General features: G+C 41.1%; 3 protein-coding genes across 3 annotated transcripts; all 3 read right to left on the bottom strand.

The window, feature by feature from the left end:
- Positions 1-14649: 14649 nt before the first annotated feature.
- On the bottom strand, positions 14650-18172 carry IFNG (interferon gamma). Its single transcript, XM_075076517.1, has 4 exons — positions 18050-18172; positions 16027-16095; positions 15482-15661; positions 14650-14775 (listed from the first exon to the last, which is right to left on the bottom strand). The coding sequence occupies exons 1-4, from the start codon at positions 18170-18172 to the stop codon at positions 14650-14652; spliced, it is 498 nt and encodes a 165-aa protein (XP_074932618.1).
- A 23742-nt stretch (positions 18173-41914) lies between these two features.
- Positions 41915-48394, bottom strand: IL26 (interleukin 26). Its single transcript, XM_075075279.1, has 5 exons — positions 48224-48394; positions 47784-47840; positions 46185-46316; positions 42086-42151; positions 41915-42001 (listed from the first exon to the last, which is right to left on the bottom strand). Exons 1-5 carry the CDS (start codon positions 48392-48394, stop codon positions 41915-41917), a joined length of 513 nt encoding a protein of 170 aa, XP_074931380.1.
- A 15476-nt stretch (positions 48395-63870) lies between these two features.
- IL22 (interleukin 22) lies at positions 63871-66646 on the bottom strand. Its single transcript, XM_075117168.1, has 5 exons — positions 66443-66646; positions 65590-65655; positions 65353-65493; positions 65081-65146; positions 63871-64665 (listed from the first exon to the last, which is right to left on the bottom strand). Exons 1-5 carry the CDS (start codon positions 66644-66646, stop codon positions 64552-64554), a joined length of 591 nt encoding a protein of 196 aa, XP_074973269.1. The 3' UTR covers positions 63871-64551.
- Positions 66647-71859: the final 5213 nt, after the last annotated feature.

Here is a 71859-nt window from a genome sequence, read left to right as displayed (position 1 = left end):
AGAGCTGAGTGGGGTATAACTGCCCTGCTTGCAACACACCAGCCATGCGTGCCCTTTGCCTGGCCTCCCCCACTGGGAGCCAGGGGCTGATCCAGGCCTGGGAGATGGCAGGGCTCCTGCACTCTCCTTGGGGCTAGTGTAGAGGCTGTGGCTGCATGGGGCTGTAGTGTGACCTTAGTCATCTCCCAGAAGTTCCTGGCTGCTGTGTATGACACCTCAGTGTCACATGGCCTGGGTTAGAACAGTCATCAAAGGGGTCTTGGCCATCAAGGGCAGTATATGCTGTGCACCTGTGCCAGGATGAGGGGGCTGTGGGACAGCCTGACAGCTGTCCTCCCTGGTGCATGGCACCACGAGCCATTCTGCTCCAGATGACTTGGAGTGTACACCTTTTCATGGCCATTTTCTGCATCCTGACTGGACTGGAAACCATAGGAAAAAGAGCTTCACTACCTTGATCCTTAACAGGAATTTATGGCTGGTTGTTACTATAGTTGCATATTACAGAGAACAGATTCATAAAAGGATGTACCCAAAGGCATGGTGCTAATCAGTGCCTTGGTACTTTTAATTTAGGCACCCGGATCTGGCTGTGCAGTTCCCACAGCATCTGCCCTTCTCATGCAGAAGACATGGGAGTGTAGGAGAGGGTGAAAGCTTCCCCGAGAAAGTGGATTTCTTCACTGCAGTGTCACAGAAACCATATGCATCAAACAGATGTTCCTGGTAGGAGCCTTCTATAGCTTAGCTGTATGACTAAAATCCCAAACACAAAGTCATTGTGTGGATATGCATGCACATATGGACATATATGAGCAGCCCAGACTCATCCCAGATTCTGCAAGTACAAGATTTTTGGATGCAATTTCAAAATTCCTGACTGTGCTTTGTTTCAGTAATAGTAATGGACTATAGCCATTTAAGGCTGTAACCTGGCTTGGGTGAAGACAGAGCTGCCCTCAAGGTCTGCCGGAGCTGCAGGCACTTTGCTTTCCTTGTCACAAGATGCAACTTCTCAGTGTACAATCAACTTGAGCAGACTTTTATTTTGATTTGGGAGGAAGGAGGAAGCACCTCTGACAAACTCACTGAGGAAGATACAGTAGGTGAGAGTACTTTCAGAAGGTCATACAACACAGCAGGGGGACCTGGCCTCAGCAAGCGAAGCAGAAGATGCAACTCTATTAGAAACAAATGGGAGGGTGGTCTGTAAGCAGAGGTGGGAGCTGACAGCCATCCATTGACCTCCGAAGTTGGTGGAGACCACGGAACAGCATATAGGAAGAATTCAGTGGTCCCTTCTCTGGCATTTTGTAGAGAGATGTAAAAGGACTTAGTGAAGGCTGGCGCACATGAGTGATTTGCATTGCACTTTATCAACTACCAAAGGAACGAATGAATAGTTTCATACCACAGCAACAACTCCCACTAAATACGAGTTGGTATTTGGCATTAAATTGGAAAGTACACCTCTATAGTTTGCATGTAGAGCTAAAATTTAGAAGAACATGATCCAAGACCTAGCAGGGTCCTTGTGCCACAGGATAAATGTGCAATATCAGACTGACCCTTAATTAACAAATATGAAGTCTGATTTCACCCATTTGAATTTCAATGGCTTTATCCTTCCCTTTTCAGCTTTCATTTTCACTCACCTCTGTTGATGGTTATCATTCATTCTTAGATTCTCTTTATCTGATATTTCTTTAGTCATACTTTTCATGTTGTTTCGTGCCATATCAGTTAAGTTCTTTGAGGACTGATAAGCCTGGTTTCAGATTTTCATGAAAAGACATCTGAAGAGATGATCCTATCCACATATAGAACCACTGGTTTGCTTTGAAAATGTCCACTTTTCCAAATGATAGATCTATCTTCTGATTCCTGTACTCCAACGGAGTAGCTGTTCCCAGTCTTTCCTGACTTCTCCCTGGCCAGACTCAGTATCCCAAACTCATCCAACAGTTAACTGCCGTTTTTTGTCTCAACACCTTGGATTTTGCGATACATCCTTTCCCTACCTGTAGTTTCATCTGTTTGTTTAAACCGAGGATCTTCCTCTTCACTTGCTCCAACTTGCTGTGGAGGTTTCTCAGGCTATGTGTGGACACCTGTTCTTGCTGTTTTGGTAGTTTATATCCTTCACTCTTATTTCTTAATAATCTCATTCACAGGTAGGCATTCAGCTTTATCTCTGTGTTGAGGAAAATTCACTCCACCCCTTCAATTTGTCCTTTTCTACCCAAACTAAAGCCCCTGTGGTCTCTATGAATGACCAACATCAACTTCAGTTCATTAAGGTCAAATGGAGTCATACTTTTCTTCCTAAGTCGCTTCTTTCTAAGTCCAGGCTAGCCACCTTTCCTCAAGCCTGTAAGTCAGGTATCTCCTTTAGGTCAGCTCTCTTTGAGATCCCAGTTGTCACTGAGTTTTGCAAGTTCTACAGACTCTACAAATGCATCGCTGCCGAACACAACACTACTTCTAGCTACGCAGTTAAAAATTAACAGCCAGGTTTTTACTGTATCTTCATTTTAGTTCTTTTTCTTCTCCAGAACCCTTTTTCTGGCCTTGAGCATGTAGTCTTCTTGTTTGTGCTGGTTCAAGATGTTTCAATCTTAGCTTTCTCAGGGTGTCACATTAACCAGGTTGCCATCCCTACTGCATCCTTCACAGATATCCCTTTCTTCTTTGTGTCAAAATTTAAATGTATGCATTGTCATGGCTTTTTACCCTCCCTCTCATCTTCTGTGCATTGTAGAGATGTCTTCACACATTGAACTACATCATGGTTATACACCATTTCTAAGAAAGGATTGGGTTGTTTCAGAACCTGATGGTGTCCAGTTTCAGCAGTATGAGAAAGTAGACAGGAGTTTCCTCACTCAGCTACATGTCTGCTGGCTTGGTATGAATTATCAGCAAATACTGGTATTAATTCAGGGATAAAAGTCTTACAGGCCATATGTCTGCTTCAGATTGGTCTTCTAAACTCAGTCCTACCATGTTTCATTCAAAAGCTGCTCAGATAAATGTGCGTACACAAACTGGTGAGACCTACCAGGGTCCTACCAGACCTACCATTTTTCATATATTTTCTTGAATTTTTTGGTAGCAACTCCCTGGATAAAGGCTGCACTTATTTGAGGTAGTTGTGCTTGTGATACGAACTTAGGATGGGCCTCTTGTTAGTGCCTTTGGCCCCACAGCCTCCTGTATGCACAAGACTCAGGAGCAGCCTGTGGTTTCACTATTTTTTTTTTTTCTAGCAGAAAAACCCCTCTCACAACTGTAGCCTCTGCTATGGGGAAATTGGTTAGCCTCATATGGCACACCCTGATCATGTTTCCCAACAGCGTAAAGCTGAGGTAGAATACCAAAAGATTTAACAACTTCTACCTGGAAAGTCCTGTGTCTGAAAGTGGAGAACATGAGGTCAGACCGTTTGCCTCAGGAATTCAAAAAGCCCTACAACAAATTGAAATTTTCTAGCCAACAGAAATAAACAATTCAGTAAATCCATGGTATTTTCTAGAACTTTTTCATTAAGAAGGGAGTGGAGAAATGAAAGCAAACCTCCCAGAGTTCCTGCTGTACATATGAATTTTTCTTGTAAACCATCTCACCAGCTTTATTACCTTCACTTTGAAATATCTATTTTGCTATGTATCTCAAGAGGAATATTAATGTAATATTAAATATCTAACCCTACAGTATAAGCAGCTTGGAATGAAAGATAGTAAGAAAAAAGTTCGTTTTTATTTTCATCCTTCCCAAAAGTTATAACAATGAAACATTGTGACCCAGGGCTCCAGCTGGGAAACTCCAAATTCCATCTTAAACAAAAGTAAATGAGTGTTGCCAGGTAAGCTCTGGCACAAATTTTAGCTTTTATAAAATGTAGATTAACAAATCCTAAAATTCTACAAGAGTAATGCAACTATTCCTACAGCTTCTGCAGTCCAGTTTGTCATCTCTTTGGAATCCCGTTTGCTCAGCAAATAGCTTTACTATAAGACAGTAACCCCAATGCTGCAGTGGTAACTGCTCAAGAACATGAAAAAGTAATTTAGAGCTGAAGTCATACATGTAATTATCACTTCAACTTAACAGCAAATGAGTAAACCAGCCTAGAAAGTACAGACATTTAAACTACAGACATAAATTGCTTTATTAGTCTAAGATACTGAACATGGGGAAATCAATGTGCGTATGTTTCCACTTGCTGAAAAATGTTATCTTCCTTGGGAAAAAGGTAGGAGCAGGAGAGAAAGGCTTGACGAGCTGGATGGAAACATTCAATGAATTCAGCCTCTCCTGAAGAGGCATGCAACAAATGTGGATGCTGTAATGCTCCACACACTCATGCACACATCCCATCCTTTGCAGCAACCCCTGAAGCTGGGTTGATTTACCCCTCAGCTGTGGAAATGATGATTCACCTGCAGCAATAAAGGAGATCGCGGCAACCAGCCTGCATCAGGATGTGACCCCAGAGCTTTAGGCTGCCTTCCTCTGTCCCCCAGGCTGGGGACCACAGACTTGTTCCCTCACAGGTACTCATCCCTGTGTGAGCTCAGTCAAGACATGCTCCTCTCTTCAATTGCAGCTGTCAAGTGAACACTCACTATAGCTTTGTACCTAAACAAGTTTATCACCAGCCACATTTTCCTTCTCATTCTTCAACTGAGATAACCCATTTCCATGATGTTCATTTGCTCTGCCTTTCTGAATCTGCAATACAGATGTGTCTGAGCAATTTTTAATTACCATGGGTGATAACCTTTTTAATGCATATTTTTAAAATCTTATTTTTAATGAGTATGAACAATTAATTATTTTCTTGTAAAACATTATCAATCAATAGGTAATACAGTCTCTCTCTATGCCCTTGTAGTTATAACCACCCTTGACTTGACATTAGCCACTCCTTCTCACTGTTTTCTGTACTATCTTGGAAAAGTAACCACAACCTGTTCTTTGTTGCCCATATATTTTTATTACTTTATTGTCACTTTGCTTTTATGAGTCAGCCAGACAGCTTTTTCAATAGCCCTGTGACTAATTTAGTGCCTTTTTTTCTACAGACAGCTACACCAAAGAGCTCCTAAATAAGATCATTTAAGTGCTACTTTAATAAGTTGCGTTTTAACTCTTTGCTCCTTCGTTGCAAACTGTACTCACTGCTTCGCTCTGACCACAGCTGAGTAAGATCACAGTGGGATTAATTCCTCTTCTTAATAAAAGTTGGTTCACCTCAACATTGTTACAGTTGGCTAGACCATCTCTGCTTGCAAGCGGTCCAGCAAGAGCAGGTATGTATGCTATGTATTAGAGATATGCAGGAATCCATGGCTCCTTTGAGCAATACCTCGCTGTGAGCTATGGTAGCAGTTACCCTCCATTTCACAAGGTCTATGGTTTGGTTTTCTGTTGTTTTAGCTACCTCTGCAAGCTGAAGGCAGGCAGGGGTTGGAGCTGAGCTGCATGCAATGTTTCTGGCAGGTCCACACAGCTCAGTAATTCTTAAAATCATGTGTCTGGTGAAAAGAAAATTTGGCTTACCTCTGGCACTTTGAGACGTATGTGGTGATAAAAAACCACTATCAGATGGTGATACTGCATTGGACCTTTTCTTCTGAATTTCTTTCCAGACCTTCCTCTCACCACAGCCTTCTCAAAAGCACGAGAGCTAGCATTTCCTTTTCAACTATTTTATTTAATAGTTAAACTCAAGTGTGTAGTCAAGGTGCTAAGTATAAATGAATTAATTCTGCTCCAGAAAAGTGGTTTTTTGGGCAAGTTGCTTGAATGTCGGCATCTCTCCGTAAGATAAAATGTTGTGTGCCTGTACTTTGGGGTGGCGAAGCAGGACTATAGCAAAAGGAAATTCATCTTTCTCTTGGGCTAACCCTCAGTCAGACATTTTTAAACTCCACGCCATCTATCCCCAGTCAGTCCTCCTTGGAGGTGAAAAACAGTAACAGCGCTCATGCTGATATGTCAGAATAACAAAAGCTACTTTGATGCTGATTTTGTTACACATGTCTTTGCATATTCCTGTGGCTGAGGAGGTATTGTACAGGAGGAGTCCTCTAACTCAAATAGAGACAAACTGAGAATAATTACCAGGAAGAAAATAAGAGTAAAAAGGAGCAAAACCCACAGACTTTCCTGTGAAGATAAAACCAGTTAGCTACAGGTAAGAAATAGCCAAACAAGAAGTAAAACTCCCACACTTAATTGTTAGACTCATTATTTCTTATGTGGGTGAGGAAGAATCTCTCCAATTAATGGATACCATAAAAGATGAAAGGGACAGAGCCTAACAGTATTGGCTCAACTGAATTAGCTAGCAATATTTGATAGGATCTCACAAGGTGCTACTAAGTTTCCTAAACCTAGTATGTAAATGAGTGTGACAGAAAAGAATAAAGAGCAGAGAGAAGATGAAGATGGTTATAATGAAGTCAAATAAGTGTTTTTAGAAACTGCTAAAGTGCATAGCTGAATGATGTGCAGTCTTCTTAAGATATGGAGGCTGAGGATGGAGAAATGGTGGTTTGGGCTTTTCTGAAAACAAACATGCCTATATTAATGCAAACACCCATACATTAATCTGATAGAGATTTCCTTCGCGCTCAGCCAGCATTATCTGGGTCACATCTCATGGGCTCTGTAAGAAAATATGAGTTTTGACCCTACCTGGATTCAGGAAGGCTGTGCTCTGGAAAAGGCCAAGCAGGGTAACAAATCAGAGAACTTTCCTGGGAGCGGGAGAAAAAGAGAGACAGGTAACCAGAGAGAAAAATGTCTAGTTATAAAAAAGTCATAAGAAAGCAGTGGAAATTTGAAACAGAAACGAGGACTGAGGAAGATGGTTAAAACCAGTCCAATACTTTTTCCTATCTGAGCCACTAAGCAGATGCTCAGCTGTAGCTCATTCACTCTGAATATGAGGCCAGAGAAGGTACTGGGGAGCACAGGCACCAGCAGGAGCAGAGTTTTCCATTTGGGAAGAGGGGGAGGGCAGATGTATTTCATATTTTGTCCCACCCGGAGGCAAGGGCTGACTCGGAGATCCTGGCTTGATATTTCCCAAGACCCCTGGCCATCACTACACTGAGCTTTCATAAATGCCCCACAGAGAAAAGCACACAAGCACCCTGCCCTGGAAATGATAGATCATGCTGACAAATAACTCAAAAAGAAGTCTATGGATTATTAAAAACATCTTCCTAAAAATTATTTTTCTGTATTGTCAGCCATTTTCTCACACAGTTTCAGAAAGTTTATTAGAAATGCCCCTTTGGAGCAGAAAATGGCCTAGCAAAATTGAAAATATGTTAATTGATGTTGTACATGGTCTAACAAAATAAAAAATATGTGAAATTAGTGCTATATAGATAAAAAGAGTACCTAGAGCTATTAAACAATTGTAGGAGGACAGACCTTCAGACCAGATTTATTCCTTGGCTCTAGTCGGAGTCTAGAGGTCAGACAGCCCTATCCACGTCCTCAGAGAGCACCTCTGGTTTGAGACACGGCTTTCAGTAGGTGGGTTGCACGGGTAGTCAGACATCACGTCTGTAAAAAGTGCAAATGAAATTATATTTGGGGTTGTAATTTTTTAAAAAAAGCTTTTTTTAAGGCATGTGAAATGTTTATTGGGAAGGAACTTTTATCACTGGATAGAAACTACTTAGCCAAAGTGACTTTTACTTTTCATCTGAGAGTCTGTTTTTCTCTGTGCAGGTTAAAAGATACTTATTTTGTCCATCTGTGTATAGCTGATTTTGGAGATACAGGCACAAATGCATGAGAATTTCTTTTTCCAATTGCTGTTCTTTCCCTACAGTGTGTTCATGTAACATTTATGTGGTTGGTCTATACGTAATTTTAGAATTCATAAGAACTCTCTGAAAATGAAAAGCTAGCTTACTAAGACGGGTGCAAGGTTTTAAAATGAATAATGTTTTCCATTTATATCCATGTCACTAGCCACTTGTGATAAATACCATCTCAGAAGTATACCAAGTGATTTTTTGCAGTGCTCAAGAAGCAAATAATTTTTACAAAGTCTATGGAAAAAAACCAGTTGATAGATAGGCAACATGAACTTCATCAGCTGTGTAGCACGTATGGACTTTCATCACTGTATGTTTCAGATAAGAAATCTCAACAATTTAGTGGTTCATATATTATTTTTCTTAAACTTCTCTGTTAATCTACAAACTAAAAGAACAAGCACATGAATGACACAAGGCGAGTGACAGCATTTTATATATTTTCTACAAACTGCTGAAAAGTACCATATACATTTTAAATTAATTGTCTTCTGGTATTTTATGTACTTTGAGAATTTTGTCATTTATCAATAAATTATGGCCCTTCCATAAATTCACAGCCATTTTATTCCAAACATTCTTCTGCTGGGCTAAATGGGGGAAAGGACTTTAGCACATTTATTTGTAATCAAACCCAAAACAGTTTAGCTTTACAGTGAGTAATGAAATCTTTCCAGCATTAGGTAAAAACTGTTCCCTGAGTGTCTGGAGTGGCCAAGAGAGAAGCATGATTCAGGAACCAAAACACTGCAAGTCTGGACCATCCAAATTAAATAGAGCCCATGGTGTGTAGTGGGTTTCTGATGACGTGAAGCAACCCACTTTCTTCATACTTCGCAATACTGTATACCAGGTGCAAATGTGAGGAATTTTAACACTATTTAGGGAAAATAAGAATATTCTTAGGAAGTAACATTAATGCTCATGATTCTTTTTGATATAAAATCATGAAAGTGCAAGATCTATACTAAAGTATTAACCTCTTCTATACTCTTTCTTTTATTAAAGTCATTTGTTTGGACCCACCACTCAAGGTTAAAAAAAAAGCCTTATATGGATATCTAGAATACAATTACCCAATTCAAATCACTTTTAAATTGAAAGGAATATTTCCATTGAATTCTGTGAATTTTTAAATCAATCAACTTGTAACAGAAACCTCAAGAGGCACCAGCTGCACAAGGAATTCTATGCTTCAAGTGAACAGCGTCCAACTGGCTTTTCACTACAGATAGTAAAGAACTGCTCATGGTCATTGCAGTAAATTGGGTAAGACTGAGTTCTTTAGCATTTGTTTAGCCTGGTAGCCAAATTTTCAATTCAGGTTAGTATTTTAAACATTAGTTGCACCACTCAATAGTTCCTTGAAATAGCGTAGTCATGTAAATACAGCTCAAGTGGGGAGGAAATATTTTATAAAATCAAAAAAAATCAAATTTTTATTTATAGAAAAGCATTATTTACATAGTGTTTCTGTTCAATGGTCCTTCTAAAGATGAAGCTAAAATGGGAAGTCTAACTTTGTTCGTATAAGAACATAAATCATTGATACCTACAGTCTTTGAAGATACAACCAGAAACCTGTGGAGGAGGACACAGGACAACAATGCAGGGAGATGTGAAAGTGGACTGAGGACAGAGTTGTGCATGGCCTAGAGGAAGAGAAGCCAGTAAGCAACATCTGTTGTTTGACTTTCAGGACCCTAGAATAAGGGTGAGTGTGGGGGAATTTCCTTACCACTGGTGACATTAACAGCCTGAGGATAACCTAAAATCATGAGTTGTGGAATGACTTTCCTTCAAAGTGTCATTGGCTTTGGGTTCATTGTATATGATGATACACTTTTCAAGAATACTTTTGTGTGGAAATTATTATGGAAATAGATATATTTTATTGCATCTTGTTTACATACATCTTGTTGGCATAGATTCAGTCTGTGAAGAAGTACTGAGTGTCATTTACTCCTGTTAATAATATCATCTGGAAAACTTCCAGCTCCTTATGAGCATGATCCTATAAGCAGCACACTGGAAAGAGTAGTGAGTCCAGCCATGAACACATGAAATCCTCAGCCATGTCTGAACAATATACCACTATATGTATCACTGACCAAAACCTGCATATTGTATCACATGTGCATGCTGTGTATCTCCACATACCCAGCAGATATATGACTTCAAAGGAGATCCAAAAATTCTGTACAGGACCTGATCCTGGGAAACACTACATGCATGCAAACGAAAGGTGTTGGAGTGGCAATAACTCACAGACCTGGGTTGATTTAGAGACCAGATTTTCCTGACTGGCTTGCTTTCTTTTTTGTAAGGTCAAGGTCGTCTTAGACCTGTGATTTGGGGTAAATCCCGCAAAGGACACATTTGCCTGTAAATTAGAAGTGAGCATGGAGTGGAGCAGGAGTTTCCTACCCACTTTGTGCAACAGAGAACTGAGCCCTCTTTGATTTTGATTTCCCTCTGGCATGATGTGACCACCATACAGCCACAGCTGGTTTTGCCATGGATCAAGGAATTACCCTGCTTACTTCTGCAGGTAAATTTTTTGCATAGATCTTCCTTATTGCTTCCCAGGAAGAGTTTTCTCACTGTGAGAGAGAACCTTGGAAAGAAAAGAGTAAAAGAGGAAGCTGGAAGATGGGTGGCCTTATTTTGCTACCTTGCATCAGGACCAGCTGCTACATAATGCACCCAGAAGTCATATTTGTTGCTGTTGCTAGACCATTATACTGCTCCTCACCTACTTCAGCAGCCTACATACATCCCATGCAGTACAGAAGTTGCTGTTATCACTTCTCTGTCTCACATACGTTAGCAGAGAGGTGAGAGTTTTTGCATGAATAGCTATTTTGGGCTGAAAATCCCACACCAGTCTCCACACACCACCTCCAGACCTTTTTAGACTTCTTTATTATTCCTGCTTCCCACTGACCAAAATAATACCATGGTCACTCCTAGACTAGTGGAGGAAGATAACCACAAAGACAGATTTGAGCTGACAGCCTTCACCCAGGGGTCCTGCCAGGACTCAAGGGTGAAACAGCTGAACTACAGGGTGTGGGGGATCTAATTTGCTCTTGAGTCTGCCCCTATACCAGGGGTGCACAAGGCTATCAGTTTTCTAAAAGGCCTCATGGGATTCTCAGAAAACTGCAAACCAGTAAAGCTGACATCCCTACCACACAATACCAAGGCAGAGTGGGCCCATAGATAATTGTGGTGCACAAGAGAACAGTAACTATGACATTTGTGACAGAATATACCACTCTTCTTGGTTATACTAGAGTTTACCTTAGAGACAGTGAATTTACAGACAAGGAGGAGCCACAATAACATCATGTTCTTCAATCTTTAAAAGAATCTCAGCTGAGTCTCACCGTAAAGCTACCAAAGAAGTTAAGCTATTCAGTTTTAAGAAAGTCCTCACGTAACTATGCAACTGGTTAAAAGATAAGAAGTAAGGGGTAGGAATCAGTGAATGTTTTTTACAGTAAAGTGGGTTCAGTCATGAGAAGGCTTGCCTGAGGCCTGTGCCATTTAATGTAGCCATCAGCAATTTGGCATCAGGATGGCCTGTGTAATAATTAAGTTTGCTGGTGTACTAAGTTATTCAGGATACCCGAGAGGAAGTCTGGCTGCAAAGAACTATTAAAAGACTTCAAAATACCAGGTGACAAGGCAATAAAATGGCAGATTAAAACCAGTGCTGACAACATGCAAGAGCAGACAGTAAGGGCGGAATCAATATGCTGCAGAAGTGATGCATAAACTGTAGCAACTTTCTGAGACAATGCTATCTTTTCTTTTGATTTTTCCCCTTTCTAATTTTAACTACTAGGTAGTGGATAGTATCTTTTCACTCCTGTGCTTGCACTTCTATTAACTCTCTCAGGTTGCTGAGAAAAGAGTTGGAAAAATTAGTGCTGACCTTCAAATGTGGTCTTGTGGAGGCTGATTTTTATGATGTTCTTCTTTAACACCATTATCATATTAACAGAGTAAAGTGAGTTTATAAGCAGTTTATCTTAAGCACCCTGTAGAAATGGGTCTCACAGACTTACACTGAGTAGGGAAAATTCAAGGGGAAGCCAATATGAGAAACAAATTATTTGGTTTTCTTTGAGTGGTTAGGTAACTATGGCAGCTCTGGTGGATCTCTGCAATGTCTGGTGTCAGATTTAACATGAAAGGTATAAAGATGCTTTAAAAAAAATCCAGTTGGAAATAAGGATACGTTAAAATAAGACAAAAAATCCCAACCAAACAAACAAAAACCCCCAAACTACTGAAATCAGAGTGTACAAACACACTTTACCAGCAGTGCCAGCCGCTACTGTATCTCCCAGTTTCTCGTTCTGTCCCTACTTTTCTGCCTTTGCTACCCAGCACTAAGATGAGAAGAACCTGGGAAATTATGTGACTGAGCAATAACCTCCTCCAAAACCCTTGCTGTTTTGAGCCAGATTTAATGGGCAGAAATGCATGGGACAGCCCAGCACAGAAAATGGCACAGGCTTGGGTATATGCAGCTAAGGCAGGATAGATGGGTAAATGTTATTCCAGCTGGATGTATGGCAATGGCCTTAATTGTTTTTCTATGGACCACTTTGGCAAAGTGTGGAAGGACTGTAGACTTTTCAGTTCATAGTCTAATAAAGTAGCTCCTAAACAGTCCTGGCTAGAAATTAAAAGAATAGAGTATTAATTTAATCAGGAGTAGTGGGGACACTCCCTGATTCACTGCCAATGGCTAATGAAACTTTAACCTTTCCTGTCAGGTTTTTCATTTTTCCTTCTCTCTTCTCTTCCCTTCCCTTCTCTTCCCTTCTCTTCCCTTCTTTCTCTCCTCTCCTCTCCTCTCCTCTTTCTCGTCTCTTTCTCTTCTCCTTTTCTCTTTCTTCTTTTTCTTTTCTCTTTTTTTTTTCATTAGAAGTTGCTACAGTTGGCTTTGCTTCCCTGGAGGGCAGCTAATCTCTTTTAAGTAATACCTCATGAAAGAGCATGTTCACAGAAAGACACATTACCCATGTTAAATGCACACTGAGGCTTCTCATGCTTAGTCCTGGAATGGGAGAAATCCCACGGTGTTATTTCACTTGCATCTCACATGCATATGCATGTCTGTGATGAGTACAAACAAGAACAGCTGTTTCCTTCAAAATCAGTTCAAGTCTCCAGGATTACTGAGTCACTTCGTTATGACTCTAAAATGAGGATATGAATGAAGGTATCTTACATCAGGAGAGACAGCTGGGCCCGTGGAAGTAGGAAGGGCTGCAACAATTACAACTAAAATTGTTGGGCTTATTACAACTAAACTTTGGACTCGGTGAGGTGCCATTTCTGGAATTTGCTGATTCAGGCAAACTTCGGAGGGAAGTTGGAGGTTCTGTGTTGGCAGAAATTGCAAGTAGAACCTGTGACATTCCCAATCAGCCCAACCAGTGCCCCCAGATAATTTTCTTGGTAAACCCCTGAGGACCTGAGAATTTGGAAGCCCCACCAACTCCCCTCCCCATTCCCAAGCCCAAACACAAGCTGCTGAGACTGGCCAAAGCCTGAGCAGCCCCTGGCCTCCAGCTTGTACCACTCTCACAGAGCCCAGCAGATGGGCTGACCTTGATCTAGGCTCCATAACCTTGACTTGCAGAGAAATTCAAATGTGTCTCTTTTTTTAAGTCAGAGTAACAACAAATTTAGAGGATCAATGCCGCCTTACAAGCAAAATTATGTTTCCTCGTACAGATACAAGCAGAACTTGAAGAGCTTGGGAATTTTAGACCCTTCTGCCAGATCTCTTCAAAAACATTATCCATTCCCAAATCTTGGACAGGCAGGAGGAAATAAAATATGGTTTTATATATCTGGGCAGGGCCATCTTTTGTGACAACATAAAGCAAGATTAGCATTCTACTTTTCACGGACGTTCTGGTAAATAAATATGCAAGTACACTTTAAGAACTTTTTTTTTTTATTTAATATCCAAATTTCCAAAAGTTTCCATTGAGAAATCCAAAGTTTTAAATAATATTCGTGTACAAAAATATAGTCCTTGACAAAAAAACTTCCATACTACTGTCTCCAAATAAATAAGATTACGTCAGACACATTTAAATGATTCAGTAAAAAAAAATACAGAGCTTCTCAAAATCAGTGAGTTGAAGTTAAGTCAGTGCAATAGAGTTAGTCACATTTACTGGAGTTGCTAAGTAGCCTGGCCTCCTGGTAACTTCAGTGCATAACGATAATTACCAGCAATTAATCAGCAATCCCTTAGTTAGGAAAAGTGCTTCAGTATTTGCTTATCTTTAAGCATGTCTATTTGCTTGATTTGGATTTAGATATGCTTAGAAGTAAGCAGATATGAATATGTTTTCCTGAGTACAGAAACTTCCCCATATTGGTTCTTGCATCTCCATGCCAAATAGACGAATGATGAGACTAATCTTATAGCAGCCCTCTCTCAAGACAGCACCAGATGGAAAGCTGGGTATCATATCATGTCATTTCAGGCTCTCCATATGGAAACTGGGTAAACATTGCCTTGTTTTGTATTTTCAGGTCAACAAACGTATAACAGAAAGACAGGATTTTAAGACAAAGTAATTTCTTATATAGTAGTAGGAGGTATAAATACTTTGATTTGTGTTTGTTTATAAATTATTATATAAAATACTTAAATATTAATAAATAAACATATAAAAACTCAATAAAAAGATTGAAATAAAAAATGTGCATCATAACAAAATTTGCACAATAACTCAGTACAAAAGGTCATATGATGTCATTAGCATTTGCACCTCCTCTGAGGCTGGCTCCTTTTCCTTTTGAAAGAAGGTGAAGTCTCCACCAGTTTCTGTAAGACTCCAAACAGCTCATTCACAGCTTTGCGCTGAATTGTAAAATCACTCATCTGTAAAACACAAATGGAATGAAGGTCATGCCAAGAGCTATAATTATTTACTGATCACGTCATACAGGCTACACTGCTACCAGAGTAAACCAGACGGACATCTGCAGTTTCCAATTACTCTACTACCTAATTCCTACAACAAAGAGCTACTTTGTCACAGATTTTTGTTTTCCACTTTCTGTGCTACTTAGCAGCATGCCACAGACCAGCGAAATTCTGTGAAATTGAGCTTCTTTGTAGTTATTGTGATGATATATGAGTTACCCACAAGCAGCTAACTCCAGCTGGGTATTGGCTGCAGATCTCTGCAGAGGTCAATGGTTTATGCCATTGGCACTCGCTTGATAAGCCAAGTGCCTCCAAAGCCCATGGAGGCATGCTGTAGCCAGGCACAACCCTCCCACCTGATTTCTAAACCACAACGGCCATGTCAGTGGCAGCTCTGGTGGGCAGACGACACGGCAGGGCTGCTGGCACCTCTGCGCCAGACTCTGGCAAGACTCGGGGAGAGCAGCCCCCGCGCTGACACCCCACACCACAGACCTGCAGCAGCCGCTGCAGCTGGAAACATTAGGTTTTCCAGTGTGAACTGAGCCAGATGGCGGTTACCAGATGGGTTACTGAAGCATTATTAGCTTGAGTCACACTCAAATCTCAACTGGAAAATATAGTGTCATGAGCCTTGGAGGCAGAGGAAGAGCCTTACCTGAAGCTTTGTCAGGTCAATGAGGACTTTCATCTTATTTAAGCCATCAGGAAGGCTGCTTCTCAGAGTATGGAGCTCCTCAAATATGTGCCTGACGTGCTTCTTTGACGTGTCAGTTTTTTCAAGCATTTCCAAGTACATGGAAACAATCTGGCTCAGGATGATCCTTTTTTCATTTCTCTGTTGAAAAATACAGTCAGAAAGAAAGGTCTGTGAGTGCCCATCAGCAGGAAAGTGAACAAAGTTAAAACACAGCATGCTGGAGTTCTCACTGCCGCTTGAAATGGGATGATAAAGATGATCATCTCCTGCAACTCATCTCCTGGGCTTGGCTGTATCTCAGGATCAGTTCGTGGTGTAGTACAAAGCACCTTGATCCTTACAGGAAGCATTTTTATTGGGTTTTCTCATTTCCAAGCTTCTGAACTGGTCTCTGCTCATGTTCATTCTACCCTGTCTGGTTATGCTGGCAGTGGGAGCTGCTTTGTACCAGAAGTGCCCCGCAAAGTGCCTGAGACGCTTTATCATATCTGATTCTGACTCACCTCTGTCCAGTTTGTCAGTTTCCCCACAAAAATAGACCCGCCGTCAGCTACTTCTGAAAGACTTGCATTCTGCAACAAAGAACAAACATAGCTGTTATACAAACAATACTTATCACAAGGCAAATTTGTGTTCTCTGTTCAAGGAGCAGTAAAAACCAGAGACACATGATTTTTGTACCACTGGCCTATAGCATTATAATGCTTTCACTTCTCTAAGCATCAGATCGCACTGGATGACTGCCTAGTACCAGAAATGGCATTAGTTTGCTTTTCAATGTCTTCTCCGGCTATAACTCTTCCAAATATAGACATTTAGCACCATCCATTTTACTGAACTTTCCTTGCAAGTTTTGGTACTGATAGCTGAAAATTAAACCTTATAAGCATAGCAACTGGCTAGAAAATTGTCAGATTTGATCTTGCATGTCTTCTGCTAAGTGGAAGACCACCACTGTGTAGTCTGTGGCCTTGAATTTATCCAGCCTTAATAAAATCTCATATGGAACAAGAACTAATTAACTTTACTAAAAAACTACAGTTTGTAGAACTGGAGAAAAGCCCAGTAGCCCACAGTCAGGCATGGGGATATACAGGGTTAGTGGGCTACTGAGAGGCTCACAAGGATGGAGTTTAACCATCAGATGTTAGCCACACACTGTGGCAGATTCTAGGAAACAAAGAGCAATACAATTCTCCTACCAAGGAAAGGTAAACTGAATCATTTCCTCTTCTGTGTGTGTCTTTTTTTGTCTTTTTGTATACAACAGTCACTATTTCCTTTTTTGTCTGCTCAGTAATTTAAATACAGTGAGTGCAAAGGGAAAACTTGCAGGCTGACAGAAACCTTGTAGGCTGATTGGCTCCCTGTGCTGAACACATTGCCAAACCTTGTTTTGCTGTTCTTCTGAAATGTGGGGAGCACCTGCTGTGGACTGGAGTTTTTAACGTCAGTGCAAGAAGCTCACCATGGCTCAGGTTCTCTCTGACAGAGTTATATATATCCTAGTGAGAATCTCTCTGATCTATGCTAATGACAAATTTAAGATATAATGCCAATTTTACAGCCAGTTTCCTATCAACCTGCAAACTCACACTAGGTTTCTTTGTGTGATACTTCAGGGTGATTCTTTGACTACTAAATTTCAACTTTCAAATGCACAAAATTCTGAAAAAATCAGAGCCAAAAATAGGAGCAGATTATTGCAGTTGCTTTCATGCATTTAAGGAAAATACCAAAAAATATATTGAGAATAAAAGCTGTTAATTAGAAGTGACTGTACTGTAGATCTGTTAGCTCTATGACTAATCCCAGCTGAAGTCAACTCTGAACTACTCTAATGCCTCCTAGATGAAGACAGGTGAATTAACATTACAGTTATCAAGTTAGCGAAATTCTTCCTGAAAAGAACTAATATCATGCCCAGTAACATTCCCATGCAGAATCATAGTCACAGATATGGAAGCAGAGTGGCTGGGAATGCAAAAGAATGAGCAGTAGGAACCACCTTTGGGCAACACATTACTACTACTTATAAGTACCAGATGCATTTGTGAAAGCAAAAGTTCTTCTCCGTTTTGTTTATATTGCTAACTAATTCTAAATCCTCTATTAACATTACCAACCTAAAACTGAAAAAGTATCAGTAAATTGCATCTGAATAGAGATTAATCAAGATTCATTCATTCATCATAAATTGTATTAAGATTTCTTGTCATAAAACATAATATATAATTAAAGGCTGAAGGGAGGTAGGAGAAGATTTTGTGAAGAGTGCCCCTGAAACAAGTGCAAACTACTACATTAACTATGGCTATTGAAAAACTGAATCATGCTAGTGAAAGAGGTTAGCAACACCAAAGAAATTGTCCATATTCTTGTTTTAAAAAAGGTATAACCAAAAAATTTCTTCCATGGTTACCCTCTATTTGTACATGTTGAGTATGTCAAGCAGTGCTCAGGTATGGACTATATCTAAAGCACAAGCAGAAGGAGGAGAGAAATGCAGGAGAAGACCATACTTACAAAATCAGCTTTCAGTTTGTCTATATCGCCTTCAAGTTCAGCAAGATTTAAGCTAGTTCCAAAACGTCCAAAATAAATCATGATGACAGACAGAACAAACATGCTGTAGGTCTGGCAAGTCATTTTCTTGGTGAAGGTTCAGTTAAAATGCTCAGATATGTTCTGGGAGATGTCAATTCTAAGAGCAGTGAGCTTCAACTTCTAATAGTTAAATCTTCTATTAGAAGAAAGTAGGCGAATGAACTTCATCTGTCTGTCAGTGGTATTTATACCTGGTCTTGAAATTTTTTATTCCGTCATCGCAGGCTGTATATATTTAGACAAGATAGTGTCAGATAAGAACCCTTCGTTTTTTGGCTAATCAAGGGAATCCCTCGAAAGCATCTTTCTTAAAGCATGGTCCTGGAAAAATTTTCAGTGGTTCATCAATGGGTAACATTTACGTGGCAGATTCTGAAGTTTCTTTTACACGTGGTTGGGAGAAATGGGGAAATTATGATACTGATCGAGGAGTATGCATTGTGGCTCAAGCATATTCTTACACACTATCTGAAAAAAAAGTCATATCATGTGGTTAGAGGGTCAGTATAACAGTCAACTCATTTCTGATATTCTTTTAAAGTAACCACTGAGATTGCCATTGCATTCTTTAGAGTCACTTAGAGATGTAAGCATTCTCCCTTCTGCTGTCCTTTTGTGAAACATTATTTGCATTCTTTCCATGGTCTAAAGTTAATTTCTGCTGCTTTCTCATTCTTCACCTCCTGATTCAAAACAGACTCAGAGAAAATGAGGTTCCAGCATGGATGCCATGATGCATTTTATTAAATTCCTCTGTGGTTGTCTACTACCTGCAAGAGCAGAGTATTTAGTACTCAAGACACTCATTTTTGCTTGGCAATAATTAAAGCTCCCCACCTGTCCATTCATTTGCATGTATGTGTGTATAATATGAAAAGAGAACACATGGATGAAAAAAAGCCCAGTTGAAGAAGACAGGATGGTCTCTAAGTGCATACAGACCCTTGAAACAATTGTATTGAGGATAGCTGGGGAAGAGGTTTTTGTATAGGAACTGAACTCTGCTTTGATGGATATCATGGGAAAAAAGCTTACTGTGAGGAGTCTTACAAAGAAATCAGAGTAATTTTAGGCTATAGTATCTAAACACAGGGTAGGCAGTAGCTTAGGAGGAAAAGAAAGAAGGATCTCATAGGGAAAAAGAAAAGAGAGAGGATCAGGAGGAGGGAACTTGTATACTCAGTTCACACAGGCTGCAGTGGAGGATGTCTGTAACTCATCAGAAACAGGTGAGAATTAAACTGGCCTCCAACAAGTATGATTTGAGCTCTCCAGCACAGCTCTGTGTGGCTCTTTGGGTGTTCCTTGCGAGAAGCTGGCCCTTTCCCCAGCAGTACCTCCTATCTCAGCAAATGACCACTAACACGATCAAACATTTTTCATCTGCAGCTTGAAAGAAGAGCTCCATCTGTGGAATAGATATAGCCTACTACTACCATTGCAAACAGAGAATCGCAGTTTTGCAGAGATGAGAACCAAATTTCACCAGCAGTCCCAGGCCCAAAAACTGCAGGCTAAGTCTCCCTGGGAACAGCAGCATAGACAGATGGCATGTACCTCCCAACAGGTGCAATAGTACACAAAAATTAAAGCTGTAATCTGCTTGGGGTAGTAGCACTATGCAATGACAATCTTAGTTTTAGTTTAGGAAATTAAAACTGATTAAGCAATAACTTGATTGCTGAAAGTGTTGGCACGGAGGTGAGGTGACAATGCTATTCAAGGGTGCTTCAAAGCACTGTAAAAAAAATGCAACGTTACCATGCCTGTCCACAGCAGAGTGGTCGGACTAGATGGTCTTCAAAGATCCCTTCCAACCCAAACCATTCTGATTCCATTATCTTATGCTATAAATTAGAAACATAGAATCAGTTAGGTTGGAAAAGACCTTTAAGCTGATGGGGTCCAACCATTAACCTAACACTATTAAGCCCACCTCTAAACCACATTCCTAAGCACCACGCCTACATGTCTTTTGAATACCTCCAAGGATGGTGACAAAATGGAGGTCCCACTGAGATTCAAAGTGGGCGCACAAATGTCAGCATACTGAATAAACCTATTGGCAATGTTGAAACATCTGGATTGCTTTGTAAGGCAAGCACAGTCAAACAGCATGTTGTGGCAGAGCTAAATGCAGTTTTATACATGCAGGAAAACCAAGCATATTTTACAAGGTGGGAGGCACATGCTGAGGCACATCAACTGGCCATGAGCGTATGGAGCAATTCTTTGGCAAAGTGTTGGAAGGTATATGTCAAGTGGCAGAAGGAAAATTATTCCTGTTACATATGGCACTCTTTATGCTGTCAGAAACATAAAACTGGAAGAGGGACTGGGTCATCAAGCCCACTTTTTGCCATTATGGGTCTTAATTTGAGCAGTGCTTTTTTGTTGAATTATTAGAGATTGTGCAGAGAAAAGCTGCAAGTAAGGAGTTTGGGAGAGGTTCTTTACTCAAACAGTCCAGTCTTCTTAACATGTTGAGGACAAATCACAGCACAACTGACCACCACTAATTGCTGTAATTTTTCCAGCCAGGCAGAAGATGTAATTCCAGGAGCTGAAGGATTAAGTCAGTAACACTGCCTTCCTCTGCAGAGAACTATTCATCCAGAGCGACTGCAATGGATTAGACTGCCTTGTTAACCTGTCAGACATGCATCTCATCCACAGCAGCCTGTATGTCTCAGGTGACCTCCCTCGGGTCTCCAATTACTACTGAACTTTTAAGAATAACAGGAGGATGAAACACCAGAAAGAAAGGATTTTTCCAACTCAGCTTTTGTAGATACTGGTTAAAGTTTTGGGAGTTTATATGGCTACTTTTATTACTAGATCACCTCACTTTTCAGAGGAGGCCACTGTCAAGCATCCAATTCTGCAGGTAAGAAAATGGAAGCGCAGAGCAATGGTATGATTCGTGATCATTCAGCATCTAGGAACACGAACATGGTCTCCCAGTCCCATTGTGGTCCTTTCCTCACTAAGCAGCGTTACAAGTATTATATCATAAACTGAGGCAAGAAATTAAGCAAAGAGCAAAGAAGAAAGCCATGACGTCTGGCTACGTCATGCTATCTTCAGAGTGCAGGTCTGAATTCCAGGTACCATCTCCTGCCCGTGGAGGTTAGATTCAGGCCTTCTCATCTCCACATTCAAATTCTCACACAAAGGGTTGAATGTTCTGTGGTAAATCGTCAGCTGGACAGAAATGTATTCTAATACAGAAATACAGGATTCCTTTTCCAAATCCTTTACATTTGAATAAATGGTACCATGTTAATGTACACATGCTCATCTCATAATGTTTTCTTCTATTGACACACACCATCACATCCTTCCAAACCATTTTGAAACTAGGCAACAGCCTACAGCAGACAGTCAGAATGTGAGGGTCCTTGGGTCCCAGGGGTCCTGCACCCCTCCCAGCCCTGTTCTGCTTCCCATTCCACCCGAAAGAGATGAAAGAGATCACCATTGCCTAGTGCTTGCCTTACTGCCCAAGAACCGTGAACAGTCAGGTTGTGAGGAAAGCTCAAGTTCAGATAGTTCCTCTGTACTGCCTTTCCTGAGCATCAACATGGTTACAAACAAAATAGGGGGCATCCTGCAAATATCTGCCCTTTACTAGACAGAGCCAAGGGCCTAAGAGCATCCAATTTTTTATCCATGTTCCTTAGTAGAAATCTATTGAGTGCATGCTAGAGGGGACTGAACACTTGGCACTAACACAAGCTCTTTGCCTGAGCACTCGTCCTAATCTAGCTGAAAGAGATGCCGGAACAGTTTTGAAAAGATTTGTGCTGCATAGAACTGGAGTGGTCCTTCTGTGTGGTTCCATAGTCAGAGCTGGACTATCATCTGTTCCAAACACAGTAGGAAATGAAACCAAGGCCTTTTTCATTTTGCTGCCTGGAAGTCATCTGACTCTTCATGCAAAGCAGAGGTTTCACACCCTTCTGTTCATACAACACTTTACACTAATTGCCCGATGATGTCCTTGCAAAGACATGTCAGATTTCACTATGACCACTATGATTAAAGGTTTTTCCCTTTCATTTTTTGTTTTATGCGTACTCCCCAGTGTGCTGGCTGAGTGCTTAGTAAGGAACAGCCTTTGCCAGCCCAGCAGTTCTCTGCCAGACTTTCGTTTCTCTAAAATTCAGTGGCTTTCTCTATTACCACTGCCAAAGGAAAGCAGCTTAGGTTTGGAAACCCCTCTCTGAGTTGTCATTCTGACCTTCCATCACACTTCACCTCTTAGCCTGCCTTTCCTATAAAGCACCAGAAATAATTCCTTCAGTTCCTCCTTCACAGTGCTGGGGGCGGGGGGAGGGGGAGTAAGGGATTAAGTGATTAAAAGTTTCATAGGCGTCTGCATTGTACCAGTGCCATGTAATTACTAGATATTGTTATTCATGCCACCACTATCTGCAAAGTAGACGGCGTGATAATCAGGCTTCATGACTTTGTAATTGACCCTTATGAGCACACCATAAGATTAACATTTTTCTCTACCACAAACTAAAACCCACCACCCTTCTACAGATATGGGTATGTTTCATTGGTATTAAACATCGTGGAAGATGTAGCAGTCTGCTCCTTGTGACCACTGGACCTCTGTTATTTAGAGAATGTTTCCAATTATCATTAAGGATAATGTTGCCACAAAACAACTACTTTGTTTTATAAGGAAAAAATTCCAGAGCAGAGGAAATTTCTGAAATTCTCAGAATGAGCTGTTTTGACATTTTCCTAAATAAAATACTCTATCTTGCCCATTCCAAGCACTTTTTGGAAATGCTATTGTTTCAGAGAACTGGAAAACCAGTTTGTGCCATCCGAAATATGACACAAGGAAGACCCTTTGGCCTCCATTACATACTCCTGTCTGCACACAGTCAGCAATGGGAAAATGTATATTATTGCTCCCTCTTTCCACTCAAAAAATTTCTCACGCATGTTAGCTGATGACTCTTCCAAAGAAAGGAAGGGAAGAGGAAACTAATACTCAGTGGTGTTAGACATCTAGAGAGATAGATGTCCATACAGATAATGAACTGATGGGTACAACTTTAAGTGATTAGAATGTAAGTTCAAAATTATTAAAATCGTGGTACCTTGACTGACCCAAGACATCTTTTTCATAATTCCCTTCAGAATTTCAATTTAGTAACCCCTTGCAGAATGGAAAAAAGTTTATAGGTTGGGAAAACCTTTCCCTGCAAAACACTAATGATTACTTTCTGAATTAGTAAGAGGAAATCACTGCCCCCTCATGGTCTGAGTGCTCATCCGTCCTGTAAGGAAGAGTTCAAGCTTTTGTCTTGCCCAAGAAGAAGAGGATAACTGTGAATAGCTGTCCTGGGCTGGCCTTTTCCGCACACTATTGTGGACTTTTTGGCCACTTCTAACTGTATGACTATCAGCTCTGTATTGTCTAGAGGTGCCAGTAATAGCGTAATGTGAATATTCAGGGCTTCTGTTAAAATAATTTACTGGAGCGTATGGAGATGATAACAAATATCTTTCTCAGAACATCTATCCCCATTAACAGCAGTTAATGTCCCTGTTTATAAAAATTAATATAATGCTGTCTGCCTTCCCTTTCCTTGAAAGACCGTTGAACTGATGTGTATGAGGAATTCTGAGACTGGACAGAGGGACCTATAACATATGTTGTCTCATTGCTGATTGTGCATGGACAGCAGTATGTAATGGAGAGACCAAAGGGCCCTCCTTGTTTCTTGTGCCATATTTCAGGTTGGTACAAACTGGTTTTCCAGGTCTCCAAAAACCACAGTGTGCATGTATGAAGGATTAAGAAACCATGAGTTACCAGTGGGATCTAACAATAAGAAAGGGAGATACAATCCTAAAATGTTATTTTTCTTGTAGTGAAGTATGGAAAACAATGATAGCATTGTAGAAGACAGTAGTGGAAAAACATGGTGTGCATTTTTATTCTATTCTACAGTTCAGAGTCTTTTCACATACCCAACTCCAGATTAAAATGTATTACCCATAAAATAGAATAAGATTCCAAATCTTATTCAATTTTATTTTAAGTGCATATCAATGGAAATGCAGCACAACTGTTGGCATGGCAGCAGCCCAAAGTATGGCTGGTGTTGCATAAAATACCTCCTGTGCTAAAACCACAGAGTGTCTACGGGTTTTTCCACATAAAATCTTTCATTTTCACAAGTTCTTCATTCTTCCAAGAAGAATAAAGCACTTACTCTTGAAAGTTTTCTGGTTTCAGCACCATAATATCCTTTGGAGGTACTGCCAATTCTGAGCATTATATCACGAATCTTATAGTATTTGTTTCCTTTCTAAAGCCCCAGCTTCTTGTCATATGTGATTTCATGAAACTCAGGGTTTATTTCAGAGTTCTGGGGTTGGGATTTTTTTTCTAATCATTTTTTTTATCATCATGGTTGCAGGGGAAAGATTGAAGAACTTCTAAAAGCATAAAAAGGCAAATAGAAGAAATTACAATTTAAACATAGTTGTTTCAAGTCCTAAAGACTTTTGAAATACTTTCATCTAGGTGTCGTAGGCACTAGCGGCACCTACAACATGCAAACAGTTGACGTTTAATGTTAATCAGGCAATATTAGCAATCCAATTCTATCAGTACAGCATACTGACTTCAGATAAGGCACTTCATGCCTTGGTGGGTGTAAAGTCTTCTACAAACTAAACATGTATTTTATTAAAATAGTTCTCCCCAAAGTGATATTCCAAGGTTTTCTAATTCTTCCCTAATACCCCTGCTCTTCATAAGGCCAGCACACGAGTATTTCCATAACGTTTTCCACAAATATTTCCATCAATTTTGAGGTCACATTTTAATTCAGTTTAAGAGAAATAATGAATTAGGAGAACAATTCCACTGCAATTTGGCCTGACAGTGTTATGTGGTTCTGACTTTCTGCTGTTTCCTGTGAATATATATATGCGTATGTCTACCTTTGCTGTACATTAATAGGTAGAAAAACTATCACATGCTTTGCCCAGAGTGTCTCCCTAATTCCCAGTAAATGAAAGCATGTTTCCCTCTATACATCAACTCTCCATCCAGTGAGATGTCTGGTATTTTCACAGTCTGCTGTTCAGTCTCATGTTCATAGGATCAGATCCACCTTCAAAAGAAGCCAAAAAGCCATCTGAACTTCTGTATCCAGGTATCTGTGATAATACCTCATGGCACATTTTGAAAAGGACCATGTTATTTTTAAAGACAGAAGACCAAAGGATGCTAGTCTTGGATCAGCTGTCAGTTTCAGTCTGCGCTGGGTGAATCCAGTTAGGTGTTTCCATTGATCTCATCACAGGCCAGCTTGCAACCTCCCGAAATAGCAGGGGCTCTGCTGAAAATTTGTTGCAGGTTGATAACATTGGAAATCATAGTCCTTTGATCAACATAATACTTTCCATACATTCTCAATACTATATCCAAACAGTGCTTTTCAGACTTTCAGCCTGCCAGTGAGCCAGCCCCACTCATCTTCCTGCCATTATGTTTACAGCATTTTCTCCGCATGTTGGGTTTTGTGATTCATTCCTTCTCCTTATGTTGATTTTCTGCATTGTGGGCTTTTATTTGCGTTGGAGTTTTTGATCTAGTTTTTAGCAAGGAATTCAAGCACCATTCAAGCTTTCATTGCACAGTTGCATTTGTTTTTACAGTTTAAGTACCTTTATTGTACAGATACATTTATTGTTGGAAATTAACACTCCTATTCAAATCTGGACGAAAACACTAGTGAAAGCAATCCTGTAACACTTTAATTTCCTATTGAATATTCTAAGTCGAAATGTGAGCATTTGGGGGAAAAATCTGATCATTTATGTATATCGTGTTATCCCTTACACAATTTATAACAGTTAAATATCACATACATGCATGCAAACACAAGTGTGTAGGTATGGACATATGTTGGAGGCTAACTCAATGACCAAGCAAGCAAGCATCAGTAAGAAGATATCCGTGAAATGTTTCAAACCAGCCTACAGAGTGGGCACTTTTTGTCATAACCATTTGGAAACATCCACAGGAGGTTTCCTAGCAGAAATCTGCTGTGTGATGCAATCCTTTCTTCTAAAACAATCCAGGAGACAGTTTGGTGGGGATTCCCCTTGCCTGCCATTCTCTTTAGTGCCATTCATAATTGTGTGACTAAGCAAACCAGTCATCTTTACTCAGAGAAAAAAAGAAAATCAGTATGCAGATTTGGTCCTACCTGTTTCTGTCCTGCCTCCAGAACACTTATGAGCACACCAGAAAGCCAGGCGTAGAGGCAATCCATCCACAGGTGACATTTTACTTAGAACTGGACTTCTTGAGAGCAATTTGCTTGCAAAGACTTTACAGTAAGATTCAGAATTTAAAGTGAAAGGAGAAATATGCAAGACCTTTGCTTTTTAGGAGTTAAAAACCAAAGTGCTTCACACCCTAAGTACATTTCCTCTTCATCTCCACAGGAAATAAGGCTGCCTATAGAAGAGCTACTGTGGGTCGAGTGTAGATGCACTTTATTTTAAAGTCACATATCTTCTTTTTTCACAGGTCTGGACTAACAGCTATGAAGTGCTTTGAACGGACAACCTCTAGTCCACTTTAGGCAATGTAAAGATTTAATTACTTAGTAAAAAATACTTAAAAGACCAAGAAACGAGAGGACTAAGTTTCTGTTTTGAAGAGGCTAATGAGTCTCTGCCCCCAATCTAAAATAAAGCAAGTTTCTAAAAAGACAATTAAAAAACCAAATGTTGGAGAAGAACAAAACAAAATCTCAAGTAGCATACTTTAACATAATCAAAATGTAAGTACTGTGGCAAGTTGGTTTGCTAATCTTTTTTCCTAAGGAAATGAAACTTATACAGTTTCTCTAGCTGTCAGTTCCTTCCTCATCAGTAACTTCTGAACAGAGTCAGCAATTTGATCCAAATTTGAGAGACTCAGAAGTCTTACAGCTAATTTAGCCCCTGCCACTTTCATTAAAATTCACAGCCAAGGAACAGCAAGGTTGTTTTACTAATAATGGACCACATGTTGATATTTTAAAGTGTCTATATGTGTTAATCACCGTAAGGAGGGAAATAGCTTTCCTAGCACAGCTATTTGATTGTTGTGAAAGCATATGTGTTCCATCAATTACTGAAGAGTTAATTAATATCTAGGAAAGTCTATATGGCAGTTATGAAAAACTTCCAAAGCTTATAAGAAAGAGTCATAAAAGGAGCCTTACCCTCCCACTTAAACTAATCTTATTGTTTCATATTAATATGTACAGGGCTCTGGACTCTTACTTCATCCTTTTTCAGTACCTCTGGTTTGCCACATCAGCCTATTCTGTGCATATCTGTGCAGCAAAATTGAAGGACAAACTGTAACATTCTACTGTAACTAGGGTTGTTTTATTTTAACCTATCTAGTGTGGATATCAGTAGCAGAGGAGCTATGATACACTGGGATTTAGCTGTGGTATGCTATCTCTATCTCAGTGTACACAGGCAAAGTACAATAGTCCTTTCAAAGCTTTGCAAAAGCAGATATAAGAGTTGAATTTCAATTGCAAAGGGCTTAGAATTCAGGCACACCAATTCTGGTTTCCATCAGCACATTTGAAATGCTCTGCCCTTTCCATAAGAGATTTTTCTTATGGAAAACTAGCAATTCTGATTTGATAGTTGCTAAAAAAATACCCAAAGAAATTTTACATAAGCTAACAATCTTTTCCCTCACATGTAGATAAAATGTCATATCAGTGAGATCTTCTACATTAGTATGCCATTTGTTCTACACATGGGAATTTAAAACCAGTCTCCTGATCATCCTGACCATACCTTAGGCTGCATTTAGGAGTACTCTTGGAGCCTGCAAAAATTAGTTCCTGAAACTGGAAGATATTTTTGGAAACACACTTCATGTTCTCCAGTTGTTAACAGGAGCTCAGGCCACAGGACCAGACTAGAGCTAGTTCAAAATAAACTCAAAACAAATGCAGTGTGGAAGCTGGGTCCTCGATGCCAGTTTGTTTAACTTACAGCTCTGCTCTTATAGGAATGTTCCTTTTGTTAATTAAGACATCCAATATCTTCACAGTATACGATATCGGGGGTTACACTAGACGACCTCTAAAGGTCCCTTCCAACCTAAACTATTCTATGATTCTACGATTCTATGATCTTGCAACAATTTCTGATATATTTTTTGAAATGTTTAAGCGCTGAAGTTGAATGGTCTAAGCAATGGGAAGCAGGAAATTAAAATATTGCTTGTACAAGACTCTGAACCAGACTAATCAGGGACAAGTAGACAGATAGGTGTACAGAAATAAATATTTGTGGAAGAAGCAATTAAATATTTAAAAGTAGTAATGAATCTTCTCATACCTGGGCACACATGGAAACCTATTAAAAAAACCTATAATTTCTGGCATTGCATCTTGAATTAATCTCAAAAGAGGCTACGGTAGGATGCATCATTTCCTCCTCTGCTTCCAAGAAGTATTTGCAGGAACTGTATGGCAAGGAGTCAGCAATAATGAAGTGTTGATTAGCTGAAGAAGGAATGGATTCATGTTGGCTTTCTAGTTGCCTTGAATTACGAGGCTATGCTGATAGTCACAGGCTTAGGAAGTCTGTAGGTCTTACAGCAACTCCAGAAGCGCTGCAGAAATAATGCAAGTGAAATAGTGAAGTAGCAGGCATGCCTAGAGCACAGACAACAAAGTTTGGGAAAAGCAGGAGTGATGAAGAAATTTTGTATGTCACAGAAGGAGACAATAGTCAAAACATCTGAAGGAATATCTTGCAGAAAACAAAATGGGGCTGAGTAAAATATCATAGTAAAACACATTCCTCTGGAGTCACATATGGTGTCCACTATCCTATCCCCTGGTTGGATAAAAAAAATATAATAAAGTACAGTATGACTGAGAAGGTAAGTACTACTTGGAAAGGTATCATTATGGTAGACATTAATTCTCTGAATAAGACTGGATGTTGCTACATGAGTTGTAAGTTTTCAGTTAAACCAAGATATTTTCACTTCAAAATGAAACATTTTGAGAAGTTAGAGGAACTAATCAGTGTGGCTGAAGGTGAAGGTAAACATGAAGCCAGACTGAAGTTTCTGCAAGTCAAAAGTGCTGAATTCTTTGCAATTTTTCTCAAAAGTAAAGAAGAAAAATATGACAGACCGGAGTGTAGGTCTTCTGAAAAGGACCTGGAAGTGCTGGTGGACAGCTGAACGTAAGCACATTTCATCTTTGCAGCAGCAAAGGCAAATAGTATCCTGGGCTATATCAGCAAAACTACAGACAGCAGGTCACAGGATGTTCTCTCTTCCATTCTCCTCTGCCCTTGTCAGGCCACACCCAGCAGAGTGCAACCAGCTTTGGTCCCTCCAGCTCAAGAGAGACACTGAAAAATAGGAGATGGTTTATACAATGGCCTCCAATGTAATTAGAGACCGCTACCTATGAAGAAAGACTGAAGGAATTTAGTTTGTCCAGCCACAAGGTAAGAAGGTTTGAGGGTATCTAACCACAATCTTCCACTACCCAGAAGGTAGTTACAGAGAAGGTGGAGGTACTCTTTTCATATGGATGCATGGTGACAGGACAAGGTGCAACAGGTAGATCTTCAGCATGAGAAAAATTAAACATCACAGTAGGTTGCCCAAAGAATTGGTGGAACCTGCCTTCAAGCATTCAACATCATGCTTGACAGGACCCTAGATAACTTAACCCAAGGCCCCACTTACAGCAGAAGGTTGGACCAGGTATCTCCAGAACTCCTTTTCAACCTGAGTTTATCTATGATACTATTCTGATGACAGCAGCCAACCCAACCACCTCTTCAAGAATAGCAGGAACATAGCAGGGCCTTGAGGGACAGAAAGAAGGACAGATCAGCAGTGATAATTGTATCTTGGATGTCAAAAAGGGGTGCAAAAGAACTACCTAAATTCACACCAAATCTACATAAAAACAGAAGTAGAAAAACAGTAAATCATGCCACCATCATGTAAACGAGAGGAGCATAAGGAAATAAGTGAGGCTGATGCAGGTTAAGACTGGGCTGGGTGATTGTATACATTGTAGCCCAAAGAGTAAATAGGCAATTCATCTCAACTTTTAATATTGATGGGGACATTAAGACGCATTAGTGAATGTAGTAGTTGAGCAAGATCATTCTGAGAGTTGCTGACACAGAACACAGAAGCAAAGTCAAGATGACTGACAGCAACAGGAATGGCAACAATCTTCTCTAAGGGAAAAGCAGAAGCAAGAAGGTAGAGTTAAAGGTTCTCCCACCAAGGAAACAAGCCGAACAAATGGGCACATAAAAGTGCAACCGCAGTAGGAAGACATTTTAATCAATCTATCAAATGAGTGGTAGCACTTTCAGATTTGAGAATAGCAAACACAATAGCTGTGATTAAGAAAGGGAGAAATGACAAGCAAGGCAGATAAAGACATGCTATCTGACAAGAGTGATGTGCAAGGCTTTAGACAAATAATCAACCATTAAAGACAAGGAGGGGAAAGAATAAAATGCAGCCTGGGTTCAATCAAAAGCAGATTGAAGTGAGAAGAACTCAATCTACCTGAGGATGGAATTAATGAAATAAGAAGAAATGTGACTGTGCAAGTGCCAGTTCAGGTGTGTGGTTTCTGGTCAGAAGAAGCTGGGAGCGCATCCTTTGGAGGAGGAGTATCACCCCATGGTGCCACTGCTTATGACAGGAACCACTGAGGAAATGCTGTGATGGAAATGGACACTGTGAAGGTTAACTGGGCAAGGTATTTCCAGAAAAGGGAGGAAAGGAATAATGCCAATGTACAGTTGTGGCTTAATCCTGTGCTATATAGATGAGTTTAAACTAGAAATGGTCCAGCCAACAAGTAGAGAGCTCCTGTTTTATAAAAGAAGTCTAGAACTGTTTGGCTTGTTCAACTTCAGAAAAACAAAGGCTGAGAGAAGAGGCAATTGTTATCTGGACTATATTAGACTGGGAAAACAGCAAATGCAGTAAGTCGTGTAAGCTAACAGAATAAACTGATACTGGATGAAATGGCTATAAACTGGCCAAAAGATGGAAGACTTCTGCAATCAGAGCATGAGATTCTGGAACAGCCTTCCCAAAAGAACAGGGAAGGATTCATAGGTATAAAACTTCTTTGAAGTATCTTATTCTACAAGTGATCTCAGTATCTGGTGGATGCTGCTTATGAAAAACTGTACAGTTTCCATTTATGGTCTTAAAAGTGATCATTTATATCAATTGGTCTGGTGAATGGCTGTCTTATTGCTAGTTTCAGGCAAACTGGATTTTCTGATTTTAGTACTGAGGAGTAAATCCTTTTTGTGCTTTTTTCCATCTGACTGGAGAACCATGGTGTTTCTTATAAAGTCATTTTGTAGATGAACTGCAGTTTAGGTGATTTTCTTAGCTTCCCTCTCATGAATGGGATTGAACTGATATCTTTAATGTCTTGTTTTTACCAGAGGGCATATTTCCTTATAAATCTCCTTTAAATCTTTTACAATACTCCAATGTTTCCAAAGGTTGAAGCAGAATCAGAAAACCAATAGTGAAACCACACGCAAAAGTTACATCATCTTTCTGCTTCCTCTCAGTAGTCATCAGTAGCCATTTGCAGCCCTGCAATTTTCTCCAACCTTTGAATACACTTAGCTTTGCCCAAGTGGAATGGGAAATACTTCTAAAAACCCCCCAGCATTTCACAGAGCAAGGAACCTGCTCCCATTCCCACACTGATGTCAAAGTTGCCCCAAAATACCAGAAATAGCCTGAAACTGAGAAACGGCACAGCCACGCCATCACCATCCCTGTTGCAGCTCCCTCCACACAGGACAGAGAAGGGGAGCCTCCCAGAAGCAGGGGCGATGCCCGGTGCCTGCCCAAGAAACTCTGACTTGATAGCTGGCGTGGGTTGCCCTTCTCCCGCCGCCACCGCAGTGGTCTGCCAGCTTGGGATTCACATCTGCAAGCCCTCCTGGGGCGGCGTTGTACGTGAAACACTCTTTCCCCTGCTGCGGGTAGAAAAACAGGCTGCCTTTTCCACTGACAGCATGCGGTTTCTCATTCACAAAAAAAAATTTTTCCTCACATCTAGGAGGCTCGATTGTAAATAGTTTTATCAAGTGACTAATTTATCGCGTCTGTGGTTTATCTCTGTGAGCTTTCTTCATCACTTGGAAAGTGCTACTGGTTATTCCCTAATCGTTATACAGGAACAGAGAAAACATTTATGCTGACATGACAAAATTTGTCTAGGAGACGTCAGTGGGTTCTTCGTTAGTGGTTAGGGACAATGAGCTGGGCTGGCACAAACCACTTCTTTCATGTGGGGAGGAATTAAACAGGAAATAATTAATGGTGATGCTTTAGTAACGATGGACATGAACTACCGAGCTTCATCTGCAATGATAAGACCACCATGGTATATTTTGCTGCTAACTGCTGCTCAATGAATCTTTAGGAGAAACAAGCAAACAAAAATGCTCTCTGCATCTTTGCTTCTTCAAGGAAGTTATTTCCTTCTCATCAGCTCAGTAAAAATCATGGTTGCACCATGAGTACCAAAATGACTTAAACAAAGAGCACTGAGGGAAGGTGGAAGGAAAAGCATCGATCAGTTAGTGTTAACAGTGATGCATGCTAATACCCAAAACTGTGCTATTAAATCATGTGTCTAAAGGTCTTTGGGGCCTTAAAGAGAAGAAAAATATTATAATTGACTAAAAGGCTGTTTGGAAAACAAAACCAAACCTGCTTACACCTCAAAGGAAAATTAAATTTTGTGTACCCAGATGACACTGGTCCTCACCACTTAACTGCTTAAGCTCCAGATAAAATATTTACAGACTTCAGCTTGGGCTTTGCAGATTAGGAGAAATGGCAAACCACCTGCCTCCATGACCAGCTGTAGAAGTTTAGCTGGTGATGGGATCCGAGGCCGAAGCAGACAAATAGCACAGCTGCTGACCCCAAGGCCAGGTAGCACCCTAGTGAAGTTCTTTCTTCTGTTTTTCTGGCTGTCATGGCCCGTGATTTTTGGGGAGAGTGTTGAGGGAGTGTTGTTGCTCCTGAAGAAGCACCAAGTTTGGTCCAAGGGAGTTTTCTCTGGGGCATCTTTGGTCTAAAAGAAAAATTTCAGCTTCCCTTGTGTTGTCTGTGACAAGACTATTGATAGCTTCAGTGAAGCATGTTAAACAAACTTCTGCAGACCTCCTTCAGTGGCAGAGCCGCCTTTGCAGATTTCAACCTCTCCCTGGACAGAAAACAACACAGCTTTTAACGCCATCCCTTCAGCGCCGTGGGGTACTGAGTATGTGCCTGAAAGAAGCAGTCAGGCTACATGATCTTCCTCCCAACTTACCTCCAACCTTTGTGTGTTGTTCAGAGAGGATGAACTGCCATTGATGAGCTTATTTCTGAGATAATTAGAAGAGCACAAAATTAATACGGGCCTTTCCAGAATCAGGATAGAGTGCAGAAATGGGAAGAATCTCCCCACAAGGTCCCTCAGGTTTATTTAATGGAAATTAATTTTGTCCTTTTCATGAAAAACATTATGTTGCCCTCCCTCTGTTTAAAAATTGTAGGCCCTGCCCCTACCACTATCACAATTATAGACTATTTTGGACACTTTTTTTATACCAGTAATGAAATTAGTATCTATATACAACCTCATTAATAGTCTCTAATTGGATTTCATTATTTTCTCTGCAACTGCAGCTGCTGAAAGCTCCACTCCCTGCTGTCTTAAAACAGATATTCTCATGTGCAAAATAGAGTAACACACTGAGAGCTGAACACCCCAGCCTCCTCTACTCACCCATCGTCACTCTTCTCCCACACTCACATGCCAGCTTGCTCCAGTTCCCTCTCCCTTTACACTCCCTTTCTCACTAAACCATGTTGAATTTAGATTTGCTCAGGTTTTATCTCTGAAAATTCAAAAGCAGGCAACGATAATCAGGTAGCTGTAATTACTTAAATATTTTATCATGACATGTTCTTCCATTACTCTGTCATGTTGCTGAGCCAGAAAGCTGCGGTCCCCCACCAGGTGATACATCTCTAAAAAATCATCACCTGGGGTGAGAAGGTGCGGCACTTTGGGGCCAGCCAGAGTCAATGGCTGAGGAGAAGGGAGATCTGTGTGACCCTTTTCTGGGCAACACAAGAAAAACCTCCGTGTTGGTGCCCATGCCATGAGGAGAGGAGTGGGAGCAAGAGCAGGAGCAGTCTGGTTTCCATCCCAGGGCCTCATATGAAAAGTCTCAGCATTACTGGAAAGGGGCCTGCTTCTTCAGAAATAACTTACAAAAGAGAAATGTCTGCGGTTTCTTATCAGTCTTAATTGTATTTCAAAATTCATTTGACCCTTTCCTCTTGCAGGACTTGACACTCTCCTGCAGTTTGTCATTCACCTTGCACAAAGGCTTCGTGGCCAGACAGTTGCTCATAGTTTTCCCTTCTACTCTGGAAAAAAAGCCCCTTGCTCTTCAACTGCCCTCTTCATGAAGGCACTGACAGCCAACAGTCACCACAGGACTGTATTTGATTAAGGCACATCTAGATGCAGAGGTGGGTTTGCCAGGATGAACAAGGGGGCTGCCAGGTGTGATGTGCATGGTTTGGTGACAGAACAGCATCTCTGCAGCTGCACAGTCCTACTGTTCACACTGTGGCTGCACGCAGCTCTGTAACACTTTACCCTGTCCAGAAATAATGCAATGGCCTTTCAAATTTAGCCTTCTATGTCCACCCTTGGAGGTTTTCAAGATCCAACTAGATAAAGCCCTGGGCAGCCTGGTCTGACCTCCTGGTGGACACTGCTTTGAGCAGAAGGTCCACAGGCCACAGGTCCACAGGCCTCCAGAGGCCCCTGGCAGCTTCATTTACTCTGTAGCCCTGTGGCTTTATGACTACTGCTGCATTTCAGAGCTGCAACCCCATCCATGGGAGTGAAAAAAGATTATCCATAATGTTTTGCAGTTTAGCACTCAAACCTACTGCCAACATATGTCACCGGCATCCTTATTGCATGATAGTTTCCAGCTTCACTTGATGGTATTATATTTCCATTACCTCCCTTGTCCCTCTGGCAATGCTCCTCAGACCTGCCTGCCTTTATATTTCCTATTCTTTCTTCCACCGGAGCCAACAGAATAGTAATACCGAAGCTAAATATTGATTTTTAAATGAAAATTGAATTAAGGTAAGACTGTTCTCCGCACGTGTTCCTGGAAAGTGAGTCTCCCACAGCTCAGCAGCTCCTGTCAGTTTTCAGGAGCAGGTACCACCATGGCAGTCATTATTTACAATGCAAAGAAGCTTTGCTAGAGATGGGGGAAGATGCAGAGTGACCACAGCACAGCTGTGTGAGCCCGGCTGTAACCTTTCCGTTCCCATAACAGCACCACCTGCCTAGGTATTCTTTCTCTTCGCAACCCTCTCCCATCAAACCACTGCAGTTGCTGAGGAGGAAGGTTACTCAAGTGGTACCTGGGCTCAGTGGCTTCAGGGGTCTATTTTGGGAAGCATCTTATTAATCACTAGACCAAAAGTCCATGCGTCTCACCTTTGGCCACACATTTTTGCAGTGAGGAGGCTGCTATTGCAGTCTCCAGAAATCCATGTATGTTTTGGGCATGAAGAAACATTGATCAAATGACCAAATCCAACACGAGTTTCATCATTGTCCAAATCCTGTTCTTATTCCCATGTTTCAGGAAAAATTATCTTCCTTCCAATGTTGTCTAAGGAAAACTCTCCCAGCATTTGCTAACGACTACATCACCTCAGGACTCCAGCTGAGATCAGGAATTTGCTGTAGATGATTCTGTTTACAGCAGAAACTACTTATTAAGGGATAGTCTCTGCTCTGAACATTTTGCACTTCAGAGAAAAAAAGCACTTCAGGGAAAATAGAGAAAATTTGTACATGGTCTTGTCTGTGATGGAAATTGTTGTCTTTGCTGACTGTTGCTGTATTATTTACATAACGCCAAAACTGCATGTGCAGCTGCCATTTTCCACTAGATCAGTGTTTTTTAAGAAGTTATGGGCTAGTAACAGTTCTAATACGCAGCCATATATTTTTCATTCTTTTCTTTGCAATAAGTCACAAAATACCTTTTTTTCTGTGTAATAAGAGTTACTACTCCAGAAAGACCAAAATGCTATCATAAAACAAGCCATGCTAAGCAATAGTGACAATAATTAACACTAAGCAGGTATTAATTTCCTTCTGACAATTTCTGTATGCAAAGCAAAGATAAATTAATTTAGGCAAATAATTGATAGACAATTTTTCCATTTGCCAAAGGAGAACAGTACCTTAATAAAGCAACTTGCCTATGGCCACATAGGAAGTCTGTAGTAAAAACAGGGACTGAATTCATATCTGATTTATAACCCTAGTCTTCGGCTACATGCCCATCTTTCTTTCCCTGCATTTTCAATTTCAATTCTGTTCGTGGCAAATGAATTAAAAAAAAAAAATCATCTCAGTTTTCCATCCAAGGAAGCTACTTATGAAACATGCTCTAACACTTTCTCCATCAACTGAAGAGAGAACTGGAACCAACATGAGTCTTGTTTTCTAAGAGCGACACCTAGAGTTTCTTCTGAAAAATTAAAAATCTTTCCTTTACCCATCCAGTTTTAAAAGTCAATAAGCTTCTGTCCATACTTATTACTTCAAATCATCAGTTAAATCTATTTAGTATCAATTATTTTGCCATGTTTTTGTGAAGATACAACACAATATTTGTTGCTAAGTGGCGTGTATATGGCATCTGTCATTTATTGCAAGACTTCTCTGCTAAATAATGACCTTTATTTTGCAGGTGCCATATTTTGCCTTTCAATCGGGAGTGTTGAATTGCTTTGGAAGTGTGATTTACATTACTGCATGAAGGAAGACACTACGCCAGAGACTGACCCCCAGGAATTCAGTGTGGCAGCTGGGCTTGCCCTTCCTCACCCCTCTGCTGTGGGGCATGGCGTCAGTCACCGGGAAGAAGGTGCTACCTGTGGGTTCATATATAATTAGACAAATCATGTAAACACATCTGAAATCTTTAAAAATTAGCTATCTGATCCACTTAGGCCCATTTCAAAGTTAATCTGTCTCTCTGTGTGTCACCTATGTACCTCTGCATCCCTTTGAAAAGCAGGTGTCAGATGCTCATTTTGTGAAATTATATTCAGCCACAGAGCTCATATCCACCTTCGCACCTTAGCACAGCAGAAAACACAAATAATCCACATGCAGTCATTGTAGACTGCTTCTGGAGTTTTTCTTTTTCAACTCTGAACATCCATGGGGGGAGAAAAAAAAACCAAACCTGAAAATCCCACTGACTGGATGTGGTAGCTCAGCAAAAATTCCACACGAAAAATCTTCAGCAACTTGAATCACCTGAAAACATTGCCCAGGGATCCTCTGAATTAAACATGGAAGTTCTTCTGTTTGCAGGTGTCACTGGCTCCCTTCTGCAGCAGAGAAGCAGCAGCCCCTCCTGCTCCCGTAGCCCTGTGGGCCCCTGTGCTGAGGCCCCAGATCTGCTCCCTGCCAGTGGCGAGGACTGTATGGTGACATCTGATGAATGCTGGTGAGGCTGTGCCCACAGTCAGTTTTCTATTCCATACACCAGAGTTTGGGCAAAAAACATTAAAACAGAAGCAAACCTAAATCTCACAAACAAAGGATGAGCTATGAAAAATCCATGAAAAAGGACACCACATTAAATAAAAATTAAATTATGGGCCAAAAAAAGACCACAACGTTAGATGTATCACCTTTTCCGCTATCCCTCTAATTTACCATTTTGATTTTAATTGAAAAAAAAAAAAAATGTTGAATTGCAACCCCTTTGTATTAGTTTGCCACAATCCTGCAAGCTGTTGTTGAATATTGATTCAATGGTGTGACTTCGCCGCAGTTCTCCAACCGCAGGACGAACATTTGAAACGATGGCGTTATGCTTTTACGGGTGAGCAAGTGAACGTGCCCTCAGGCAGTTACACCTCCCTTTCCTCGGGTCCCCCTGCTGTACAGCTCACCCTGGGGTCCCCCCGCTTGCCCTGGAGCGAGCAATATGTCCCGGGAAACCTTCAGGCTCCTGCTCCAGCCACGTCTGGCCAGGATGGGTCCTGACCTTTCAGGCAGTGGGGTCCTGTGTCTGGCCTGGTCTGTCTCTGCAGCATCCTGTTAATTAAAGCACTGGGCCAGCTTTCGATGCTTCTTCTCCCTGAATGTGTTATTTTGGCAAAAACTAGCTTCATGAAAGCTAAAAGAGAGAGTTAGGACTGCATTTCAGTCTTGTTAGCCCTGCTAGGTGTCATCTTACTGTGCAAGGAGAGCTTTCCAAAACAGAAAAAAAAGGAAATTCAGTAAGATCTAAATAATTCGGAGGTGATTCCTCAGAGCCAGGAATGCTATGTTCAGACTTTGTTTGTTTTATAATATAGTTTGCTCAAATAAAATACAGTTGCCGGTAAGGCACTGCAACAAAACCTGGCGTGTTGTATAGTGCAACTCCCTCTAGTAATAAAATACCAAATAATGAAAAAATATAACACCACACTACTAATAAAATAGAGGATTAAATCTGTATCTCATTGTTAAATATGCAAGGCATTCAGCTGGAGCTGATATCCTTCTGGAATAAGGGGCATAAGGCAGCTTTCCTCACCTCACCTGCTCCTTTTATATAACTCTGTGTTCTGGATTGGCAGGTCCCTGTGAAATCTAAAATCACCATGTAGGATGGCACGTTAGGTTTGCTGTCTCCCAGAGTAAGAAAGTGTATGCATAAGAACATTTTTTTTTTTTTTGACAGGCATATCTATTATCCTTCATGAGGAACAGGCTTACATTTATAGGGCCAAATTTAAAAATAAATTTATTTTTAAAAATTTTACCAGATTATATATTCCTCACGGGTTGTGTCCTTTTTGTGTTGGAATTCTTTGAGAATTATGTACTGACTTTTATAGGACAGTTTGCAACTGAAATATTCTCACTTTTCTCTTTTACTCCTACCATGGTCACCTGGGCAATCTGTTCCCAAGGTCTCTCATTTCATGTCAATGGCTGAGGAAGCTAGAGATTGAAGATGATGTGAAAATGATACAGCTCAAAAAATACGAACTCTGCATAGGGAAGCTTTTGGTCACTCTCTGACTAGTTATGTGAGAATTAACATTGGTTTATCCATGCATTGTATTTCCTTTTGTCTGCATAACTGATTTTCTATCTTCAGAAGAGGAACAAGAAATGGAGTTTACCTGAGAATTGTCCATGGTAAACACTGTTGGATTTTTTTGTCCTTTAAGAGTTCTTCAAGTCAGCCCTTTCTTTTACCAAGTCTGTGGGATATACATAGTCAGGTGAAATCATGGTAACAGAAGAAAATGCTCAGCAAACAGAAACTACCATGCATGAACATTTCTTTACATAAGTGTTAGACTAGAATATCTCCAGTGTTTATCATAACCCATTAACAGGCACGCCTAGACAGCTCCTGGCACTGGGATTTTTAATATGTGGTGACTAAAGTCAACACAGGGACATCAAGATGCCCCTGCAAAAGATGTATACTAGTGCCATGGCACTGGCTGTTGAACTCCGGAATACACTGAGTACACGAAGTGCATTTATTGTTATTGCTGTTATTGCTGTCCCAGCACCATAATCAGTCAGTGGTATTTCCCAAGAGCATCCACCGTTGTACTTTAACAGAAAAATGTTCTGGACGAGATGTTACACTTCAACATGTAACTAATATAATTCCTTAATATTAATTGCTAGAATACGAAGCTAGAAAGCCAATGGTATGACAGGTCATTGCTTGTGCTGAAAGGCTCAAGTCTTTATTCCGCTGTTCTTCATATTAAATGTAAGTATAAAGAAATTGCCTTGTGTTCTTATTGAAGATAAGCCTTTGCATCTGTCTGTAATAATTTGTTACATAAAGCACCAATGCTTAAAAATAGTGTATTGTCATCAGAAGCTGCTGTCACTGAGATTTGCTGAATGCTTTGCAGGTTTCCAAAATGACGGCCTCCTTCCTTTTTTTAATCTAGTAGAGGGTGCTAATGAGTAACTTGGACACTGCAATTTAATATTGCTTTTCTTTGGCTTTTGCCACAAATGGCCAATGCTTATGCAGAGTGTTGCAAAACTATGGAGAAGCTGGAAAAGAAAGCCAGAAACACTCCAGGGCTCTAAGGCATCAGAAAGGACAAGTCACATACAGTTTGTGGGCAGGAAGAGGTGAGGTGGGGTTGTAAGGAACTGCTGTAGTATGGGCTAGCATGTAGCTCTGATCCCAACAGAAGCAGGCCACAAGCTGGATTCACTCATAGCTTCATGCTTTCTCCCCTCCAGGATGCTGGGCAGTGATTTGCAAGTTTAAAGAAGAGATGATGCTCTTCTCTCTTCTCATCCCTCACCAGCCACTAACAACTCACCTTGCTGAAAATCAACAACCCACTGGCAGCAGTGGTGGCCCTTTCATGAGTTCAGGAGTGGAGATAGGCATGCTGCCTCCTACCACTCTAGCTACCACCCCTGCAGGGACCCCAGAGAGTTTCTGAGTGATTCCTGACGGAGTAATATGAAGGTGCACTGACCATACCCTGTTCAGAGAGCACATGTAGTTGGACCCTGGAATCAAAAGATCACCTGTCAGAGACCAACCACGACCCCTGGGCTCCAGAAGGCCACAGCACAGAGGAGGAACTGGCTCGGGTTCTTCGGTGTCAGCACATCGATGTATTCAATGCCCCCAGCGTGCCAGCACCATGAGATCTGAAATTTTGCAGAATCTCACCCCTGTGGAAGCACAAACATACAGACTGGAAATATTTTCATCATCTAGATTGTTTCTTCTGGTAAATCTTTTAAAAACTGAGAAAACTAGAACTCCATCTTCATTCTGTACTATATGAAGGATATTTTGGAAACTACTACCATCATTTGAGTAACAACTTCCTATAAATCCCTCTCAAACCATTTTGCAATCCTAGCCAAATGCAATCCATTTATTTTGTTTTCTGTATTGTGTGACCTCATATAGAGCATGTGCCATTTGAAGGTCATGAGTCACAGGCCAAAGTTTTGACATTAATTGCAATATGTTTATTAAAGATCACTTATCACCTCAAATTAACAATGATAAGCAGTATATAATTTATTTTCTTATTTGTATGTAGAACGGCTTGTGTATACTGTTATATAGCTATAACAAAAAAAAAGTATAGCTTAAGGGAGGGATTTTCAAAAGTGGTCCTCATTGCTTTGAATTGTAACCACATGGGGTGGCACAAGGCACGGCTAGATCGTGCCCACAGCACACAGGACATTGTGTCTGATCCACAGGGTAGCAGATTTCAAGTTACACTCGTGAAATGTGTCCGGGGGCTGCCTGTGAGGCAGCTGGCAGGCAGGCAGTGCAAGAAGTACCTCATGCTGTAACTGTGCTGGAGGCTGCTGTCATACTGCAGGACAGGTGTAGCTGCTATGCCAGGCCAACCGTGAAAGCTCTTGAAAAAAATCCCTTTTTATGCCACTGTATTACAGAGGCTTTCCTTCAGTGGGATGGAGTTACTGCCAGGCCCGTTGCACATCCAGCTTTTGGCTGATTTTCAGGCCTTTTGGGTAAGGATCCGTTCTTAGCACAGAAGCATGTTGTCTGTTGCTTCCTCGTTCTTCATAAGATGGTTTGTATGTAGGTCTGAATCCAAGGAAGAAGAATATCCAGCTCATGGATGGCCTTGTAGATTCCCTTCTCTCCAAGCTGTCAAGAAGATAAAGATGTTAGAAAAGGAACAACCCGTGGCTCTTGAACAGTACAGCTGGGAGCCAGCACTCCTGCTCTTACCTTAAGAAAGGTTTTCTTTAATTTTTTGACTGCAGAAGTTAACCTTGTGGATGGAGCACATGGAAGCTGAAGGGATGAGAAGAAACCAAAAGAGCTTGTTGCAGCAAAGGTGCTGATGTAAAGGCATAGCGATGAGGAAGAGTCCAACCCACAGCGTGGCACCAAAGGACTACTGGTAAAATCTGTGAACTCAGCATTGTTTCAACACCTCTTGCTACTACAAACGTGTCATTTTGCTTGTGTGCTTCCTGGAAAGTTGAGTTCACAGCAGAAAGAAAACTGTAAGATGAGTACCACCAAGTCTTATTAAACACTTTCTATTTATCTCAGGGATCTTTACAGCAGTTGTGGTTACAGCTTTTTGTAATGTGCAGCCTAGCTCTAAGATTCAAGGCCCTTTAACCTTGAACCCTCAGAGAAGGCAAGGCTAAGGGCCAAAGACCTTTGCAAAGTACAGAGTGCAATTTCACACATTTCTGCAAATCCTTCAAATATGTTTATAAAGTTATGCTTTCCCCTATTTTCCTGCCCTTTCCTCTGCTCTCTGGATAATTACAGGCACCCTTTTGTCAAGCTGTTTTCCATTAAGATCACTGGGAGTTTTGCTGGCAAGACTCTACCCAGCTCCCAGGCATCCCACCCAAATAAGTCAACAGCATCTTACTTGCAAGTTCTGGCATCCCTCTACCCCCCACTGTGATATCAGAGACACAGGACTGTGTTATCCCTGCAGGACTTGAGTTGGAAGGTTTTAGGAAGGAAAGACTCCATTGGTTCATCCTACAGGAGCCAAAGGCCGCACCCGGGGTTGGGGCAGGGCAGGTGGTTGCCCCAGCCCAGGGGCTGGCCCGGAGCGGGGGCAGCGGGGGAGTCCTGAGCAGAGACACCACCAGGCTTGGCCTTGCCATCACTGCCCAGCTCCAACAGGCCAGTACCAGCCACCTAATACTGCTCCGACTGGGCTCTTTGGAGCTGCCTGGCTGTGCTTTCTGAGCAATATGTCGTGCTGACTCCCAAGCTCTCCTGTGCTTTCCAAGGGGGGAATCATCCTTTCTGGAGAAAAAATGGAAAAATCTGATGTTTTCCAATCTACGAACAAGGACAGGATGCTTGAAAAAGCAAAAGGCAAAGGTCCTGAACTCATAGGAACTCATATGAAGGCTCCGCTGAAGGTCCTTCTTTCTACCTCACACAGAGGTTTTAAAAAGGAGCAACAAACATTTTCTCTTCCAAGTGACATTTTGTGCTTCTTAAAGACACCTCGCAGGATGAAAGTATTAACAAAAGCAACTCTAATCTGTAAACCTTTAAAAATATTGTAACTAGGGCAGTTCTTTCTGTCTTCCTTTTTTTTCTTAAGGTCAGCGTGTACGATGCAGATTTCCACAGAGGTCATTCAGTGGCAAAACTGACCTTAAATTACTATTCTGGCCTGAGTGGTAATACACATTACAAACTCAGTTCTTCCTGTAAAAAGAGCAAATAAACAAAATGCGAGCAATGCTGCTATCTCTGCTAGAGGTCTACAAGCTCTGCCTGCAACGATAGAGCAATGATTAAAAATCCTTCGGTGTATATACTGCCTTTCTGCACTCCTCTCAAATGCAAAGAAAAGCTTCCATATTCTGCTACAATTTAGGAACATAAATTCAGAAGCAACTTCATATTGTTTTCGGCATTGTTGCCACCTCAATAGGGCACATGAAGAAGTAAACAGGCTTTTGTTGAGGCCAGTGGTGCTGCAGGTGGATGTTCCCAGTGTCCAAGGGAAAAAAACCTGTTCCCTTTACCATACAGTCATACTTTAAATGAAGAGGCCTGATTTCACTGCAGAAAAGGGATTTAGAGATTTTAGTACCTACATGTTTTTGAAAAACAGCACCTGGGCTCCTGAATCATTGGAAAATATTAATGTGTACTCATCTGGACAAAGCCAAGAACTATCAGGGTAAGAACTGTAATAATAATATAGTGAAAAGTCTTTGGAAGTGGTTTGGAGACAAATATTGTTAGGATTTTTAAATCGTATGCATGCCTCCAGTCAGCTGTATTAGAGCCTGAGTTTACGAAAGAATATAGGGTGGGTACATATATAAAGGTATCACTGTTTCCCTCAATTGTATAAAGAACTTTATCCTTGAAAGGTAACAAATTCATTACATAAGTATGTTGCCACGGTGGAAATCCCTTCTGAAAAACATAACTCAACTGGATAATAAAAATTAAAGAGTTTATGTAGATGGATGAATTTTCTAAATTATTGAGGAATAATACAATGGAAAAATCCCAAACTTGGTACTAGCAAAGGGTCCATTACTTTCCATCTCTTCAGAGTTTCTATATTCTTTCATGTGTTTTTGTACTGTTGGCTTTGAGTTGATATAAATACTTTTGAAAATGTTAGTTTTCAGATATAAGATGTCTCTTAGGAAATCATGACAAGCCGTCCTTTCTCAAAGAGCTATTGTTTTTCTACTACCACAAGAAGCCTTTTCTCTCCTACCAGTATTTTTTAAGATCCAGAAATGTAAATTGTTATGTTTAGACTTGTTGGGTAAAACACTGGCACTAATTATGAAAAAGTATGCAGGAGCTTTGAGAAACCTCCAGCATTTTGTCTCCATACAGCACAGAAGCAAATGAATTACTAAGTTATATAGCAAGCTCCAGTCACTGATGGTATTTCAGAATAACTGGTATTCTGAGTTCAGTCACAGTTGACAGTCTGAACTCCTCAGTGTGTACTGGCACTTGTATAGGGTGTAACTGCTTTTTCAGACAAGAATGAAATCTCTGTAAAGTATATTATAGAATACAATATCTGGAATTTTGACAGACACAGTGTGTTAAATGCTGTGAATGCTGTGAATAATGACTGTAAATTGCAACTGTTTAGCATGGTTTTAAATGCAGAACCTGAAAGCTGAGGGAGTTTTTTCCCACTGAGGTTTGAATCTTTTTACATTACACAAATATTTTGGTTGTGTTCTGAGCTATAGCACTGCAAAGAGATCACTGAAGCAGCTTATTTTTGCATTGCAAATATTTGTGTGCATGTAGAACCAATGTCCTTTTCTTTCATGCTATCATACAATTCAGATTAGATAACATTTTAATTCATTAACATTTCATTGACTTCTCATCCTGCTCTCACTTTTTAAATTACTATAGATATTTAAAGCCTGGATATCCATGGCTACATTTCACCTTAAGTCACACTCCACTTTTTGGGACACTGTGACTTGTGAGGACTGCAGGTTTAGGGGAGGGAATAAAACCACAGCCATATGATATAAAGTTTTAAGGCACACCTTGTTGTTATTTATCTACTCTTAAAAATAATATGCAAAGAGAAATGACGCACAAGTGACAGTGTCATCTTAACATCATAGTATGTTAGTATGCATATTTGCATGGGCAAAAGTGTGCTTCAACTGCTGTCCTGTTGTTATTTACAGAGTGGGATGATGACATGGTATTGGCAAGAGTGCCTCTTCCCTGGAACACCTGGATCCACTCTAAGGACATTTTGGTGGTGGGCAGCATCACTCCCTGACAATCTGCTACGACTGTGAGCATAGCCAACACATGGAAACTGCCCCAATGTACTTCATAGTTGCAGTCCCTGCTTACTCATGAGACACCACCAGCTCTTTCAAAATTCTGTATGGGGGAGCAGAGATGACATGTGAGTAAAGTTTACACAAGTCCGGGGGATACGCTGTTGAAGAAGGAAAGCCTAAGCAGTGCTACACCGTGGAAACTTGAGGAGCCACATTTCTCTCTGTGGTTACCCTGTCTCTTTGCAGCTTTGGTGCTGAGAGGGCAGTACAAGTCAACATCATCAGCAGGGAAGTGGCTTGTCTCCATGGTATCTCCACCACCTTGCCTGCTCCCCATAAGCTTACTCTGGGAGGAAATGAGTGGTGCTAAACTTCCCCGGCCCTAGCGGGGAAACCCTTGGGAAGTTGGGTCCTCTGAAATGTTGAGCACACTGTGACTCTGAATCACCCTCTCTATGGGCACAAAAACTGTGATTGAGCCATTCCCAAACCTTTCAGCTGGACAAAGTTTGTTTGGCTCTCAGGAATATACTCACGCAGGCATTCATGTTCACTTGCAGGACCTGGAAGGCACTAGTAATGTACAACTTGTCACTTCCTACTCCAAGATGACTGAAAACATTTTTCATGTAGAAGGAGAGGAGCTGATCTCGAACACTGCAGTTTGTCTGAAAACAAAGCAGGTAGAAGGTTGTCAAATGAAAACCTCGCAAGTCAACTTCAGCCTAAAACTTCAGCCTCACAAAAATATGTGTGTTTAGAAAGCATAACATCAATAAAAACATTTTCATGAATTTTAGTATCCCATTGGATTGCTTTTTTTTTTTTAAAAAATAGCTCAGCAAACCCCTGTGGTTTCTGAAGGAAAGGCAGGAGGATGATGTGCTGGCAGCCACAGGAGTATTGGTAAGACCAACCACGAACAGGAGTGGCAGCAACAAATCTATTTAACATGAAACGAATAGATGGAATATAAATTGGGAGTTAAGTCAGACCATCTTGGCCAAATTGCAGGAGTCATTGTGGGTGTCATTGTCCCATTCCTCCATGTCAGCATCCCATACCATTTAAGATGCTGTAGGGTCTCCCGCCCATCCCCAACTGCTGCTCCAGAAGAGACCAGTCATCCTGTACACCCTGTGTCATATCTGCCTGGCCTGTGGGATCTCTTGGATACCCAAAGGTATTTCAAATGGTTATATGCCTATTTTTAGGCAATGGAACCAAGTATCAGATGTGAAATTCCCACAGGAAGGTAATGCAGCTGCAGATTAAGCCACACAAATGCAGGTGTCCATGTGTACATCCCACAGGCAAGCGAGAAGCCTTCACTCCCAAGGTAATTAATTAAATCCAGGGGAGTTCAAAGGCCTGTAGGTCTCTACTTAAGGATAAACTGACTCAGTTAGCTCTGCTGACAAGTTCTCTATGTTAAGGAAGCTAAAATATCTCACTTACTTGTAGTCACTTACAAATAGGCACCCCAAGTTTAGTGTCTCACTCCCATGCTGAATCACACTAGGGAACTCTGATCTACCTCTTCCAGTGCACCTGCAGATGTCAAAGCCCAGAGCAGCTCCTTGGGTGTCCTGGCTGCTCTGCAGCATCACTGGGCTCTCCGTGGTACCACACACCCTCAGCAGAAGCTGTCTCAGCTGCTGGGATGGCGGCTGTGGCCCTGGCACTGATGCGAATGGGCTGGTGCCTGGAAAGCATTGCTGGGGAGGATCACACACAGCCAAACACTCACAGGAGTAGCAAGCGCTACCACAAGCACGCTTCTCCCTGACACAGCAAACACCCTTACCCCAAGTCTCCTGGCAGAGCACCGCTGCAACCACCTAGAGAGAAGCGCCTCCAGACAGGCTTTCCAAATCCACCTCTTCCACTCCGTACCATGCTCAACTCTCCCCTCATATCCCAGAGGAAAATCAATTTCTATGGGACAGAGAGCATTCTTCCTCTAAGTGGAGGTCTTCATTAAATGTATGATTCTCATCAATATAATGCCCTTCCCAATTGAACACAAGTGATTTTTGCGTTGTCTATCATTCCTTTTGATCATGCACTCCTATCTCTACTGTCCAAAGGAAAACCAAGGTAAGAAAATAGAAAACCAGTAGTATAAATCTTACCATAAACAGCATCTTTGTTGTCTTTTTAAGCAGTCTTGTGTTCTTGATGAGATCCTTCTGTAAAATATAATGTGCTAGTATTAATTAACCTAAGCAGCAGAAGGGAGAGAGAGTTTTAAGCCTGGTTTCTACAAAACTTAGTAGTTATAATCATCATCATCATCATCTTATTCAGATGTAGGACGAGGACTCAGCAAATCTGTGTTCCAATCCCAGCTTAGTTACAAACTTCTTCCACGGCAAAATCCTCAGCAAACTCATCCCACCTCTCTTTGCATCTTCTTTTTTCCCATCTTTACAAAAGGAGTAGCAACATTACCCTGTCTCTCAGGACTGTAGAGATCACTCAGCTTATTAAAGTTTCCAGGTGTTCAGTAACAAAGCTGGTAAAGAAGCTTCTATAAATAAAACAAATTTTTCAACTAGTGGGATCAACTTACAGGAACAGATGATTTTAAACTAGTTGCCTTGATATACAGGTTCTCTGTCACCTGGGAGAGGAGTCCTTTTCGGCAGGTATGCTTTCCTGTATGTGACTTTTTGCCTTCCACAGTGAAAAGACAAAGCAGAACTAAAAAACACCCAGACCTGAAAATAGAATGTACTTTCATCTTCACTCCCAAATCTTCGTGCCTCTACAGTCACAGCAGCGTATGTGATACAGCAAGACTGGTTAGATGACAGAGGTTAACCTAATTTTGTTAACCCTCAAAGCAGCTTCTGTACTGAGATGCTCACGTAGATAACCTATTGCTCATGTGCTGGCTGATCAGTATTGTTGCTGTGCTTTTTTATACATCTTGCTCCACTTTCAACAAATTTGACCACAATCATCTGTGACGTTTTTCTAAACGACATCTCCATATTTACTGGCAGCAGGGTCAAGGTTTCCAAGAAAGAAGAACTTCCCTCTCATGTGAGAAGCCTTCTTTCATTTAAGTGGTGGTCAAGTGAGGAAAAAGTAGTTGAGCTAGTTAGTTTAGTTTCATAATAAAGTATACCAAATATGTGAATTTTTAAATTATTTTTCCAAAAAAGATTATGGGAGCGCTTTTCTGAAAGATAAAGACCTGGAGAGAAAAAAAAGCTTTGCTAATTTACCCTAAGAAGAATGAGAAAATCAGTTGTCTATAAGGAAGTTGGACTGGACAGCACTGCCTTTAAAATTTCACTGTCCAGTCTTTGAGAAGCATTTTGTTTCAGGGGTACAGCAGCTAGTAGCAAAGGAGTTTGCTGCCTATTTTAATCTCTATAATTAGTCTTTTTCCAGGGCAGGATTTGCCCTGGTAGAAGCAGCAGGCTGTTTAGTGTGAAAGGCAGGGCTCCAGAGAGGGCTCTGTTCAAGGACCACGGCATGCCTGGCTATCAAGTTGCCTCATGAGCCTTTAAGAGCCACAGGCATTGGGAAATAATATGCAAGGTCCCAGCATACCCACCACGGGTGTGTTAGATTAAAACCATGGAGCTGGATGGTCACTTTTCTACAGAGTTGCTCAAACAGAGATTGGGCCTGTTTCTGAGACAGGCAAATGCTGAGGGTTTCTCAGTTACTACTCCAGACATGCAAGGAACATCACACCAAGGATAGACTTGGAAATGCTGAAGTGACACCAGCAATGTGAGGCTGTTAAGTCAAGGAAGGATGCAAGTCAAATGTCAAGACCCCTGGCACTGGCTGAGGTGTGTGCAAGAAGAGGGAGAAAGCAGGTTTTGGATCAGCATAGCAATACTTTAGCCTGCAGTAATACCATTTTGGTTGGAAGTAAAAGCAAGCTCTTGAAATGTTCACCCAGGACAAAGTTTTATACTCCTTTAATGTTTCAAGAGCATCACAGAAGGGCTTAAACAGATCAGAGAAAATTATTTAAACTACAACTGATACCAGTCAAAGGGAGCTTGAGCTGCCAGAGCCAGCAGCAGAGCTGTATGCCCCTCTATGGCACCACCAGTGTGCCTGTGCCGGGGGGCATGAGCTGGCTTTGGGAGAAAGAAGGGTGAGATGAGCTGGATAATAAACTCACCCAGCCTTGATCCCACTGGCCATTTACACAAACAAGCATGCATGCAGCTTCCAGGCCAAGCTGGACTCCCGTCCAGCTGCAAGAATCCCACCTGTAACAGCTCTCAGAAATATATTTTACCACAGGACCATCCACACATCCCAGTAGCTTCACCAGCACTGAAGTGCTGATGGGGCCCAGCGACAAAAAGGACCGACAAAGGGAGGAAAGCTTAGACTTTTGGAACGTGGAGATGATGGAGACCTGAGGCCCTGTGTGCACTTTAGTGCTTATTTGAACTATGGTCTGTGCTCTCTAAATGCTATTGGGTTTGCCAGATGAGGTGCACCAAACTTCAGCACACCAGGTATATGGACAGCAGATTAGCCACTTACTCCTAGTTTGTTCCTAGAAGAGAATCTCAGGCAATAGCAAGAGTAGAGTCAGAATGCAAAACTGCCTTGGGTTGCCCAAGGTGTGGTACTCCCTGGTGAACAGTTTTCCTCTAAATGGAATAAATGGGTCATGTAGCCAGTCTGTAATGGCTTTTCACAAGAAAATAAATAATTTTCAACATCTCTGAAACTTCTGATGTTGCTGGAAAACCCTTTAGCCCACAAGTTTCATTTTGTCTGTTCTGTGAGCTCCTATCTCTGTGCTTAGAGGACTGTAGCAGCGACACGGTTGCATTGGGCTCAGGAGACCTCCACACGTGAATCAGCAAACATCTTACCGAATTGGCCAACTTTTCAAATGAGTGGTGTAAAAGGATGCAGATGGATGCAGATGCATGATGACCATATTTTTTAAAAAAATTTAAATTAAAAGAAACTAGGGCTTTTCTATCTTTCCTGTCAGAGAAGGATGGTGGGTACCATTTAATACCTGATCCTGTAAAATCGGTTACACTTCCACTTTTAATGACTTAATTACTAGTCAGAAAATAGCCAATATTCTTTAACTTTCTCATCTGTTACTTGTTTGGAACAAAGACGGTCTTTTCATCTGAGGTCTCGTGTAGCACTTTGTACGCTGGATTTTAGTGCCACTTTTGGCACTCAGACATAATTAGGGTATAAATAATATAGTACACCAAAGAACCAGTATTATTTAGTATTTTTAAGCTATATGAAGCAGAGGAAGAACCAAATTCAGAGACCCCAGTCCTTTTAGCCATGAAGACAGAAAAGATCTGCAAAGTTTTGTATGGGCAGTGGAACTGATATATCCAGAGCCAGTCTGAGGACAACAACAAAACACACCACCAAGCATGTTGACTTCCAGACCTAGGCTGGGAACCAGCCTGGAAGCCTACCCCAGAGGAAATGGGCTCTCTCCATATGGAAAATTTTAGATGTACAGTATCAATGAATACTTAAGGAACAATATAATACTGATAACACATGCAAAGTTCTTGTGTTACATTAATATAAAACATGTAAGTTTTGTGGTCACAAGAATGAAAGAGAAAAAATAACTAAGAAAAAAGAATAAGAAAAACTAACAGAGTAGCCAACTTATTAAAGAAGAAAATCTTGCCAGGTTTACCCTGTCTAGGGACTAAGTTTCAAAAAAGGCTGTGTGTGACCTGTGCTCCACATGAGTGCATGAGACCACCAGCCTGGAGAAGATCCTTTCTTCACCTTCATATTGTGAACCATGGAATTGTCTTGATCTATACGAGTTCAGTAGATCTTAAATTCTGTTGATCTATGTAGAACAAACAGATACATCTACCACCGCTGCAAAGTTCCATTAGTCTATTTAAGGTAACAATCACATCTACTGGTTGTTTTTCAGCTTAATTGGCTTTCTGATCTCCATCCATAAAAAGCCTCATCTAGTTTCTTACTTCTGAATCTTCTTACCTTTCACATTTTCTGTTTATTTTATTTCCTGTTAGTATAACTAGAACTAAATTAGTCGTGTACTTCCTATAAACGTTACTCATATCTGCTTAGCTGCTGTGAATGTTATGCATCTCCTAAGACTATTCTCTATTTCTTTTGTTCCCTTATCCTGTTTAATTCACTTTGGTCTTCTGAAAATTAATAGGTCTACATGAAGAGCTGCAGTATTTGTGCTCAGAAATGTGATTTGATGAGTAACAATGAAGTCTAGTGAGATTTTCCAAAAACTGAGGGTGACAGTATTACTGTACGACATAAAAAAATGAGATACCCTAGAGCCTCCATTGGAGAGAGGAGTTTGGAGTGGAGCAGCTCCTAGCATCCAAAACTGATTCTGCAATTTTCTGAACATGGTTGTAATGAACATAGGCATATAGGTAAACACAAAATACCCACCAGTGTTTAAACACTGTCTCTTGTAACCTTCTGTTATTATAATAGGAACCTTTTGAGCTGCTGTAGATTTCGTACAATTACTGAACAATTATGAGCCAATTTTTCAGACCCAGGTACCTAAATTAACAGTGCAAACTCAGCACATAGGCACCCAACGATTCGCTGCCCTCAGCTTCAATAGTCGTAAAAGGTAGGGGAACAACAGAATAACATGAATAGGTGGTACTAGAAGCTCCTGCTTAAGTAGTGTAACTGCTCTGGTTAGGAAACAAGCTTACATAACTGAAATTGGGACAGCTTAAAGAAAGCTAAAACCATTGGATACCTAGGATTGGATATCAGTCTGGTGCCTTTCTCACCCCTAACTATGAAAGCACTACACTTGTTCCCATGACACACCCACACCACATGGTGCCTGTCTGTGTGCTCCTCAACTGCCTTTGTTGAGGAACAACAAAGGTTGAGGTTGGAAGGGCCCTCTGGAAGTCACCTTGTCCAACCCTCCTGCTCAAGCAGGGCCACCTAGAGCCAGTTGCCCAGGGTTGTGTCCAGTCAGGTTTTGAATATCTCCGGAGATGAGAGTCCACAACCTCTCTGGGCTACCTGTGCCAATGTCTGGTCACCCTCACAGTAAAAAACTGTTTTATTTTGTTCAGATGGAATTTAATGAATTTTAGTTTCTGCCTATTGCCTCTTTCCCTGTCACTGGGCACCACTGAGAGGAGCCTGGCTCTCTTCTTTACTCCTCCTGTCAGGTATTCATACACATTGATAAGATCTCCCTGACACTTCTCTTCTGCAGGCTGAACAGTCCCAACTCTTGCTGCCTCTCCTCAGATCCATTAATTACCTCTGCGGCCCTCCACCACCAGGGCCACATATCCACTACACTCAGAATTTTTTCACTATATGCCTTAGACAAACGTAATAAAAATGTTAAGGCATTAAGTAAAGCAGAAGTCAGGCTCAAACCTAGATGAAGACAAACCAAATAAATAAAAAAAAAAAAACCCAAACCCCAAACCTAATTACATTTCCTCTGGGCATTTGCATCTCTTTGCACTTTATGAGTAACATATTTGAGTAAGCCTCAAATGTGAATTGCTATAAAATATACTGTTAATCTCTCATCTTCAAGAAACAGCACAGACTGGTTCAAGTGGTGGATCTCCCTATGCTGCTGCCCTGGTTCTGTTTCAGTTTGGTGACAGATGGCTGACAATTGTCTGTCAAGCTAGTTTTACTTCAGCCATCTGATAGGAAGGTGTCAGCACATTCAGTTTTTCAGAGACAGATTACAGAGTATATTCAGGGTCCAGTTTGCAATCAGTGCGGTACTAAAAGTAAAATTTTCCCTCTGGGCACAGACAAGAGTTTAAGTTTTCAAAGCAGTAGTAAGTTTTATGGCCAACAATTAGCTACTTTAGAAGAATGCTCAGCACTCCCTGAGTATCTTCAAATGTGTCCAGCTGTGTAATTAAGATCAGTAATCACTTCATGGCTAGACAAGGAGCTGAATTTGACAAAAAACCTTTATGTATATAGCCTTTACTAGTCACACTCTTGCAGTCTGATGGGTAGACTGCTGTTTGAGAAAAGAGATTATGAAAGAAAGATATATGAATATGTGCTCAAGCATATTCGCATCGTTCCCATCAACCAGTCAAGAGATCTCACTTAACGACAGTGATTCAGTCCCCAAACTCTTTAGAAAATATTCATCTGCTACCACCAAACTCACACTAGGAAATCCCTGTACAACAGTATTACTGCAGAGTGTACAGATGTGTTTGGCAATAACAGACACTCAACTTGCCCACGTAGGCAGGTGGCTCTTCCAAACTCTTCATTTTCTCTTGTGACACAGGAGTCTTCAAGAGTCTGTGACCTGCTTTCTCCTGTAATTTCATCATGGCTTTACAAAAAGTTTGTACTAAAATTGTGAAAGGAAAAAGCAAACCGGACGGAAACCTGGGCCCAGTTCTGGGGGAGGAGGATGCCCACAGCAGCTAGCCTGGTAGAAGCGGGTCAGTTTGCATGGCACCACTCTTATACTGAAAAGTTTCTTTCTTCTTCTAACTTTGTGCACCATTTTTCAGTTTTGTCTCTCCCCCTGACTTTTTTACCCTTCTTGCTTGCTTCTTTTTTCAAATTTAGTTTTTAAAGGTTTTTCCCCTCTGTTCTCTTATCCCAGGACATCCCAGAGCTTCTTGGCAATGCCAACACAGGATGCCCATACAGCTCTGTGCTGGGATAGAAGCTTGTGAAGCTGCAGAAACTGCAGTTTCCATTCCAGAAAGGTTTCTTGGTGTTAGAAAAGTTGATTATTTAAGCATGAACTGAGGAGACTGCTCAGAGATGGCTCTGTCACTAATATGAAGTCCTGTGAGAAATAAATTTTGAAATGTAATTTTAAATAGTAATGAAATAGAATTTCTGGACAATATTCAGAAACTACAGTTATAAATTAAGACATACAGAGGTATAAGTAACCTAACCAGACACTGGTGAATAATAGTGGCATTGACTCTTTCAGCTGGCATGGCCATGTGAATGGCAGGCAGCAAAACAAACTACGTTAAGGAAAATCATTATAGCTGATCCTTATTGAAGAGTCTTTCATTAAAAAAAAAAAAAAAAAAACAAAAAAAAACCAAAAAAAAACTATATAGGAAATGTTTGCTTGCCAAGTATTTCCATAGTTGGACCGATTGCCACAGAATGGCTGCAACCTTGGTTCTCCAGTGGTAGCACCAGAGAATAAGCGAGGGAAGCAACAGCGCAGTAGGCAACAAGATGATGTTCCAGAGCATTTTTCCATTGGAGGTGCCATTCTCCCTCTGGGGAACTTAAAACTATTTGTAATAAAGGTGCTTCCTTTCATTATGTTTCCCTTGCAAGTAGTCCCCAAGCCCTGAGAACTCTGCGACCTTCAGTCAGAGATGGCTGCCATGGTGCCATCTCCCCAGCTTTGGTTCAACAGCCTTCTCTGCTTCCCACTTTGTATCTCCCTTTTTGTAAAGTGGTGCTTTCAATGAATCTCAGCAGTAGAGGCATTTTTTGTGGAAAACTTACTTATTTAATTATCGGATATGATCACGTCTGGCACTTTTTTGCTGGAGAAGATATAGGAGCTGAATAATAAATTACTCATGAGGGGTTCATTTTCCAAAACATGTGAAATCCTGTGACACAGGTAACATAAATGAGCACTAAAGAAGTCCCTGACAGTGGAGTAAAAATCTGTATGTTTCTTGTTGGCAGTATTTATAAAAAAGAGATTGTATTGTAAAGACTCCTAAAAGTTATAGAAAAATAAAATATCACAAAATCTAAGTAGCACTCAGAAAGAACAGATGCCACATGACAAAATATGCATTCAGATTTTTCACTTCAGATCAGGGAAATTTTGAGGGTTTTTTCTAATTAAAACAATGGGGAAACTATGTTACCATCTAAAAGATAGCATTGCTTATTGCAATTAATATAATTAAATCTAAATAATGGTTAGAGCTAGAAACCAAGGATATAATAATGAAGTTCACGTTTCCTACATTATTTGTAATTTATTTCTGAAACTCAGGAAAAAGTAGACTAATGGCTATATCTGACTTTGGATAGCTGGCTTCTCTGAATTTTCACTCTTTGGCCTATTTTTAGGCTTTACTCTTTGCTTAGTCTGTAGCAGAATACATAAAAACAAACACCTTCTTTAAGAGGTTGTTTAAACAAATCAGAAATACTCCATCTCGATATTTGTAGTTTTAGTAATGTTTTTAGGGAATCCTTAAGTGCAAAATTACAATTAGAGAACTGAGCATTCACTTTACAAACTCCATACACCCGATTAATTTTGTAACCATGACAGAAGTTGAAATAATCTAATATGCTTGTAGGAGTGAAGTGAAACTAATTAGAAAGTTGTTGATGCTCTTCATATGAAAATAGCTACTTTTCATTTTTTAAAACATAAACCCATAGTCTCCAGTGAACAACCAATGAAAACTTTTTTTTCTTTTGCAATTTAATATCAGTACTGGACTTACCAATTTTTGAGTTTCTGGAAGGAAATCAACACTTATGGGGAAAAGCAGCAAAAACATGAATTTCTTGAAAAAAAAAATTTTATACCAGCAGGAAAAAAAAATCCAATGGAAAAAAAACTTCTGGTCTTAATCAAAGCTTCAGAGCTACCAATTGCTACAAAAAAATAAAAGGGAAAAAATTTCCTTTGCCATCATTCTTCTGATTATTTGTATTCGTTACATCAGCAGAAAGAGTTTAAAGGGTGGGCGTCAGGAGGATGGGACTGGACCATTTCAATAGTGCCCAACAACAGGACAAGGGGCAACGGGCACAAGTTGGAACACAGAAAGTTCCAGCTAAACATGAGAAAAAGCTTTACTGTGAGGGTGACAGAGCAGTGGCACAGGCTGCCCAGGGAGGTTGTGGAGTCTCCTTCCCTGGAGACATTCAAAACCCACCTGAATGCGTTCCTGTGCCCCCTGCTCTGGGTATCCAGGCTCAAGCAGGGGGGTTGGACAAGATGATCTCCAGAGGTCCCCTCCAACCCCTTCCATTCTGTGATTCTGTGAAATCTATATCCCTCTGTATGGGCTGGGAAAATCACATGGCATCCTTGAATTTAATGGCTTCTTTGCCATCCCTAATAAAAACTTCCAGTACTGCACCCATTTCGGAAGAAGCTTTTATCAGTCTCCCTGCAAATTTTAGTGAATTTGACCCAGTACCAGACACCAAATAAACTCTCAGGGGTTGTAAAATGTTTCTTATTTAAAAGCAAATTTTTCACATGAGAATTCCTTTCAATGGGAAGGAACATTTTTCTAGCAGATTCCCCTGCATTCATCTTAGCAGTTCCATAAAATTCAGCCTTGATATTCAGCCAATCTGTTCCAAAACTTTCAGGCAAGCCGTGAAAAGTATCCCAGGTCTGAAACGTTTGCCCAAACCTCTGAACATACTGAGGTTTATTTTTATTAATCTCTTTCTTCTGAAAAACAAACATTTTTTTTTTCATATACTCCTATAACCATGAAGCAAAGAATAGGAGATAATTTTTCAGTCTGCAATCTCTCTCTTACCATGTTCTGATAAAGAGATTATGGCATAAAACTATCTCTCCCAGCCAAAACTTCATGCTGCGGCTCTAAGAAATTCTCTGTTTTACTTTTCAGAAGTGTAGAAAAGATGAGTTGTTCCCTTCTTCCTATTTTCAGAGAAACTTCACATGTTCATCTCACCTAAAACACATTCTTTATTATTTATTCATTTCCAGTGTCACTGGATTACCAACCTAACCTGAAGTTCACAACTGCAAGTATTGTAAAAAGTACCAATGGAAAACAGTTAAGAAATTAAAAACGAAATCTAGATTTACATTCTTACTGCCAAAAGGTTTCCAAAGTAAAATGGCGCGAACAAAGCTGCATGTTTCTCGTTCTTTCTCTTGCCAGTATCTTGACCCATGAGCATCATAACACCCTGAAGTACATGCCTGGGATTTGTCACACTGAACCAGAGACCACAGGAGGTTGGATGTCTGAGTCTGCTCATCACCCTGTGCTGATGGAGGAGACCAGGCCCTCACACAACACCTCACCTCATCTGCCTAACATCCTTGCTGCTGACGGAGGAGGAGACGGGCTCTCCAGGGACCTGTGGACAGCACCTCAGAATTTGCTAGCTAGTTTTCTAGCACCAAAGCTAGGGCGGATGACTCATACAAAGCTGTTGTCAAAATCAGGAAAATCTGTGGTGTTTTACCATTTTGCAGGATCAGAGACTTGGTCACTGATTTGTTTAGTGTTCCCAGTCACTGCACAGAAGTTCTTGTCATGTAACAACCGAATCACTGGGAGATTGAAAATGAGAACACAATGCCAAAGCTGAGCAGTTCCCTTGGTTGGAAGCTTCGACCTCACATGTCAAGTTAAACCAGACATTTCGTGTGCAAGTAACTGTCTTAATTTTCTGAGACACACATGGGTCCCATCAAACCAAGATGCTTTTCTAAACTTAATGAAACCTCTGTTACATGCAGGAGCAATGATCACTGTGTTGAAGTTGACTAAATAATGCCTACAAAATAATCACATTGTTTGCCAAATGCTGTGCTTCCAAACAAGTATTCTCCATTTTTGAGTTACCAGAGTGAGAATGAGCATCAGAGTTGATAATATGGGATTATCTACCTAAAATCTGAGTTTTCAATGGTTTTTTTTATGCTAAAAATATATAAAAAAAAAGAGAGAGAGAATCTGAATTTTTTTCTGCTATTCAAGACTGGCAGGATTCACATTATAAAGGATAACTACTAAAGAAGAAAGTTTGTTCAAACCAGAAATTTTAGACACCTATTTGATGAGAAGTAGTAACCTAAGACAAAGCCTGGATAGTTTTAAACCAACAACAACAAACAAACAAAAAAAGTCACCGCAATGACAACCAGTGTCTAATCTTTATTTTAGAACCTCTGCTTCAATACATTGGACTCTCTGGAACAAGCCTTACATCAGAGCAGTCCAATTCATCACTTCCATCTTAACATCTGTGTTGAAACTTTTCATCTGTTCTTTGTAATATAATTGACTTGACACATGCACAAACTACAAGCCTGATCTTATACAATTTGAACTCAATATTTTCTGTCTTCTGTGGAGCAGGACTAGATACATGATGAGCTAATCCTTTGGGGAGCCCTTACACATCAAGGCCTAACGCGCAAGACAAATCAGAAAGTCAGTCTTCACAACTGCATAGCTTCTAGACTTTACCACAGATACATGAGTGCCCCATTCCTTTCACAGTTTAATGAACATCATCGCCACTCCTTAAATGTGCTGTTGGAGTAGGAAGTGACCCTCTTTTGGAAAACTATAGAACAAAAAAAACTTTAAATCAGTGCAATTTTGCAGTTTTTTGAAACAATATCATTTTGCATTCAGTCATTTGAAACTAGAACTACAATTTCCATTTAAGAACTTTACTGGTTCTTGTAGAAACAACCATACCAGTTTCAAGTCAGCTAGTCAAAGACACATTTTTCAGTCTGTTTTTTCAAAATATTTCAATTCATGTTGCCCTGAGCAAAACAGAAGATTTTTGTAGTTTCGAAGATTTGCCCTTTCTCTTTATTCAGTCCTAGAGAAGAAAAACAGCCTGATCTTGGAAACTTTTAATGCTATGCCTTAATCCTTCTTACTCAAAAAATCTTCACATTTGGGTCTCATGAGTTAATTTGCTGAAGATAAATGGACAGTTCTTCTCAAAATAAGTTTTTTTAAAATTTCTCCTTACAGGAGGAAAGATGTAGGAATATATTCTTTTCTGAACCATTCACCAGTGAATTCCAGATTAAATTATAACAATTGATATTTGTTAATTTGGCCAGGGATTTGGAATTTAATGGTCAAACAGAAAGGGTGATTTCCTAGACTTCAGAAGAAATCTTTTTGCTTACATAAAGTTTAACACTTTTGCTAGTGGTGAAATTCATACAGTTCATCTGATAAGGTCTGCAGCTGTGTGTTAACCAAGAAAAAGGTGTCACAAATGGATAAGTGTTAAGAAGCACATGTAGTCCCATAAATCCATCAGCCTTAGCACAGTTTGTATTTTGTAATGTACCTCACCCAAATAAGACTTCCTAACAAATTCTTGAATGGCATAGAATCCTGGTCTGGATCCCCTGAGAGGTTGCATTACTTTCCATCCTAAATATTTCGTGTAACACATCATTGTGTGGTGGACTGCCAAAAACACTCTGGGTCCCACAGAACTGTATTGTACGTTTTCCTTCTTTCCATGGTCATTGCCTTCTTCCTGGCAGCATCATTCATAAGCCTGAGATTGACTGTAATGTCTCTGCCAACCCTGCTTCACATTAGCAAGCCTGTTCTGCTCCAGGTTACATAAATTTTAAAAACATTCATTAGGTATTGATGATGGCTGTGACTGAAAAGGTTGTCAGGCATTTACTGTTGTTCAGTGCATTCCATACCTCCTTCAAAGCAGCTAATTGTTTAGCTAATTGTGCTTTAAAGCACAGCCTGACATTATCACATGCCACTGGTTTACCATTAAAATAACTTCAGCTCTTTGGATTGTCTAGAATATACTTCTAGCTGCAAACTGGAAATATCAACCCTCCTTTATTCTAGGTCGCTTAAGGAGTATATGTTCAGATACTGAGTATGTAAATCTCATAACTGAGTAACACTCCATGCAATGTATTTAAGAGACATTTCTTAAACTGTCACCAGTACTCACTCAGCAGGATGTGGAAACTTCTATTCATGCTTTGGGTTCCTCTGTCTTCACAATATGAAGTTTCAGACGTAGTTTAAATGTTTTATAATAATCTATGTAGCAAAAAAAAAAAAGTGCTTGTTCTGATCACCTAATGTAAGCAAAGGGGAGGAAGAGCCAATGAAATGCAAATTTGGCAGTAGGCATCTGTCAATTTTTGTTCGTGAAGAGGTCCTCCAGCCTCTACGATGGAGGTGTCCTCAATGAAGTATGTGGAGAAGGTGCTTTCCCTAATAGTGCTAGGTCAAGGACCTCTGGGAATTACAAATAGTCCATGACTTGGAGGCGGGGTGAGGAAAGGAAAATAGGGCAACGGAAATAGAATTGCACGAACACAGAGTTTCTCTTTGGTGACCCAACCGAAAAATTAAACCAAAAATTCATTTTGGGTCAGCCCAAAGCACTTGTCCAACTCAAAATGAAACACCTCATTTTGCTTTCAGGTCTCTTCTCAACCTTTGAAAGAAAATGAACAAAAAATTCTAAACCAAAACACTGTTATGAAGTGTAAAACTGAAATATTTTATTTAGAAAATGTCAGAACGAAATATTTCAGCGTGATTTTCCTTTTTTGAGCTGTAACTACTGACTGAATTGAAACCCAGCTTGCTTGACTGAAACTACATCTTTATTTTCTTTTAGTCAGTAATTGTTTGTCCAAGACATTTCCCCTGGTTGTAAGGGAAACCTCCTCCAACTTCTACTTCCTTCATCTGTTCAAAAATGACCATCACCCACCATCCTTCACATACCCACAAGTCACACGTGCCCTGCAAGAAAACCTATGAAGGAAATTCTGCAAAAACTGCTGTGTAGCATTTTCAGGGCTCCAGCTCATGAGGTTTCCATGGTAGAGTCTTCCAGCTGGTGGTTTTCAGGGCTGGAGAAGTTAATAAGCACTTGACTTCATTTTTACACCTTTGTGGACAAATGAGTTCTCATCTGGGTTTAACCCCAGTGTGGAAAGCTTGAGAGATTGATTTGACATTTCTCGGTAGGGCAGCTCAACACAGACAATACTGAAAGAGTCGTAAAGGAAGTAGAAGGAGGAAATAAGTTAATTATCCATTTGTGAAGAGATTATATCAATGAGGAACAGCATGTGCTGTTCATGGTCTAGTCTCTATTTATAATCAAGGAAGAAAACAGGTACTTTTAGGACAAAGTTATGTTATTCTGTCCAAAGGCACAATCTTTATAAGCCTCTAGTGTAAATGAGATGAATGACACCTGGATAGTTCCTATTACCCTCCATTGACTATAAAGGGAGCCTCGGGGTTAGGCTGTATGTGTCAAAGGTCAGTGAGATGAACTCCCCATTTGGTACGTAACTCCCTGCCCTTTGCTGTTAGCTGTCACAAGTTTGAGCGATAAAGAAAGGATGTTGGCCAACAGCTCTTGACAACATCATTGCTTATCCCACAGAAAGAAAATAAATATCCCACTGAATATAGCAAAAGGTTAAACCCCTAACACTGTAATGTGGTGCCAAATCCCAGCTGGCTGTCACTGTTGGGTCACTTCTGCCTTGACTGTGAACAGGTGTGTAATTCATATATAGTGAAATGTAAATGAGAGCGTGGAGCAAAGTAAACCATGTTGATTGCATCTAGTTTGATGGGTAACAGGCATCCATCACCAAGCTGGATTGTATGGAAGTCTAATACATAAGTTCCCTACAAGGAAGTGTTATCATTTCAGTTCACATAAACCTTGTTGAAATTAAGTATGGAAGGTTGCTTTTATCTTGAAATCACTCTAGTTCAGGAGCAACATGGGATAGTTTAATCCCACTTCAATGCTGTCTACCTTCAACAGCTGGTGTAAAACATGTTGAAACTAACTGGTTTTGGACTAACTTTAATTTCTCTCTGAATTTAATTGATGAAGTTACCAAGGTAGATCAAGGTAGTTTTCCTGCCAATATTTTTCCCATATTACAGTGTCTATTTATGGGGTATCTTCTAGATATCCTCTTAGCAAGATTTTTTCATATGAATGTCCCTGATATGCTGTGTTTGCAAAGCTTCACCCTCCTCACCTGCACTGCCACCACAAGCCTTTTTGAGGACATTTTTTGTTTTAAGATGTGGATGGGATGCCCATTGACTTGATGAAGAAATGGTAAAGCCTTGCTCAAGAAGTCTTCACCAGTTGCTGACAATCCTCTGTTACACATTTCTTCTGGCTTTCTCACTATTTGTATGCTTTTCACCTCCTTAACCTTGGTCCAGCCTCCAATATCCCTGGCTTAACCAGAGTAATGCCTCTGTCTTTGCCCCGGGGACACTGCTGAAGAACCTGATAATGATGGATTAAACTGACTGGGTTTTTTTCTGTCTGCGAGCTTGCATGAGAGTAGGCACCAAGCACTTCTCTTCTGAAGTGCTCTCAAATCCTCGATGCTGCAGAGTGCCGTTTGTGCTCAGTGTGCCTATGGTGCAGTGAGAACACAGAGCTCTGAGTTAGCAACTGCTGCCTGACTGCTGTTGTGGTTTAACCCCAGCCAGCAACGAAGCCCCACCCAGCCGCTTGCTCATTCGGCCCCCCCCCCGCTCCGTGGGATGAGGGAGAGAATCAGAAGGGTAAAAGTGAGAAAATTCGTGGGTTGAGATAAAAACAGTTTAATAGATAAAGCAAAAGCTTCCCATGCAAGCGAAGCAAAACAAGGAATTCATTCCCTACTCCCCACGGGCAGGCAGGTGTTCAGCCATCTCCAGGAAAACAGGGCTCTATCACATGTAACGGTTACTTGGGAAGACAAGCATCCCCCCTTCATCCTTCTTCTTCCCCCACCTTTTATGCTGAGCATGACGTCATATGGTGTGGAATATCCCTTTGGTCAGTGGGGGTCAGCTGTCCCAGCTGTGTCCCCTCCCAGCTTCTCATGCACCCCCAGCCTGCTCACTGGTGGGGTGGGCTGAGAAGCAGAAAAGGCCTTGACTCTGTGTAAGCACTGCTCAGCAGTAACTAAAACATCACTTTGTTATCAACTCTGTTTTCAGCACAGATCCAAAACATAGTGTCATACCGGCTACTCTGAAGAAAATTTACCCTATCCTAGTCAAAACCAGCTTGTCTCCAACTCATTTGACCCGGGGCCGGAGGGGGCGCAGTTTGGGACTTTTCACCTGCAACTATTCAAGACAGAATCTTGTCTGTGGGCATACTGAGGCAGAATCAATTAACCAAACCAATGACTTACAGGAGTGATGCTATTTTTCCCACTGCGCCCCAACAAGAAAGGTTGATCCACATGCTCCCCGTTAAGCCCCGGCATGTGATAAGTTGAAATTTCAGCCTCATGAAAAAGAAGCATGTCCCAGACCAAGGTTGCATCCTTTCTGGATACAAGAATACAGCCACTGGCCCAGCAGCCTCACAGGCAATGTATGTGTCATCTCAATTGCATTTGAGTAAAAGAGAAAATCACTGTAAATGGCAATATTTGAGGACCAAAATATATATTTTAATAAATTAAAGAGTAAGCGTTTATAAAACAATCCATTTGCATATAAATATTGTACAGCAGTTTTGATTTCATAGTTCACTTAAAAGCCTCTAGTACAGCTACATAAATACATTTCCTTGGATATTTTTCAATTAATCTATATAAATAAAAGTACTATACTGTTATTACTTTAAAATAAGTTACCATTAAATATGAATGACAAAAATAATTTCTGAATTAGTCTGAAATACCATCTTTTCAGGTAAAAGTCAGAAGGGGGCGATATATGCAAGAGCGATTTCCAGGTAAAAGGCTCAAAACATCCCGGTTATGTATCACTGCCTACCTTGACAAAAGCTGATTCACAGTTGTCAAATCTCAGCCTATAAAATACGGAAGCAGTTGCTTTATTCCAATAGAGATAAGGAGGACAGGAGTTTGCCTTTGAAAATAATTAATTCCCTGTGTTGAAATGGAGCTGCAAACACTGTCCTGGAGTTTTCATTTTCAAAGGAGGCAGCAATATGCTTCCTGTCTGTGCCTACCTAGTTTGCTATTTTTGGCACAGGCAAAAAATATACTGCATCAGGGGTGGGGAGGGTGGTCCACAATAGTTAATCAACTCAACTTCTAGAAAAAGTTTTTTAAAGACGTCTCCTCAAGCTTGATCCGAAATTCTTTCAGTTTTTCTTCTTGTTCCCTCCCCTCTTTGGGGCATCAGTACAGGCATTTTCTAGATAGTCAAACAGTAAATCCAGTTCTCCAATGGCTTTAGTCTTTCCATTCTCTCCCAACTAGAAAAGAGCAGAATATAAGTTTTAGCACCTCTTTATTTCTCAGAAAATTTAAATTAGGCTTGTCACAGAAACTGAATTGAGAATTTACTCTCCTTATTCTCTCAAGCAGTTCTATGAGGGTCATTATACATAAGGTATAAACTAGTTCATTCAAATCCAGTCTAGCATATTCAGTTACCTACAAACTGATTTCTGAAGAACAATTTTAAAATGCCATAGCACATGCAGAGAGTTAACAGCACAAATGAAGGAATGCTGGAAGTGGAAACATCGCTAATCCCCTCTTTAATGCCCCGGTAGGCTTCACCTTCTAAATAATCGCCAGAGTTTGTTTCATAATTAGGTCAGCCTTAATCAAACTCAATGACTGCAGTTTGGAACTGCCCTTTTTAAATGCTGGGAAAAAGTGTACCTGTTTCATTTTGCTCTTCATTTCTTCCAGGTTCTTTTCAATGTGCTCTCTGTGTCCTGAGAATTTCTGTGGGGGGAAAAAAAGTCTAGACATTGGCAGCTGAATGCAACAATGTGCTTTTCTTTTTCCCACTTTCTATCACCCTCAAGTTTGATATTTTTGATCTGAGATTTCCTTTCATCTCACTGTCTTTTGCTGCTGTTTGCAGCATTCTGAGATTCAGGAGCAGCAACAAAAGTCATGAGAAGATAAGGAAACCCAATGCTACTCACACATCTGTTCAGCTCTGAGGTCAGAGTTGCCAAGAAATGTGCCACCTCCTCAATGTATGGATACTGGTGCTTCACCTTGGTGAGGACATCTTTCACCACAATCTCCACAATATTTTTCATCATGTAGCAGTGGTTGTTTTCCTATGTATGCAAGTAAGACGTCACGTTACATCATGGCAAGAGATCAACGAGTGCTGCAGAAGGATGCAAAGAGCAACTTCCGGGTGTAAGACTTACTTTGATGTTAACATAGAGCTGCTGCCCAATGAGCCTGTTGTCTGTGTCGTGGTCTGAGACCCTGGCCTGAGAGGGAAAAAAGAAATGTGAGATGGGGATGGAAACCTTACCTAAAAATTAATAATAAACGCACAGCTTTTCATCAATAGTAGTGCAGATGAAAGGAGGGAATGCACACCAAAGGCAGCCTGTTACAAGCAGATAAGCTTGGACATTGTGTCTGTTTCTCCCCTTAATTGGGTGAGAATTGGGTCAGTATCACTGGAAAATAAATAAGAAGTCTGAATTCCTGCCCCCTTCTTAAACATCAGATGCCGTGGTGGTTATGATAACTAAACCAGATGCCGCAGGTGGCCGATCTCACGGTGGCCCACGGTGCTGCTGGGAGGTGCTGCAGCACTCAGTGGCATACACCACAGGGACCCACCCATGGTAAGAGCAGCCAAGAAACCTGCCTGAGCAGAGCACCATAAGATGCCTGAGGAGCTGCCTGGCCATGGCTAGAGTCATGGGCAGGGCCAGCTCCAAATGGACAGGGCAAACAGAGACATTTAAGCTCACTTTTCACAATTGACCCAGTCTAGCAGCAGATGCTCAAGAGAAGGAGCTGTGCTGTGACAGGGGCTGCCTTTCCTTTGGGGAGCAGGAGAAGAGGCAGCAGCTTCCCCTAGCTACACAACCACAGAGCAACAGACCCACCCCACACGCCTAAGCTCTGCCTTACTGCAAGTGCACATTTTTTTCTGGAGAAAGGCAGGAGGAAGAGAGAGGAATGCTGAAGGCAAGAAGCCAGGGCACTGGCAGAGGAGGAGGTCCTCAGATCCCACCATGAAGGATAAGTAGGTTACTGTACCATTTTAGCCAAGGTATAGGTATGATTCCTGATGTGGAGCTGCTGGAACTTTGTAGCACCGAGCCTGCAGGCATGATGGGCAGTAGAAGACAACCCTGCCCCTTTCAGAGGCAGAGGGCTGGTGAGAAGAAGAGGGACACAGCAACAGCAGCAGATGATGACCCATCCTGAGAAGCTCTTGGTCAAGGTCTGCAAGGAGGCCATGGCTCACAATCCAAAGTTGTCTGTCCCAGCAGGTTGCAGCCACAGCACTCAGCACTGGCGAGAGAGAGTACTGTTAGCATCAGGGAGAGTGGGAAAGGCAAAGTGAGAAATGCACAAAGGCTGCAAGCCTTACCTTTGCTGTGGTTCTTGATGTGCTCTGCAGGAGGTGAGGTGCACCTTATATAGGGCCACCGACATCTCTCTCAGCATTTTTTTTTTTTGGGGTATTCGTGGTGAATTAAAAATGACATCAGCAAGTCTCTTACTTTCCAGTATCCTTTTCTGAGAACTACCTAACCACTACAAAACCCACAAATACAACTTTAAGGCCATTGTAATCTTTAGTTTCTTACAAAATAAACTGAATTTTCATACAGGGCAAAGCAGGGGCTTTTACCAGGGCAGGAATCCTGGTAAAAGACTGGTGGTCTGCTGGTGCTGTTTGGTATACACAAGCGGTCGGAGACTGCACCAGACCCAGACCACTGACCACCTACAGTTCCTACCCTGCAAATACTCTTTCCCACGCAGTGTCCCATTGGAGTCACCAGGCACCTGCTCATCACTGTGCAATCCTCTCTGAGAGATCAGAAAGTGGGTAGGACCAACACTGCATTTATCACATCTCTGATCTCCAAATTTCCATTTTAAAAAAAAAAAAAATCCATATTCCAGGCTGTAACTGGGGGCAATGACCAGAGCTATGGGCATGCAATTACTTATCTGGGTGGTTTCCATGTTCCTGACCCTGTTCTGCTAACATAAAGGCAGTGCTGCACCTTCAGTCTGAAATATTATGCAGGGTGCTAAAGGGAAATTGTTGTCTCTTTAGAGAGTAATTTGCAACCCAGCTGAGATGGAAATGGATGAGGACACAGAACTTGTACAAGTGCAAACTCCTGGTTGTCTAATACCCACCTGGAAAACCAAAGCTCCAGCTGTGCCTCTGAGAGTAAGCAGAGGCATCTCCAGGGCTGGGCTTCATCCCTCATGGCTGAGGTTCTCGGGGCAAGAACCATAATCAGCCTTACCCTGCGGGCTGTAATGCCCGGGTCTTTTGCTTTTATGTGAAAGGAAGCAGTTAAAGGCTGGCTGGCACGAGGTTTATGCTTTAGCCTCCCCTGATGCATCTGCAGCACAAATTCATCTCTCCGTACCTCAACTTTGCCTCACATATCCCCAGATACCTGCCAGATCAGCTATGCGCAGCTCAGTACTCTTGAAGTTGCACCCCCTCACCCTGGAGCCATGATCACCACGTCCCTTTCCATGCCTCTCTCAGGGTATGCTACCCATTCCCATGCCCAGACTCCAACAGCATCCTGACTGCAGTGGGCAGCAGAAATCAAGTCTGGACCCAAGATGTTGACAACCTAGTTCACACCCCAAAGGTACCACAAAGCTATTCAAGAAGATGTTTGCAAACTCTTTTCCATAAATTTTTCATTTGCCAGTCTAACAGGTCCAGTGGGAGAACAGGTCAATGAGAAGATGGGAGGCTGAGTTATACTTAGTCAAAAGAACAGACATTAAAGACGAAACTGGGAAAAATCCAGACAGAGAGGCTGTTTTGAAGGATTGGCCTCCCCTGAAGTCCAATCCCACAAACTCCTCTCCAGGTATTAAACAAAGTCTGCTTCTAACTGAGGTTTCTCGCACTTCTCCACTGGCTCATCCAGCAGAATTCTCAACCCTAGAATAAAACTCTCATAAGGGACACTCCCTGAGGGGAGAATGCAGCCCCAGTCCTGGTCCAGACCACTCTCCTCCCACCCTTCTGGATCCCGCTTCTCCATCCCTTTGGTCACTTACTCTTGTCAGACAAGGATCCAGCTTGCCTGATCTTTTCTTGTAGCTCCGATCCCATGGGAAGGGTTTGTGACCTGGGTAAGCAGGTGCTGTGCCACTCACATCTGTTCAAGCTGCTGCAAGGAGCCCACCTGGTCCCGAGCTTCCCGCACATCCTGACAGATGTTTAAATGGCATCAGGCAGAAAGATCAGGAATTAGATGTTGAATCTAATGAATCTTCTGCCCTCTTTTATGCAGTGATTACAGGATCTCTTTATAGAATCATAGAATCATTAAGGTTGGAAAAGACCTCTAGCATCATCAAGTCCAACCGTCAACCCCACACCACCAGGCATCCTAAACCATGTCCCAAAGTGCCACATCTACAAGTTTTTTTAATACCTCCAGGGATGGTGACTCCACCACCTCTCTGGGCAGCCTGTTCCAATGCCTGACCACTATTTCAGTGAAGAAACTTTTCCTAATATCCAATCTAAACCTCCCCTGATGCAACTTGGGGCCATTTCCTCTTGTCCTATCACTAGTGACTTGGAAGAAGAGACCAACACCCACCTTACTACAACCTTCTTTCAGGTAGTTGTAGAGAGCAATAAGGTCTCCCTCAGCCTCTTCTTGTCCAGACTAAACAACCCCAGTTCCCTCAGCCACTCTTCATAAGACCTGCTCTCCAGACCCTTCACCAGCTTCGTTGCCCTTCTCTGGACATGCTCCAGCACCTCAATGTCCCTCTTGTACCGAGGGGCCCAAAACTGAACACAGTATTTGAGGTGCGACTTCACCATTGCCGAGTACAGGCGCACGATCGCTTCCTTGCTCCTGCTGGCCACACTATTGCTGATACAAGCCAGGATGCTGTTGGCCTTCTTGGCTACCTGAGCACACCGCTGGCTCAGCCTGCTGTCAACCAGCACCCCCAGGTCCTTTTCTGCTCTGCAGCTTTCCAGCCATTTGTCCCCAAGCCTGTGGGTGTTCTCTCTGTCCGTCTCTTCTGTCTTCTCTAGTATTAGAAACCATACACTGGGACATACCTATTTTCTTAGAAAATATTAAATTAGACTCTATAAGGCTCTCTTTCCCCCATCAATGTTAGCCACATCTCTCTGTCACACTACTTTTTGGCTGTGCCATGATATCCTCCTTCTGATGCTTTAAAAATCTTGATTTCACTTGTTTAGTTTAACTCCCTGATGCTGGTATGACACTGAAATGCTGAAATGCCCATTGCAGGTTTCTTAATTCATATTTCACAAATTGCCTTTTTATGACACACCTAAAATCTTCAAATAATTTAACTTGTTTTTGCAGTTGTGAGTTATAACAACGTATCTTCCGTTCCCCTAGCTTGCTGTGAGTATGGTATGGTCCAGCCAAAAAATGAATGTTCAAAATCTTGCTGGATGCCAGTTTTAGCAGACTGTATAGTTCCCCTACCCATCAGTCCACCCCTGGCCTCTTCCCGACCACCTTCCACCAGATGATGGCTGGTTCTTGATGTACCACTGAGTTATGGTACAGCCACAGTTGTGGCTGCAATTATTCCCTGTAACATGTCAAGAGAATTCCTTCGGGAGTGGAGATATGCCTCCCATTCCTGGCATCTGCTATTCCTGTTATGAGATCGCATTGAACAAGGATGTGACTAGGCACTGCTAGCACCTCTTCTGACTAGCTTACCACACCTGGATGGCCGATATATGTCCGGCATTATGTCCTATAGAAAGATGGGTCTAAAAATCTGCACAGTCCTACCACTGGATCTTATTCCAGTCCTCAGCTGAAGTCCAGAAAGGGAGGAAGGAATGGGAAGCTCTTCTGCTGCAGCTGAGGAAGAATCCTCTTTCTTCTTGTTTGAGGAGGAAATGCAACAAACTTCTGAAAAATAAGGGCTTGAGCCAGCACTGAAGGTGAACCTTGGAGAAATTGCTTACCTAGACACCCCTCTCCAAACAGGCTGCTCTGAACTGTAGACCTGGCAGAAGAGGTCAGTGGAAGCAAAGCTGCATTAACTTAAAATGTGGTACCCTGAATGAAACCACCACTGGTGGGTCTTATTTTGGGGAAAAAGAATAAAGTGGAAAAACCATGACTGAAGAACATGTCTTAAAAGAGCAGCCTTTCTCAGTAATTCTTTCCTACGTTACCATTGTCAAGTATTCTAGCAAGTGGTATGGGAACTGGTAATTTAGTAATTTCTCTTTGAGCCTGAACTACTGATATCTTATGATACATGGTAGCCCCAAGCTTTTCTTTATTAAAAAAATGTTGACTCGGGGAAAAAAACCTAACACACCCCTCCCCCCCCAAAAAAAAAAGACTCCTCCAAGCTTGGGGCAGAAGGGGGGAGAAGAAGGGGGGGAAAACAATTTTCCATTTTTATTTTATGACTTTTTGTAGGTTTAATACTATTTTTAATGTTTGAGGCTAGTAGCACTGAATAAAATGCAAAATTCTTATAAGAAAAATACCTGCTATGCTTTTGCTTTAATTAAAAACTACCGAAGACTTCTGAACTTCTATAAAGTACCTTCTGCACTGTTTTTTTATGTATAACTAATTCTAAAAAATTTTGAAATTGTATCTTCTCTCCAGTGCCATCCCAAGCATTAAACGTCTATCACTGGCCTCACTGAAAAAGTGTAATTATATGGAGTTTCCCTAATTCATCAAGAAACCATAGCGGTTGAATATTCTCGACAATGACTTCTTGACCCATATTGAAGACAGGATTTTCTGAGGAGGACTGGAACTCTGCATCACGTCTGCCTCAAAAGCCACAGACACTTCCTTCTTACTTTGAATGAGGCCACAGGTGAATAATCAATACTGTACTTTGATGTTCGTCTCTCGTGTACCATCACCAGCACGCTGGTATGCGGGAATTTTCCTGAGATTTAATACATTTTCAGTCAGCTAGGATTATATTGCATTATCAGAAACATCTTCAGGACTGTACACTGGGCTAGAAACATTGTCAAGAGTAGGCATGTGGAAACCTGAGCCTGTGTATCGTCCTCTTGGGTCTTTTACCTGACGATGAAATTCTCCCCCCTTAAACATCTGTATGAATGGACCACAAGTCACATAGTGCCTAAAACTGAACAGGCAGTCTATCTGGAGACGTCCTCAAATTTCAGGTCACAATCATCCCTTTCACTTTGTTGCAGCTCACTTGTGAGCTAGTTCATTGAGTTTTATCTCAGTTCTTCTCTGCTTTTGCATAGACTTTCAAGCTTGAAAAGATTAAAGCAGACTTAAAACATGTTTCAGCTCAAGCTCCAGTGGAGCCTTATTTCAGTCGGCTCTCTGCCCAGCAATGAAAACATCAGTAATGGAAGTTGATTCTTCTTTATAAAACTTGAAAATAAGCTTTTCTGTAATTCAGCTGTTCATTATGGAAACATC

Source organism: Phalacrocorax aristotelis, chromosome 1 (genome assembly GCF_949628215.1).
Source record: "Phalacrocorax aristotelis chromosome 1, bGulAri2.1, whole genome shotgun sequence".
In the NCBI taxonomy this organism is placed as follows: domain Eukaryota; kingdom Metazoa; phylum Chordata; class Aves; order Suliformes; family Phalacrocoracidae; genus Phalacrocorax; species Phalacrocorax aristotelis.
Note: the sequence above shows the minus strand (reverse complement) of the source record. Positions and strands in the feature narration are given on the sequence as shown.

Bases quoted from the DNA above. Each gene is read 5' to 3' on its own strand.
- IFNG (XM_075076517.1), bottom strand. From the start codon at position 18,172: ATGACTTGCCAGACCTACAGCATGTTTGTTCTGTCTGTCATCATGATT. The intron at 16,096-18,049 runs GTAAGTATGGTC...TCTTTGTTGCAG, and splicing joins ACAAACTGAAAGCTGATTTT to AATGCAAGTCTTTCAGAAGT. The intron at 15,662-16,026 runs GTGAGTCAGAAT...ATTTTTCAACAG, and splicing joins AACTGACAAACTGGACAGAG to AGAAATGAAAAAAGGATCAT.
- IL26 (XM_075075279.1), bottom strand. From the start codon at position 48,394: ATGAAAGTACATTCTATTTTCAGGTCTGGGTGTTTTTTAGTTCTGCTT. The intron at 47,841-48,223 runs GTAAGTTGATCC...TATATTTTACAG, and splicing joins GTTTAAAATCATCTGTTCCT to AAGGATCTCATCAAGAACAC. The intron at 46,317-47,783 runs GTAAGATTTATA...CTTTGTTTTCAG, and splicing joins CAACAAAGATGCTGTTTATG to ACAAACTGCAGTGTTCGAGA.
- IL22 (XM_075117168.1), bottom strand. From the start codon at position 66,646: ATGGCCTCCTTGCAGACCTTGACCAAGAGCTTCTCAGGATGGGTCATC. The intron at 65,147-65,352 runs GTGAGTAGCATT...TTCCCCCCACAG, and splicing joins CCTCAGAGCTGAACAGATGT to AAATTCTCAGGACACAGAGA. The intron at 64,666-65,080 runs GTACACTTTTTC...GCTCTTTTCTAG, and splicing joins TGAAGAGCAAAATGAAACAG to TTGGGAGAGAATGGAAAGAC.